The sequence below is a fragment of the Silene latifolia genome, chromosome 3, assembly GCF_048544455.1.
Source record: "Silene latifolia isolate original U9 population chromosome 3, ASM4854445v1, whole genome shotgun sequence".
Lineage (NCBI taxonomy): Eukaryota > Viridiplantae > Streptophyta > Magnoliopsida > Caryophyllales > Caryophyllaceae > Silene > Silene latifolia.
Window position 1 is genome coordinate 117184344 of NC_133528.1, and position 72089 is coordinate 117256432.

General features: G+C 36.1%; 2 protein-coding genes and 1 long non-coding RNA gene across 3 annotated transcripts; 1 reads left to right on the forward strand and 2 right to left on the reverse strand.

Annotated features, from left to right (window-relative positions):
• Positions 1 to 27400: 27400 nt before the first annotated feature.
• On the forward strand, positions 27401 to 35939 carry LOC141647895 (CO(2)-response secreted protease-like). Its single transcript, XM_074456263.1, has 11 exons — positions 27401 to 27674; positions 27793 to 27893; positions 28580 to 28677; positions 29698 to 29856; positions 32087 to 32198; positions 32521 to 33061; positions 33343 to 33443; positions 33533 to 33775; positions 34530 to 34644; positions 34738 to 34951; positions 35309 to 35939. Exons 1-11 carry the CDS (start codon positions 27582 to 27584, stop codon positions 35854 to 35856), a joined length of 2325 nt encoding a protein of 774 aa, XP_074312364.1. The 5' UTR covers positions 27401 to 27581; the 3' UTR covers positions 35857 to 35939.
• On the reverse strand, positions 30615 to 38470 carry LOC141647896 (uncharacterized). The gene is made up of 5 exons (XR_012545888.1): positions 38128 to 38470; positions 34471 to 34807; positions 32565 to 33031; positions 32138 to 32225; positions 30615 to 30995 (listed from the first exon to the last, which is right to left on the reverse strand). It is a non-coding gene; the product is annotated as an uncharacterized LOC141647896 (long non-coding RNA).
• A 3957-nt stretch (positions 38471 to 42427) lies between these two features.
• Positions 42428 to 43215, reverse strand: LOC141649560 (uncharacterized). The gene is made up of 4 exons (XM_074458246.1): positions 43166 to 43215; positions 42949 to 43075; positions 42696 to 42825; positions 42428 to 42588 (listed from the first exon to the last, which is right to left on the reverse strand). The coding sequence occupies exons 1-4, from the start codon at positions 43189 to 43191 to the stop codon at positions 42428 to 42430; spliced, it is 444 nt and encodes a 147-aa protein (XP_074314347.1). The 5' UTR covers positions 43192 to 43215.
• Positions 43216 to 72089: the final 28874 nt, after the last annotated feature.

Sequence of the window (72089 nt, forward strand, 5' to 3'; positions counted from 1 at the left end):
GTGTATGTAGCAACCTGAAGGAGTGTATCTAGCAATTAAAAAAACTGTACCAACCTGAACGACTCCTAAGATGACAAATCAAACATATAAAAATACACAAAAAGGATACATGAGAAGTGTTTTTCTCCCATTTTATCAGCTGCAACATAATTTGTCGACGATAAGCAATCAAGTCCTGCAAAACAAACAAAAAAGGCAGAAATTTAAGATAAAATGGCAGCCCGAAAGAAGTACATGTCCTCCACCAGGGTCCAAGCAGTCTTCATTGTTAGTGATTCTGTTGACTGGACTAGGGATATTCAAGTTGTTCCCATAATTCTTCCCTGAGTGTATTAACGCTAATGTGCTTTTCTTAAAGACAGGGTGCATTTCCCACATAACGGTTTAACATGGGTGCATTTAGGGTATCATTACAGTCCGTCTACAACAGGTAATGTAAAGCTGGTCGAATCTCTTAAAACATGGGACAGAAATGACAGAAATTTAAGATAAAATGGCAGAAAATTTAAGATAAAACATATATGAATTATCTTTTTTTTTGATAAAATGTGAGTATATATATATCAAAAATGTAGGATTTACATGAAATGCAAATCCTTAGTTACATAAGGTTCATATGGCAAAGCCAAGATACATCATTAGCACTCAAATTCTCCCTCCCTTTTCCTCTAACTCTAGCTTTCATACTATCATTTATCTGCACGGCAACCTGTCTAGGATGCATTAAAGCCATGTCATTCCTGCATTTGTTCCTCTGGAACCAGATAGCATAGAGTGCCCCCAAGAACAAAGCAATCTGAACTCCTTTCTGGACAGCTGTGCCTCCTCTATTAGCCCACTACATAAGATCAGCTGCCATAGGAAAGCTGCACCCAGTGATCTGCTGCATAGCCAACATCACACGTCTGCTGTACTGGCAATCAAAGTAAAGATGAGCCAAGGACTCATCAGCTTGACCACATAAAAGACAGCAGGCATCAACATCCATCCCATATGTTAACAGCTTATCCACAGTATTTATAGCTTCATGTGCCACTAACCATCCCATGAACTGATGCTTAGGTAGTGCCCAACTATTCCACACAACTTTACTCCAGCAAGCAGATGGACTAGCATTCCTGAGCCACTCATAGCAACCACTAGGAGTGTACCCCGTGGGTTGAACCACCCACACCCCATCCACAAAGCCCTGAGCTAAGTCCTGCTTAACCTTACAAATCCTTCTCCAAACCCAGCTGGAGTTAGTTGAAGGACTGTACTCAAACCAGTCCCTCCCTCTGAGATAATTACATTGTACCCACTGTACCCAAATGGATTCTCTCTTCTCTGCAATCCAGTTCACCAGACGACCCACCATTGTTTTGTTCCACACCTCCTGATCCTTCAGACCTAATCCTCCTTCTTCCTTAGGCTTGCAAATTTTGTCCCAAGCCACTAAAGGAACCCTCCTATATTCTGTACCATTCTCCCAAAGAAAGTTTCTACAGATGGCTTCTATGTTCTTAATGATGCCCTTGGGGAGGACAAACATCGAGGCCCAGTAAGAGTGCAGGGTATTTAGGACTGATTTGATCAACACAAGCCTACCTACATAAGAGAACTTTCTTGCTCCATAGTTATGAATCCTTGCACAAATTTTCTCAATGAGACAAGCACAGTCAGAGATCTTAAGTCTTGTAGTTTGGATAGGCATACCCAAGTATTTAAATGGGAGAACACCTTCAGTAAATCCTGATATCTTTAAGATATCAGTCTTAATGTGATCATGCACTCCTCTAAAGTAAGCATTGGACTTAGCATGGCTAATTTTGAGGCCAGATGCCTTTGAGAAGGTGGAGAAGGACTGTAAAAGCAACATCATAGAGGTTGTGTCACCTTTACTGAACAACAACACATCATCAGCAAACATCAGGCAGGCCAATCTTTGATTTTTGCACATTGGATGGAAATGAAAGTCATACTTGGCAGCTGCATATTTCAAGGTTCTGGTTAGATACTCCATACACAGGGTAAAGAGGAGGGGGGAGAGTGGATCCCCTTGTCTAAGCCCCCTCTTGCCCTGGAAGAAGCCAAACATATCCCCATTGAGAGATAATGAGAAAGAGGCAGTGGTCACACACTGCATAATCATGCTATGGAAGCCATTGGGAACTTTCAGCATCCTCAGTAACTGCTCCACAAATTGCCATTCCACTGTATCATATGCCTTCTGCAAGTCAATCTTAAATAAGCATCTAGATGAAGCATTTGGTCTCTCATATAGTCTTATAAGATCTTGGCATATTAATATATTCTCCTGAATACTCCTGTTTTGAATGAAAGCACCCTGATTCTTGTCCACAATATTTGGTAGCACACTTGCAAGCCTATTACATAGCAATTTAGAAATGATCTTGTACACAACATTGCAACATGCTATAGGCCTGAACTGAGTAACATTCTGAGGTCTCTCACACTTTGGTATCAAAGTGAGGGTGGTGGCATTAATTTGTGTCAATAATCTCTTCTGAGTGAAGAAATCCTGAACTGCTCCAATCACTTCTCCCCCTACCTCTCCCCATGCATCCTTAAAAAACTTACTCGTGTACCCATCTGGTCCAGATGATTTAATATCAGGTATACTGAACAATGCATCCCTAATCTCCTTTCCACTGACAGGTCTCATCAAAGATGCACAATCATCTGAACTGCACACAGGTCCTTGCTCAATTATCTTTTTATGAACCTTGCTAATATTCTGACTGGTGCCAAGCAGTCCTTCATAATAGTCCAGGAATGCAGCTTGAATTTGATCAGGGGTATCACATACCCTCCCAGCAGTATCCTCAATACCGAAAACCTTGTTCCTATGGTTTCTCTGCTTGAGCAATCCATGAAAGAAAGCACTATTTGAGTCCCCATCCTGTACCCATTTATGCTTTGCCTTTTGAGCTAGATAGCTATCTCTAGCAGCAGATAGCTCTTTCAGACTGGCAGTAGCTTCTGATTCAAGAGCTCTCTTCTGCATATCAGATGGATCTTTACCTAGCTGCTCTTGCAACTCCTCTATCTGCTTCTGTTTGATATCAGCTGCTTGTTCAATGTCACTATATTTCTCCCTGTTCAACTGCTTTAAGGCAGGTTTCAGCAGCTTCAATTTCTTAACAAGCTTAAACATTGGAGTCCCATCTACTCTAGACTGCCAGGTATTTCTCACAATAGGAATGAAATCCTTGGATCCACCCCACATATTGAAATACTTAAAGCATTTCTTGCCCTGCACCTGCTTGTTGCTACTCACAATACAAGGAATATGATCATACAAACCATCTGGAAGAAAATGGGCATATAAGTCTTTCAGATGATCACACCAATCCTTATTGATCAACACCCTATCCAATCTGCTATATATCCTCTCCTCAGGCTGTTGCTTGTTATTCCAAGTATATAGGGCACCAGTAGCTGCTATGTCCAGGACACCACAGTCAGCTACACAGTCCCTAAATGGCTCCATTTCAGAATGAGGTACATTTCCACCAACTCTCTCATGTGCTGCCAACACACAATTGAAATCCCCTGCTATAGCCCATGGTCCAACAATGTTCCCTGCAATTCTCCTCAAGTGTCCCCAAAGAGGAGCTCTGTCATTGATACCATTGAAGGCATACACCATAGTCAGATAGAAAACAGTCTTGCTCACTAAAGATTCTACCTTCATATGGATGAATTGAGCATTGTATTCCAGAAAATGGACCCTAAAAGATCTAGGTTGCCAAAGAATCCAAATCCTTCCTCCATTATGATACCCACTATTAGTAGATATACTCCAATTATTAAAATTATTTACAACCTTATGAAAAGCTTTGCTCTTTATTTTTGTTTCTAGTAAGCCAAAGAGACCTACTCCTTTATTTTGCAAAAAGAAATTAATAGCCTTCTGTTTACCAACTCTATTCATTCCCCTAACATTCCAGAACCCTATACTATCCATTAGATAAAAGAAGAGGGTTACCACTACCATTTCCAGCTGCACCAGCTTTACCAGGTGACCTTAGTACCTCTTTATATGAATGTGCACCAAAAGTCTCCCTACTATACCCATTCTTCTCATTCTCCTGCTCACTGTCTCCCCTTCTCAGTAGCACCAATCTCTTGACTGGGGTCTTAGGCAGCTTGGAAGGAGAGGTAATAACCTTGCTAGGGACCACTTGCATTTCTGATGTTGTGATCATATGATTGGTATTCTTCACAACTGGTCTCCATACCTTCTTAGTCACTTTCTTCTCCTTAACCAATTTGTCTTTCCTACACTGTTCCTAATCATGTCCCATACCTTGACATTTCAAACATTTGATAGGCTTCCACTCATATTCAATGTCAACTTGGTTTACTAACCCATGCTCATCCTTGAATGCTATTTTGGCTGGCAATTCCTGATCAACTACCAACTCTACCATGACCCGAGCAAACCCCAGTCTGGTTCTTTCCTCAGTAGCTGTATCTTTCTTGACATATTTACCTACAATTCCTGCAATTTTTGGTAACCCCTTGCCCCAGAATTTCAGAGGCAGCCTGTGCAATCTTATCCACGCAGGAACACATTTCACATCCTCTTTGGTCATCTCCATATCTCTCTCCTATGCTTTCACAATCATTGGTTTGTTATCAAAAAGATAATGTCCTGATGCAAGGACCTTCTCTTTTATTTCCATCGTTTTAAACCTAACCAGGAATATCCCATTGGGCAGAAAAGAAATCTTGTCTATATTATACCTCGTCCAAATTCTCCTTATGAATCCTTCAACTATATCCCATGGTGGGTTGGCTCCCAGGATAAAACAAACAACAGCCTGCTGCCAATACTCTATTTCATCTGCAACATCCTCCTGTTCCAACTGCAACATCTCCTCACTCCCTGTTTCAGGGACAATTTCTGGAGTAGCAATACTCTGTTCTTCAGTCTCCTTGTCCTCCTCGCTCACATTAATTTCGTCCTCCTCTTCTTCTTCTTGTTCAGATTCAGTATCAGTCTCTACTACAAGCTCTGGTATCCCTACCACTTCATGGATGTTCTTTGTTTTCCCTTCCATCTCGACATTAGGTCCATTCATCACATTATTAGGGCTTTCTGAAACCTCCTGTTCTTCTACTAGTTCCTCTGAATTCTTCACCTCAGACGTTGGGGGGATGCTCCTCCCACGTAGAGTCATCTCTCGTTGTCTCTGTTGAATTGATTTCCTGGCCATGGCACAGCATCAATGGCGGTATAGCATGCCGTGCATGGCTTCTCTCAAGGTTTTTCTTTTTTTTTTTTCTCTCTCTAGGGTTTTTTTTTAACTTAATTGTATTATTAACATATATGAATTATCAAGTCCATTAAACTCACTTTGTAATGTTTCTTGTCCGTCCACAAATCTGTATTGAACATTGCACCTTCCAGAAACTTCATGACATATACTCCGCAGTCAAAACTATTCAAGTAACATATGATGTTGAAAATGATATTAAAATAATTAACATTAAGCAAAAAATAACACAAAAATATATAACAAACTAACGTGTTTGCTTGCCGAGGGACATCCTTCACTTGAGAGGAAACAAACTGATGGCCTTGACGCGCTTGTAACCATTGGTGCTCGGTATCTGATTTGCAACATTGACTATCTGTGAACAACAAACAATCAACAAAAATACTTGTATGAATATCTTATATTGTGACTTCTAAACTGAATTAAAATAAAAAATGGCGACCATACAATATCCTCCACATAAGTATTATATTCCTCCACAGCTTTCTTATCATTTTTCCTATATTTCTTGAGAGAGTCCAAAATGTAGTTCTTCTCCTCCTTGAGATCAGACACACAAGCTAACCAATGGTTACCATCTTTGCCGATTGTGAAAAAAACCTACATAAAAGCAAAATGATTTACATAGGTAAGTAACTAGGATATGCATGATAATTAGTATTTTATGCATATATTATCACAGTTTGGACATTAGTAACTTTACCTTCTCAATAGTTGCTCCATCTTTTGGCGTGTAGTGCATCTTAAGATGAGGGCACCAAACAAAGTTTGCCTCGTTAACCTTTAATTGTGGCTTAGCATACTGACAAATTAAAAAAAATAAGTTAATAAACTATACTAACAAATATATGACATCTGTTTTTTCTTTTGGAACATAGTTGAGATGACATATTATTCCTCACAAAAATGAAGTAAATAAGGGAAAAGTAAAAAGTAAATTCAAAATGTACTACTTAGATACATACCCTCAAAGTTGAAGGCAAGTACAGAATATCTGGTCGATTATATGTACACATCACACCAAACATGTCAATCACCTACAAATGTAAATATTGTTACAAAATTTTGATCACCTATCTGGTCGATTAAATGAAAAATGTTTATATACTAACCGTATCCCTTATCCATTGACGATTTTGCAAACTTTTCATTGCTTTTCGGCAGACATTCATCCATTCAGTGGCCACGATAATCTCATCCAAGTACCTACAAACCAATACAATTAACACAACTTCTAAAACAAAAATCAAACAAATATGTAATAAAAGTTTATAAATTACTTGTCATCCTTGCGGGCATTGATTACCCGAGCCAATATTTCTGTGTCTAACAACTGACATTGACGGGTATCCTTGGTGGCACCTCTGGGATTCTTTCTTAGATTTTGGAAGTCTTGATTACCAGCAAAAGACAACAACTCATAGCATGCCCTTGTACCAAAAACCTTAACTTGGTTGTTCTACAAAACAAGGAACAGGAACATTGATTTATACTACTCATATACATACAAGTAAATAAATAGGGAAAAAAATTGTAAAGCAGCTTACATCTTGGAGTCCCAACACACAAGTCCTTCTTTCTCCTTTGTATTTCTCCAACAACCGCATGAGGTAAATTCCTGAATCACTTCCATTACCAAGATTTGACCTCAGAATAATCTCCTCTGGCTTCATGTCACGGACAGCTACTATAGACGACATTTTCTTGAGCAAGCATTTAATAACAAAGTCTTTCTGCATATGACATATAAATTCAAACATTTCTCAAAAATGCAAATAATATTAATATCGTATGATAGCATCAACAAAACAAGTAGGCTGAAATGCGCATACCGTAGGCTCAATACTTGGTGCAAAATTTACCATCTCTGGCCTCATCAAATGCAAGATTTCCAACTTCTTTGTTAGGAAGTTGAAACACATTGCAAATGGCTTCTCAGAAACTATAGGTACAAAGATCTGCAATTGTATAATATTTGTTCTTAAAAAATGTCTATATTAGAAAACCATACGAGAAGGTTAGCAAATGTAAATACTTACCAAAGATACCCCCGTAAAATTGTCATCAATTTGAGAACTTACTTCACTAGACAGTGGGAGATACAACCTAGAAGGTGAAGTATGTGCTCTAATTATTTCACATTTATTCAAAACGCAACACCAGGCATGTATCACTTGTTTAGGCACTATATCACCTGATACTAGCATCTTCAAATTTGCTCGAGTAACTGAAATGTCTGTACCAATTTTGAACAGGATCTCACTGCATACATAATGGTTCAGTCAAAATGAAATGAGAAAATAAATTAAGAAAAGTAATGACTGTATCTACCTAACTATAAATATGAATTGAAGAATTGTTTGGAATGTATCTAGCAAGAAATTTGAAGTACCGTACAAACTGTCATCGAAGATTCGAAAATACATAGTCCAGTGCTTCTCTCTCATTTTTATTCACCTTGCCGTCAAGTCTGATACTTCTTTGAAGAAAAGGAGATCGAAAAGCTCTGTCGAACTCTAACCCTCTTAGCCCTTGTTGGTTCATCGGGGGCAAAGAAAAAAGTGGTACAACTTCAAGTGGCTCCACATTTACATTTATATTTAAAGCATCATCAACGATCTTTTGCAAAACATCTTCTTGTGATTCTGAGCTAATAACTAGTGGGAATTCAGTTGGGGTCAAGGGATCAGGTGATGGACACACGGGAGGAGTAAACACTGGTGGGGAGTCGTGTATAAGCCTTGGCGATCAACGAAATGAGGTTTCCGCTTGTGCTGTTTTCTCAACATTCAACGGTTCAGACTCCTCCTTTTGTGACTCAGATTCCACAAGGATAGGAGAAGTTGACTTAGACAATTTTTCGGATGGAGCAGTTCGCTTTCTTCGGACGCACCATGATGGAATCCACAAGGTTAGCAGATTTTGCTTTCTTTACAACGTTTTCATCTCCAACGTGTAAACCATCACACATATTTTTAACAACATCTTCTTCTGATTCTGAGCTTAGTAGTTTGAATGAAGGTGGTGTAAAAGCTGATGGGGAGTGGTGTGTAAACCTTGGTGATCGATGGATTGAGGTTGAAGCTTCTGCTCTTTTCTCAAAATTCAGCGGTTCAAACAAGTCCTTTTGTGACTGAGAGTCCAGAAGGATAGGAGAAGTTGACTTTGGCAAGTCTGGAGCTGGAGTCTTGGAATCGAAAAGGTTAACTGATTTTGATTTCTTCAGAACATTACTCTCCATATGTTCATCTGCAATGTGTAAACCATCCTCGTGTAACTTTTTCTCAACAACTACTTGTTGTGGTTCTGAACTTTGAAGTTTACATGAAGGGGACTGGTGTGTAAACCTTGGTGATCGACGGAACGAAGTTGAAGCTTTGGCTGTTTTATCAATATTCAACTGTTCACACAACTCCTCTTGTGACTGGAAGAAACTGATAGGAGATTTCCCTTTCTTGTTAACATTACTTTGAACATTAACCGGCCGTTTTCCCAAGGCAGTTTCTAATTTTACAACAGCTTCCCACAACTCATCTTCAGATTCAAATGACTTGCCATTTAGTTTAGACCATGGATTAGATTTCTGACTGTCATGTTCATCTGAATTAGAAACTGCTTCCTTTTCTTTATCTTTTTCAGTGTCATCTGTTGGTTGTGATGAAGGACAGCATGCACCAAGAGCTTCATCCATTAAAGCTAGATGTTGTAAAAGTTTAGAGTCAGGGTGAACAACTTTGGCTGCTTCCAAAGAATTTGTGAACATTGCATAAGAATCTGCAAGAATAGTTGCGATTCTCGCGTAACCTTGATAGCATTTATCCGCTTAGTATCGGTCGACCCGCCTTTGAGGAAGCCTTCAGTTCATCACCAGACTTCTGTTTTTGCTGATTAGAATACTCAGGCACTGCTGATGGAACAATGAAACTTATTTCCTTAACTACACACTTGACAATCCGAGGAAGAACATCTCCTGTTCCAAAGCCATCTTGCATCTCATTCTTAAGCCTCTCTGAAATTTTGACTTTTGTCCAATTTGCTAGCGTGGGGAAGACACGAGGAACTGAGAAAAACTTGTAGCATACCCTATCTAAATAACAAAAGACAAAAACCATGATGGGACCTCCAAACCAATCATTCTTCGAACTTCTCCACGAGTCAACACTTTCAATAAACTGTTTTCTGGTAAACCCACTCCAGTTTAACGTTTGAACAGATGAAACATCCTTAAGACATTTCAGGACTCGAAGACTTGCAAGGGTCCCCTTTACACCCATAAGAAAAGTAGAAACAACAAATACAATGAAGTTCCTTTTCAATGCTCCCGCCCTCCTTTTGCGTGATAAGCGGACTAAGGATATCCTTAGTCTCTCGTGTCTTAGTTCTTTATCAAATTGTTTCATCCAACTACTCTTCAACTCAAGAAAATCCTTATCTTTATCATTTAAGGAAGCTATTTGGACTTCATTTCTACTGATTGGAATACCGGTCGTCAAATGAATATCTTAATCTGTTATATGAAACTGACCTTTCATATAAGAGCAAGACGCAGAATTAAAACGGGTAACAAGCCAATGACCAAGAGCACCCGGCGCCATATCTGTCTTGAGAGTGAGAAGGCCACCAAATCCCATGTCTTTAATATCAGATACTTGTTTCTCACTTAAACCACTGTTGATAAATGACATCAGCATTTTAGGAGACATACGAGTCCGTAGAAAACAATGTCCACCACCATCATCATCATTTCTCTTCCTTTTAGTGGTTCTCTTACATAGTTTTGCCTCAGTAATAGCTTGTTCTTTGCTTGTACTCGCACCATGATTCGATCGTTAAATCCATCATTTCGTATATGTAAAACAAGAGATTAGTGTTGTAGGAAAGTGTATGGGAATGCCCAAAGTCGTGAACCCAACAACTAATTTCTTTACCTTGTATGTAGCTTCCCTAAGATGTGTAACTAGCAGCTCAAAACAATGTATATACCTTCAAACAGATAAACAAGGTAAAAGCTAAATAGCCAAGTTTATCTTCTATCTCCATATTATATTGCTTTATCTTGTAGTTGTATATCTAGCACATTAAGACAATGTATGTAGCTGATCAAATATGTGTGTCTAGCAGTTTAGAAAAGTGTATGTAAATGCCAAAAGTCGTGTATCTCAGAACTAAGGTAAGTCTATCTGCCAGCAGAACAGTGTATGTAGCAGACTGAAGATGTGTAACTAGTGACTCCACAAAGTGTATGTATCTTAAAACAAATCAATAGAGAAAAGGTTATCTAGCCAACTTTATCTTGTAGGTGTGTATCTACCAGATCTAAAACAGTGTATGCAGCTGATTAAACATGTGTACCTAGTTATTAACTAAAGCGGAACTCGTTAGTAATGGAGAGGGGAGAAAGTGTATCTAGCTAGGTGAAGGTGTGTGTCTAGCAACATCAAAAAGTGTATCTAGTTAAGAGCGGCAGAATACAAAAATAAAAGTAGGGGGGCCGGGTATCCTAAAAAATGTAACAAAATAAAATTGTAACAACAGAAGGAAGTATAACAGATATAAAAGTCAATGAAAACTCATAAGTAAAGAACATTGCATTTGGAAATACATAACAAGATCATAGAAAAATTGAACCATTCCATATTGAAAATAAAGTACAGGGATTACATGAAATTTAATATTATCCAAAATGTTAAACTAAGAAGGTTGACAGTACATCAGATTATAATTAATAAACAAGTAGACAGCTACCTAAAGGGCCACGTTAAAACCTTAACATGCAAAACCCTAATTACAAATAGTGGGAACACATGAGGTATATATACAACATCAAAGGTAAATCAAGAAAGGATATGTTTTCACGAGTGACTAGTAAGTCCGCAGCAATGCCAATGGCTCTATCTCGTTCCTCACTAGAAGCAGCTAAAGCATGCAACGACTCATTCACTTTGGCGCGTGCAACATCATCAAGAACATTAAGATGAGTACTCTGAGATGGATTTTTTGCTTGCTGAAAAATGCACTAAGAATTTGGCAATCATATCCTCCGTTAAGAAACATTTGCATGTTTGGAAGACTATTCTAGGACCCCTACGAATAATGCGAACACCATTCACATCATTTATGTCTACAGTAAGCCAATATGCCATGCTAACACCAGGTGCACTTGGGTGTATCAGAAACAGTTGAGCCCAATTTCGACATACGAGCGCTATATGTGCTTTATCTTCATGAAGATCAATTTTAGAGAAGATTTTATGCATAAGATCTTGATTATTAAACACAGAATCATATGCTTGATAGTGACGGCCAGTCACTATAACGTCCTTTAACGGAGAAAAACAGAAACCCATAGCTGATTGTTTCTCACTGACATAAAGGGCACGAAACGACTGTTGATCCTCATCAAGAAGATTGACAACACAACCATTGCACCAAGTTGGCATACTTGAATATGAAACAACTGAAAATAGAACTATTAGTGACACAAAAAATTATGAAAATGTGTGTAAGCGACGAATATCAGAAATGGACTAGAAAGTGTATATAGCCACCTAAATGTGTGTTTCTAGAAGCATTTCAAACTATATCTAGCTACCCAAACGAAGTTAACAGGGGTGTATCTAGCTTGAGAATTGAGTGTATATACCTATGTGAAGGATTGTATCTAGGTTGAGAAAATAAATTGCGGGGTTTGTATATAGACGACGCTTTTGGTTTTGGTTCATTGAGTCAAAGGTAAATTACATTGTCCATGTTGAACAATATTTTCTCACAACATACAGGGATACAAAAAACAAATGAAAAAAGAAAAGTAAGGCAAAAATCAACATTGTAAACAATGTCTAACAATGACAAAGTAAAGTGTATATAGCCAGCTGAAGGTGTGTTTCTAAAAGCATTTTAAACTGTATCTACGTACCCCAAGACAAAAATACAAAGAATGGGATGAAATCTGAGGAAATATACAAGTTAATAGGGTGTATCTAGCATAACGAATGAGTGTATACCACAACATAAAGGATTCTATGTAGCTTGACAAGATAAACTCAGGCTTTCACTACCTAGGTTCCAGACAATCAGATTTTGAAAAATAATCGGAACTAAAATTGTATCAACAATGCACAGCAATAAAGGATTGAACAGTTGTACCAACTAATAGCTTGTGAAAATGAAAAATTAATATTATTATAGAAATGAAAAGGGGAAAAATAATCACAACTGCAGTTGAACAATGAAAATCGGGAAAAATTAGGGTTGCAAAAGGGGGAAACATACAGTAAGGATCGAAGAAAGATATGCTGTCACCGTCGCAGAGCAAACGTAGAGCCGTCACCGTCGCAGAGAAGACGAAGATCCGTCGCCGTCGTCGTTAGTTATGAGAGAGAGAGTGAGAGTGAGTTTTAGTGGGAGAAAGGAAAGTAACGGGAGTGTCTAAAACTGATTGAGTAAGGGGTTGGGATTTTTAGTTCGCACCGAACTTTAGGTTCGCACAGGATCCTATATATATATATATATATATATATATATATATATATATATATATATATATATATATATATATATATATATATATATATATATATATATATATATATATATATATATATATATATATAATGATCCTATGAGAACCCCCTTCCTATGAGAACCATGAGAACCTCTATCCACCATTAGATAAAACACAATCCAACAGACCAAATAAGATGCGCGTCTATCCTATTTTCAGTGGAGGGTATTTTCGCGTTTTCCTCATTACTCCTCTATCTATTCAGCTTCTTTATTTTCTTGAACATCATGAATGACTTTTCATGTTCAGTCTCTCTTCAATTTCTTTTTTCGGTTTACTTATCATTAAGGTATGAGTCATTCAATTTGTTGTTTATTCCTTTATAATTCGTTTTTCATTGTCTTCTCCTGGCTATATTGTTAATTTTTTATTTTTGTAATTTTCTATGACTGATTTGGTGGTCATTTTTGTAAATTTCACACGTTTGTGCTTCTTTTCTACTTCTTAATGATAAGTTTGATCGTATTTACCATGTGATTTTGTAGTCTTCGTTCTTAATTGTTTTTCCCTTATTTCTTAGGGTTTTGGTTCTAATTTATAATTATCGATGTCAATTATTTCAATTATGATGTATTTTGTTTATTGATTGTCACTTGTTCTTGTCGATCTGTAGCTACATTTTTGTTGAGGTTGTTTATCTTGAAAATTTAGTTGATGAACATGGTGTTTTTCCTATTTGTTGTTGTATGTGTTCCTACTTCAAAACTTCAACCCATTTTGCGTCCAAGTACAGATTCCTACACTTGTATATGCATTTCATCACCCCTGCAAGTACATAATACTTTCATAATTTTTATTTTCTAGACTGATTCTTAAGTTCATCTATGTCAATTCGTGCGTTTCTTGTGTTTCACATTAATTTTAATGGGTTATACTCAAATTTAAGGTTCTAGTTTCTTTTTAAGATGATTTTGATTAGAGATCGAGAGTTTATTTAGATTGTATCTTCATTTGTCATGAATTCTAAATACTTTTAAACGCAATTATTTTAACTATGTTTATTAACCCTTTTGTCGTTCGTATTAGGCTTCTACTTTAGCACATCTTTTATACGTAGAAGATCAATATCTATTAACTCAAGAGGAAGTCCGTTAAATTTTTACTTCATAGGAGTCATTTTATTCCAAGCTTATTATTTGGTGACGAAAATCCTACTAGTAGTTCTCGTCATTATAAAAGGCACACGTTTTCTTATAAGTTTTTGGGTGCTCTCGATGTTTCCGTTTTGATGAAAACAACCAAAAATCTTATGTTAATTATCATGTTCTCAAATATTTGTTGGAAGTGAATAATATTGTTAATTATAATTAATTATAACTTTAATGCACATAGCTAATCAATTGAAAGCTATGTTGGGCAAATAAAACTACATCGATGATAACACTCTGAACATAATCTTTACATATAACATTAAAGTTGTTATTGTGAGAAATAATCTGTATACTTCCCTTATTATTAAAGGATTATAACGAATTTATGAGATGATACGAGTCATAAAACTAAATGCATAAACAAGATCGTAAAGGATTAAGAAATAACCTTTGGTCCTTGCTAATTCGGCCTAAGAACAATATCGCAATGATATTCGCCTATTAGTTGCACCCAAGATGCTCCGAGAAATGCCCCTCAAATTGCTAGAATGAGATCCCCAATTTATGTAAATATTAGGTTGTTTTTGTGTTTTTCTGATGAGAGAAATGATGAGCAAAAATTAGGTTAAGAGAAAATGATCTCCCTTTCACCTCTTATGCAAACCGAAAATGGGAGTGAATTAGGAGATATAATCTTCTCTAATTCGGTCCACTATAACCGAAATAAGGAGTATAATCTCCTTATTTGTGGTTATTCCAAAAATTTATAAAATGTGTTAAAATTGCCATCTAGTGAGGATCGAACTCATGACGTCTTGGTTTGTGTACCCTCACTATTATCACTATGACACATTCATCTTGTTGATATTAAATATAACCGATTACATTTAATTACGAATCTATAAATACTATTAAAAGGCTAGCCTAAAAATGCCACATAGACAATGCCACATTGGATGAAAAAAAGCCACGTATACAATAACATGTGACTTGGCAAACTAATATGACGTGGATTATCCAATTTATTATTATATTGCATTAATTTAATTCACTTATTTACTTTAAAAATTCATCCATATTCCATTAGATTTAAATTTAATTAACTCAAAAAAAAACTACAATAAAAAAATACGCATTAACTATAAGTTAATAATTTCAAGATATTTCATATGGAGTACTATTATATGTATTCGAAATAAAAAAAATTGAATACATAAGAAATTAAGAACGAAGAAGAATAAATGAAGTTGAAAACAAAAAAAATTGTATTGTCACTAATTCACTACTTTTTTTTTGAAAGGCATTAACTCACTATTATTGTTACTATAACTTTGTTGTATATAGAAGATGGTTTAAAGAACTAATTAATCGACAAATAAGTATTAAAGATCATATAAAATATTTTCTTAGGAAAATGTAAAATATATGAAAAGGAAAATATTTATTTAATTTAAGTAATTTACAAACAAATTCTGTAAATACTTAAGTGAAATTAAACACTAATAATAGAATTTTAAAAGGGCAGAAATACCGTATTTAGTTCATGAAATTATTTCACGTAAAGGATAAGGTTTTGGAAAATATAAAATATATGGAAAAGAAAATATTTATTTAATTTAAGTAATTTACAAACAAATTCTGTAAATACTTAAGTAAATCTATACAATATAGTTAAAAGGCTAGATTAAAGCATTTAATTTAATTTCACATGGCATTAGCATTTATTATTTGATACCCCATTAATTTCCATTAATTTTTATTGACTGTTTAATTATTATTTATTATTTATTATTAAATTATTGGTTATTTGATATGATTCTTAAAAAAAAATTGAATGATTACTAAAAGTCCTTACAAAAATGTCATTACATATTGTGTAACATACAAATAAAGAAAATCAAAAGACATCATTAATATTCTTAAACTAAATGTATATATTAAAGATTTGATGAGCTAAAAAAAAAACAAAAAAAAAAAAGATGTAATTTACGAAAATTCACATAAAAGTTTCATAATTTACAATTATATTTCACATTTTAATTGAAATTTTTGGAAGAGAACATAGATGTTAGTGAATCGGTTAAATTTTTTCATATTAACACAACTCATAAAATTAAAGTATATATTTATTTATTTCTTTAAAATCTATATAATAAATAGTATAAAAAGGCTAACATTGAGTACACTTTTAAATGACATTTGATATAACCACATGATTTCAAGAAGCCATATTACAAGTCTCATCATATCATCATTATTGTCTTTTATGTCCCCTAATATTTATTCTTACAATTACAATATTAAAAAAAATTAAAGAAGACAACAAACTTTTTATCTTCTTCCACTTCAATACTTTATTCAATTCACCACAAGCATTTAACCATACTTTTCATATTCTTTCTCCATAACTCATTTCTCAAGTTTCTTTATAATGATTCATATTTTTAGTTTACCTTAAATCTTTTGATGATCTTATGACTTCTTAATTACTACTTTTTTTTTCTTGAGATGATAATGTTTATTCCATGAGCACAACAATAGACATGCATTTTTATTATAATTTTTTATCGCCTACTGACTCATTCGTTTTTCTCATGTTCTCTTTTCCATTATAAGATTTTACTATATTGGTCAAACTTATTTGATAATATTTTAAATATACTCGGTATATCTTATGCAATTTTGTATTTCGTTTACAATTGATTTTGGCATAATACTAATTTGTACAATTGATTGAATTTTCAGGAGCATGACATACTTGGAGATCAATACGTGCAAATGACAATCGACAAGTATGTGGATTTTTTAAGAGGTAGCATAGTATTTATCATTTTTTTTCTTGGAATTTCTTTTTTTGGGAGATTTTTCTATTTTAATTATTAATACAAAACTCATTTGATAATATTTTACATATACTCGGTATATCTTATGCAATTTTGTATTTTGTGTACAAATAATTTTGGCATAATACTAATTTGTACAATTGATTGAATTTTCAGGAGCATGACATACTTGGAGATCAATACGTGCAAATGACAATCGACAAGTATGTGGATTTTTTAAGAGGTAGCATGATGTTTCTCATTTTTTTCTTGGAATTTCTGTTTTTTTGGGAGATTTTCCTATTTTAATTATTAATACATGACAATCGGTGAGTGCAGAACACAATTTAAGAATTATCAATTTTTTTTATTTTAGATATTAGTTCAATATCAGTTAACACGATATTTGATGTTGGAGGATGTGTTCATATGGATGATCAAATCTGAAGCACTTGAATGGAGTAATCACCATATTGAGGATGTATTTTTATGTCGTTGACATTTTAATTGATATTAGCCTATCTATTTTTGTTCCAATAATTATGCTAAGGTTTTTAGCCTATTAGTTATTCTTGGCCTTTTAGTTGTAGTGATAGTATCGACACAACATCGACGGATAATCTTACAAGAGGAAAAAAAACCATCAAATGATAATTAAATTTGAAATGGAGAGACACGTATTCAATGTATTCAATTACTATATTAGTCTTATTTCATTCACTTTGTTAGGCTATTTTTCTTTTACCTATTGAAGGAGAAAAACTTGTCCGCCTTTGGTAAATTGGCGGTTAAGAAAATCTTCAATCTCCGGAGCACCAATATCTTGAAGTTACATAATACATAACCCATGTATAAGTATTAATCATTGATTTCTATATAAACAACTTATGTCTATATACATGTAATTAGACTATTTAATTTGAGTATGATGAAATTGAGAATGCAAATCATTACTGAATTTACGAGTTAGCATAAATCATGAATCATCAAAGCAATGAGCAACGTCATTCGTTCAACATATACATTCAAAAAAACTCTCTACTAAATGCCTAAATCCCATTAATTTACTAGGTTGTTAATAGAGGAGAAGAAGAGTTACTCATGATTAGATTTTTTTTGTATCTTTTACAAAGACCCACATTTTAACGATAAATACAATTGCCTCTATTCCCCACTAATCTCATATTATTATTGTTTATATTACCGTGTTATTATGTTCAATCTCATGATTTCCATCCTATTTTATCGTCTGCAATGTTTCCAAATCAAAATTTGTTTTATACAAGTAGTATTAATAAAAAAAGAAAATTTGTATAGGACCCGTGATTTTTCACGGGTTTCAAAACTAGTTAACAGATTAATTCGTCCAAGCTAACATTACATACATTTAATTAAATATAACTTATTATATTTAATTTACGAATTGACAGTTAATTCGTCTCAACTAATATTATTTAATCTTCATTAAATAATTATCTCATCAACACATTGACTAACTGTTTAGTCATATTAGGCATCAATGTGATCATATTTCTATAACCACATCTCTCAAACACATCCTATAGGTGTGACTTTTAGGGACCAGTTGATCACCGCCATCTGTATGATAATAACGTCAAACTTTCTAGCAAGCCAACCGTTATTAGGTAAACGTTAATCAACTGATTAAATATACGAAGTATACCCTTGTGAACCTGTAAGAGATTTACAAATGTTATCACACTAATTTGTGGAGGACACAAGCTCCAACAAACTCCCACTTGTCCTCACAAGTGTATGTGCGATAACCGATTCTCATATCCTAAAATTTCTCCCACTCAATGTAAAACAATTTGCAAATCCATATTCATAAAGGTCGTATTTTACAAGCGATCATTATCAAGAATGGTTTCCCGACTAGAGAGTAACTTAACTGATAAACGAATCATCATTCGAGCATGGCCATGCATTTCAGTTACTACTCCTCGAGTGGCCCTGAGAAATAACTATACCTGATAAGGGTTGGATATTTTCCTCAACTCGAATCCTGCAGATGTAAGCACAGTATGAAATGACCCAGAAAAAATCTACTTAGCCTCCAGTTACGGCAGACCGTGAGAAAGAAACCAAAGTCACCCAAAAAATGCCTTAATCTCAAGAGACAGTCGATGGTCAAAAGAATCGACTCTAGGAACACAATGGATGTCCTATCCACGACCTGGCACCGAATGTTTTTAAAAATTTAGGACTCCATTACGTTGTCACAAAAAGTTGTCCTACGAGGTATCGTTATAATCTCGCATCTGTGATCGATCAGTCAACCGTTTGACTTATGGCTCGTTGAACCCACCATCAATCGACTGCACAATATAATAGCCGGAGTTATCAGCTCACATTGGCGATTTAGGACCAAAACAAATATAATGTAATTCAGTTCACTTTGTGGCGTTCAATGTTGTCCGTACAATCCACATGAATAACAAAATATTATATATAAAACGATGAAGTTATAGTATATGAAAAAATGTATCAAATCCATAATCAACTACTACAACTAGGAACACGTTTAATTCCCATGGAAATAACGTGCCCTACATGCTTATCATAATTCAACGATTCAGTAGTAAAATCTGCTACAACACACTAAGAGTGAAGACGAACCAGACTGAGATCCGTTTGGAAGCCATCATCTGCGTAACCGGTTGCGCATAGCTTAGTATCTCCTCCATAAGTCAATACCCAATCCTTAGTCCTCCGTAGGTACCTGGATTCTCTTGGTACCGACTCGTCATACTCAATGCATGTGCCACGTCTGGACGTGTGCATATCATGGCATACATGATTGATCCTATAGCTGATGCATAAGGAACACGACTCATGCGTTCAACCCCTTCAGGCGTCGTGGGTGACTGAGACTTGCTCAACTGCATCCCAAACGTCATTGGAAGGTTCCCCTTCTTGGAGTTGGTCATGCTGAACCTCTCAAGAATCTTATCCAAATAAGACTCCTGACTAAGTGATAACGTCCGTCGTGATCTATCTCGGTAGATACGGATTCCCAAAATGCGTTGTGCCTCACCCAGATCTTTCATCTGGAAATGGTTCTTCAACCATTCTTTAACCGAAGATAGGAGAGGAATGTCATTCCCAATCAAGAGTATGTCATCGACATACAATATCAAGAATACAATCTTGCTCCCACTCGACTTGATATATAAGCATGGTTCCTCGACCGATCGAGTGAAACCATACTCTTTTATCACCTGGTCGAAACGATGATTCCAACTCCGATAAGCTTGCTTAAGTCCATAAATGGAACGCTTAAGCTTGCATACTTTCTTAGGATGTTCAGGATCTATGAAACCTTCGGGTTGCACCATGTACAACTCTTCCTCCAAATAACCGTTTAAGAAGGCGGTTTTCACATCCATTTGCCAAATTTCATAGTCATGAAATGCGGCAATCGCTAAGATTATCCGAATGGAACGTAGCATGACTATAGGTGCAAAAATCTCATCATAATGCAATCCGTGCACTTGAGTGAAACCTTTTGCCACAAGTCGTGCCTTATAGGTATCTGGTTGCGCGTCTACAGAATGCTTTATTTTGTAAAGCCATTTGCACTGTAGAGGTTTTACCTTATAAGGTAAATAAACTAGATCCCATACGTCATTCTCATACATGGAGTCCATCTCGGATTGCATGGCTTCGAGCCATAACTTTGAGTCGGAACAGGTCATAGCACCTTTATAGGTAACGGGTTCATTACTCTCTAGGAGTAAGACGTCATTCTCCTCGACCATACCAATGTATCTGTCCGGAGGATGAGAGACTCTACCCGACCTCCTAGGTTCCTCAGGAATATTAACCGTATCATCAGTTGGAGGAACAACTTCCTCCATCTGTTCTTCGGTTGTTGGTTCTGGAATCTCCGACAGCTCGAAGGTTCTATTACTCGTTTTGTTCTCGAGAAATTCTTTCTCTAAGAACGTCGCACTAGCCGTAACAAAAACTCGATGTTCGGTAGGCGAATAGAAGTAATGACCAAATGTTCCTTTTGGATAACCTATAAAGTATGTCTTGACCGATCGCGGGCCGAGCTTATCCTCGTGTCTCCACTTGACATAAGCCTCGCAGCCCCAAACCCGAATAAAGGACAAGTTAGGGACCGTTCCCTTCCACATTTCATATGGAGTCTTGTCGATGACTTTAGACGGACTTCGGTTAAGTATAAGAGCGGTGACAAAAAGAGCAAAACCCCATAATGAATCAGGCGCTACCGTGTGACTCATCATGGATCGAACCATATCAAGTAAGGTTCGATTTCTCCGTTCGGACACACCATTTAATTGAGGTGTTCCAGGTGGAGTTAACGGTAGAACGATTCCACAGTCTTTAAGGTGTTGATCAAACTCATTTGAAAGATATTCGCCACCCCGATCTGAACGGAGTGCTTTAACCTTTCTACCCAGTTGGTTCTGTACTCTGTTCTGGTATTCCTTGAATTTCTAAAAGGACTCAATTTTATGCTTCATTAAGTAGACATATCCGTATCTACTCAAATCGTCCGTGAAAGTGATAAAATATCTATAGTCATCTCTAGCGGTAATTGACATAGGTCCACAAACATCAGTATGTATGAGTCCTAATAGGTCACTAGCGCGCATTCCTACACCTTTGAAGGAAATTCGAGGCATCTTGCCAATGAGACATGATTCACACGTGCCATATGTAGAAAATTCGAATGCGGGAATACTCCCATTATCGACGAGTTTCTTTACACGTTTCTCATTTATGTGTCCCATTCTACAATGCCATAGATAGGTTTGATCTTTGTCACCAACCTTTAATTTCTTATTATTCACGTGTAATACTTACGTGGTTTGATCTAAGATGTAAATTTCATTCATGGAAATTGCTTTGCCATAAATCATTTCATAAAAAGAAAATATAGCTATTATCCTTTATTGAAAATGCAAAACCGTCTATATCAAGTACGGAAATAGAAATACAGTCCTTAGATAAACTGGGTACATGGTAACAGTTATAAAAATAACTCAAAACCACTAGGGAGTTGGATTACGTATGTTCCCTTCGAGACTGCAGCAACTCGTGCTCCATTCCCAACTCGCAGGTCCACATCACCCTTTTCGAGAGGTATGATGTTCTTTAGGCCCTGCAAATGATTACACAGATGAGAACCACAACCAGTATCAAGTACCCAAGTTCCGAAACTTGCATGGTTAATCTCAATCATATGAATATAATATGACATACCAACAGGAACGACGCGGCCTGCTTTGATGTCCTCACGGTAGACGGGACAGTTCCTCCTCCAATGTCCAGTCTTGTGACAATGGTGGCACTCTATGTCACCGCTCTTGCTCTTTGCCTTGCCCTGTGAGCCACTAGTCTCACCAGACGCACTCTTACCGTTTCCTGGCTTCTTAAACTTTGGCTTACCTACAGCTAGGTCGCCATGAGCCTTGCCCTTACGTTTACCCTTGTTGGAAATCGTGAGAACATCCTGCTTCATACTCCCACTCAATTTCATATCCTTCTCGGTCTGTACGTGAAGGGAGTGTAGCTCATGAGGACACTTTTTCAAGTCATTCATGTAATAGTTCGCCCTGAAAAGGGCAAAACCATCGTGAAGAGAATGAAGCATTCGGTCAATGACAATGCTCTCACTGATTTTACAATTCAGTGCCTCCAGCTTCTCGACATTCTCAATCATGTGAAGAATGTGTGGGCTAACCGGTTGGCCCTTCTGGAGTTTCGCATCAAAGAAGCGACATGTATGCTCATATGTAACGATTCTCGGTGCTTTTGAGAACTCGTTAGCGAGCGTAGTGAAAATCTTGTTTGCACTTTGGGCAATGAAGCGTTTCTGCAAATTGGTTTCCATTGCAAAGATGAGTACGTTCTTTATCGCACCCGCTTCCATAACGAAGTCACTATAAGCGAGTGACTCGTTGACTCCTGCATTGGGGCCTGGGTTGACCGGTATTGGCTCAGTTAAGTACTTAAGCTTACTGTCAGCAATGGCAGCATTCTGTAGTGCCGCCTCCCAGTCCGCAAAGTTGGACCCGTCATTTTTCAGACGTGTGAACTGATTCATCTGGTCCATGAATATTTTCAGCCAGGACGCGCGATCAAGTGTGGCACTAGGCATTGAGATTGCGTTATTTCCAGCCATTTGTTGTAACAGTATTATCAAAAATAATCGTTTCTACACTGCGAAAGAAGAATAAAAATAATAAGCATGTGCATCATTTTGATTTTAAGTCTAATGAACTAATGTCATAACGCGAAGACTCAAAACATTTATACAATTGACCTCCCTCAAGCATTATATAAATGATCCCAAGACTCAATTCTCTGTAAATTTATAAGCTAACCTTTTAGCTAATTCTACCGTTAGAATTCTTGGTTGATAAATTTCTGTAAATTCTATCTTTAGTCCATCATAATCACGAGAAACTCTTCGGACTATGATGTTGAGGTAAACTAAGTCAACACAACTACTTACCCAACGTAGAAGGGGTCATATTATGCCTACCGACGAAGAAGGGATTCATAGTTGTTTGCCCTTATAAAGACTAATCTCAATTTCCGTTTTAGAGGAAGATCCTATAATCTTTATTTTAATTCATTTTAAGTGAACTAATATCTAGCATGCGAGAATGAATAAACTAAGGTGATGGCTTAATAAGTCTGTGACATCTGTATGTCCATGAAAACTAACATACAACCTATATGAGTCAATTTTCATGCATTTTAGTAGTAGGTGGTTTGGTTTTAGGCGGAATATGATGCATAAACTAACATGTGAATGAAAAGTAATAAGAATGAAAACGTAAAAATAGTAAAAGTCCTAGTATGGCCTATCCTATCAAAATGAACAATAAATACAAGTTTAGAATCCTCCTTGGACCCGAGAAGCTTGTCTTGATGTTCCATCTTGATCCATGTAGCGGGAATGAACTCCAATCTCCATCTTTAGTCTTCTTTTGAAAAATTACAATAAATAAAATTTACATAATAAACCTATTTATTACATTCTAATTTCAAAACCCAAAACTAAAAATAAAGGAGATTCGAGATCTCATAATTACATAAAAAATCATGTTTCCTTCATTACGAAAACATAATTTGACTAAGGCCACACTAAGTATTACAATTTACAACCGATTGCAAAAATAAATACGTAAATAAAATTCATTCATTCGATTCATTCAACAAAATTAAAATGTATCAACTAAAAATAAATTAAACATACATGACACAATTCCTTAATTATGTTGATTAATTTATCCAAACCACCTATTTAAATCAAATTAAGTGACAATTCCTCAATTAATCACATTAATTTCATTCTTAATCCATATTAAACTTGTAATATGAATTCAATCCGTCAAAATTTTAAACTTCTTTAAAATAATTCGGTATCTTTTAATTGTGAACCGTTTCACAACAAATAATCATACATTAAAATGTATAATTATAATTATTGGCCAAAAACAACAAAAAAAAAATTCCTTTAAAAATTTTTCTCGGCCAAAAACCGAAAACCCCAATAAAAAAAAACTTTTCTCGGTTTTACAGCTAAAACCGAATAAAAAAAACAATTTTTTTTTTATATCTGCTGTACGTGAACAGTACAGAAACGAAAAAAAATTCCACGGTTTAAAAAAAACAGGAACCCTAATGCCTTTTTTTTTCTTTTTGCGGCAAACATGCCCTAAACAAAAACATTAAGATGAACAAAAATCGTTTATAGATGCTATTAGAACGAGATTAGCATATGGATTAATGAAACATGATTAACTGTATATGCCAAAACTATATAGCAAAAACAAATTTTTATAACATCAACAAGACGATTTCATTTACAGTTTAATTTAATCCGAATTAAATCAAAGCATCTACTAATTCTTCATATAATCATTCTAACTGATTAAAACAACAATATGAAAAATCAAAATGGAAATATCGCATCAAAAGAAGAACAAAAACACGGCTGCCAAAATTTTCATGTCGGCAAAAAAATCAGACGGCAAAAAAAAATTTTCACGGCTGGAAAATTTTTTCGATCCTTCAAATTTTATTGTTTAAATTCAATTTTATGAAAATCATCAAAATAAAAATCGTGGCCTTGGCTCTGATACCACTTGTGGGAAATAATCTGTATACTTCCCTTATTATTAAAGGATTATAACGAATTTATGAGATGATACGAGTCATAAAACTAAATGCATAAACAAGATCGTAAAGGATTAAGAAATAACCTTTGGTCCTTGCTAATTCGGCCTAAGAACAATATCACAATGATATTCGCCTATTAGTTGCACCCAAGATGCTCCGAGAAATGCCCCTCAAATTGTTAGAATGAGATCCCCAATTTCTGTAAATATTAGGTTGTTTTTGTGTTTTTCTGATGAGAGAAATGATGAGCAAAAATTAGGTTAAGAGAAAATGATCTCCCTTTCACCTCTTATGCAAACCGAAAATGGGAGTGAATTAGGGAGATATAATCTTCCCTAATTCGGCCCACTATAACCGAAATAAGGAGTATAATCTCCTTTTAATGGGTATAATTTTAGAAAAAAGAGGTTGAGGGAAGGGGTTATGTAAGAAAGGGGTAGTTTAGTAATTTGGTTGTATTGCTTAGTGAGGATGGCGCGCGTCAAATAGCTGACAATTGGTTTTCTTTATCCAATAGTGTATAAGGTTCTCATGGTTCCCATGGGAAGAGGGTTCTCATGGGATCTCAACCCTATATATATATATATATATATATATATATATATATATATATATATATATATATATATATATATATATATATATATATATATATATATATATATATATATATAGATAGATAGATAGATAGATAGATTCTTGCAAAGTAAGAAGAGACTTATTATTACCATTTATTATATTTATATCGATTATTTGTTTTTCTTTTGCTTAAAATTTCTTTTAATTTGTACATTAGTATTTCTTTTATGTATACCCTTGTATAAAAGCACAATATTATTCACTTGTCAACATAAATATTAAACATGAAGACAAAGCTATGACTCATTTAGGCTCTGTTTGGTAAAACTAGCTGAAAAACTACCTGAAACCTGAAAAACTAGCTGAAACCTGAAAAGGTAACTGAAAATTATGACCTGAAAAGGTACCTGATTTTTATTAAAACTATTTGGAAGACTAGCTGAAAAGGTAGCTGATATTTGGTTAAATGACGTAAAAGGACATGGCTTATTATTGTTATCATTTATGTTTTTATTATTATTATTGTGTTATTGTCGTTGGCATTGTTAGTAATTAGAAGAAAATGCAATTTTTTTCACTATAATTGCACAAGTCTTCAACATGTTTCAAAATGACGGAAACAATAATTAAAGTATCACGATAACGTAAAAAAAAAAATATCACAGTATATCAAAAAAATGTAATTTATGTATACGAAGTAAGTTTTCTATTAAACCATACATAAAAATAGTTAATTAAATTGCACCCTAGATTAAAGTATTGATATTATCACGGACGCTTTTCATTTCCGTAAAAACTATTGAATTGGGTTTATTTGAGATCATAATATAAAAAATAATAATATTGGAGTAATATATAAAAAGTTGAAGGGTAAAAAGGTAAGCAAAATACAATCAGGTACCTGAAATCTCAAATGCTACCCTAGGTAGCATTTCATTTCAGGTACCTTTTTTGCTATAAAATGCTACTTGCCAAACGCGTTCAAGAAAATAAGCTACCTGAATTTTTTGTGAAAAAAGCTACTTCGATAAAAAAAGGTACCTGAAATGCGCTACCAAACAGAGCCTTATCGTCAAGTTAAGGTAAACTAATGATCATGGCTTAGAAAAAAAATTCAGAAACCGCCATTTTTAGAAAACAAAAATTATTTTCCTATATTTTTTTTTTAAACTTGATTGGATATGTTAAATATATATTCACTTAATTCCACAGTTAGAAAGTAGTATATTATATAAATCAATCTCCCTTACTATTAAGAGAATAAAAATTCTTTTAGTTTTCCCTTCAAAATGTATTCAAGTTAGTAAGGAAACAATTAAAACTTTCTTTTAATAAACTATTATTTTTTCCATAAAAAATAATATTATAATTAAATTATACTCTGATCTTTTAGTTAAATTCAAAATTATGATTTTTTTCATTATAATAAATTAAAATTGGTATTAAACTATAGGCTATATGTTGCTAAATTTTTCATAATGCAATAACGATTACTTTGGAAATTAACTTAACACATACTTACTATTAGATTCGTAATTAAAAAAAAAAAAAACTTCATTAAAAAATTTGGAAAAAGTTATAAAGTGAAATCCGTAGTTTTATGGTGAAAAAAATTACTTTCATAAGAATACACATTTCATAGCTTTACTCAATTCTCTTTGATTAGTTTTCCATTTCAATTTTTTTATATCAAAATAAAATGGAGTGAAGTATTAAATATTAATAAAGTGCCGGTTTAAATAATATCCTAATGAAATCTCTACATATACGGCGCAGTGACACGGGATTTATACTAGTGATTGTATTACAAAATTAATAGTAGAACGAAGATGCTTTCCTTTAATTTGTTCCTATAGTGAACCAAGAATCAAGTTATCTCCCTAGCAAAAAGGAATACACCTCACTCTCCTTCTACTCCACTCTCTTATTACTATCTTTCCTAACTTCCACATGAAAACATGATCCTTCTTTTCCTCAAGGCCCTTATACATATGCTTTGCTCCTCATTCTCATTTTCATCCAACACTATCATTTCTCTCCTAGTTATTCCATGGCTTCCTACCTCCTCTTTATCTCTCTTTCCCTTCTCTACTTCTCCACTACAATGCCGTCGGCATCACCATCATCAGATAAAACCCCTCAGGTAATAACTCTACCATTTCACTAAGTAATATAGGAAAATTGGCCGGAACAGATCAAATAGTAATATATAATTGGATTGGATTAAAACTAGTATTGATGAAACTAAAATTGTAATGTAGAATTACATAGTATATATGGGAGCATCAAGAGGAATAGGAGGAGACATGAAAGTAGAAGAGGAGTTGGGTCATTTGGAATTGTTAGCTGCTGTCATACCAAGGTACGCGCATTCGTTTATGAACGAACATGCTATACTAACCATCGTATTCAGTTATTGAACGTCATGTCGGCATTGTCCAACTTGTGTGGGTCCTATTACCATGTGTTATTTTTCCACATCTTGCTCCAAATATTATTGTCCAATTCTATTTTGACTGTCTCACTCAATTGTTATCATTTCTATTTAAAAAATTAACTTAAATGAGCAATTTGATTATTCATACTTAATTTGTTCCACTTATCATAAAGGATAACAATTGATGACCGGAACAGAGGTAGTCATAATAAATACGGACTACTCCGTGACATAAAATTTACCACTTCAATATTTGGACAACCCATATCTCATTATTTTATTAACTAATAAATCGGCTAAAAAATGTGGAACTTAAAAGCTTTTAATGAAAGGTAGCAAAAGAAGAGTGAGCTCCCAAATTGATTAGAGTTTTGATTTGGGCTATCAATTAAGTTTACTTCCATAACACATATACGGTCAAAATATGTACAATTAATAACATCTTAAAATACGGTATAAAACGATCTCGATGTACCATTGGGAAATACAAAACAACTTTGTACGAGTAGTTGACGATTGCATAAGTTAATATGGTCAAAAGTTATATAGAAATGATGTTACTCCGTATTTGGTAGTACTTATAAAGTCCTATATATGTAATGTAAATGCAGTGAGGAGGCAGAGAGGGTGTCGGTGGGTCACGTGTATGAGCATGCATTCCGGGGATTTTCAGCCCTACTAACTCATGCAGAAGCTTCTCTTCTTTCTGGTTCATTCCCTTCTTTCTTTTCTCTTCCTATATTTCATTTTTTACCCTATCCTCACATTTCTTCAAGTTGTTCTTCGCATGCATGCACGCATGCTAGTTTAATGTCGCACGTCATTTATTTGACAATACTCCTACTTGAAACTTTTACGTAAACTATAAACGATCCCAACAGTGCGGACTTTCATTTTAGAAACTACTTATAAAATTTTTAACTTTAATATCATTTTTCAGTGTTCGGTCAATTGTTGTTATTTCTATTTTAAGAATGAACTTAATGAGCAATTAGACCATTCATATTCAATTTATTCCACTGGTCATCTTGTAATTGACCCCCTTCTCTTTCTTGGTTTTTGTGCCAAAACCAAAAAATAACAATTGATCGAGACGGAGGGAGTACAGTATATCATGATTATTAATAAATGGGTGTTAAAACAATTTTCATAGTCTCTTAAGAATAGGTCATAAAGTCGTGACGTATGGAAGGAATTGAGTACGTAACTAGGGCCTAATGCCCATAGAAAGTTTATTCAACCCGGTATATATGTTTACGTTCGTTTTATTTAATGTATCACACTTCTATTTTTTATCGAAATGAGTCTTTAACTTTAATTTTTATAGAAAAATTATATAATTAAAATTTGATTCTCTAGAATAATTATCATATGATTAAATATTTTATAATATTTATTTTTAATTTTGAAAAATATTAAAAAGAAAATTAATTATAGAATATCAAAATTTTGCGGTAAACAAATTAGGAGGTAGTGTAGTACTTATGGACGAGTCAACAATTCTATGATGCAACAGTCTTTTTCGTGAATTTTGATAAAATATGACTACTTTTTGGTAAATAGTGACTATTTTAAATAGTCATAAAAAATGATTGATCACTATTTAACCAAAAACGATCACTATATACCAAAAAGTGGTTATATTTTTCTGGTCGCATAAAGAAATTGGTGTGGAGGAGTAGAAAGGTAATTAATGCATGGTGTGTGGTGCATGCATGAATGATGGCAGAAAATGAAGAAGTAATATCAGTGTTCCGTGATCCAATGATGAAAGTACACACAACACGATCTTGGGAATTCCTGAACGAAGAATCAGGCGTACCTTCTGACTTCCAGTCTCAATTTCCGCAGCCTTCTACTGACGTCATCATTGGCATGATCGACACAGGTATTATACGAATACCCAACTAACATGATCAGTAGTAACATGCATTATCTTTTTTTTTTTTTAATGAAATTACAACTTCTGTTATTAAATGGCCTATCGGATGACAAGTATGGCTCGTAATAATTTATCTAAAACGGATATAACTGCCTTAATTGCATAATCCGGCCACCTTATAACCACTAACTCAAAGAGGATTTAAGAGATCTAGTTTAGTTGTGATGCCCGGCTTTATTAAGGCAAGGCTTGATTAAGATGATTCATGGGAACAGTGCTTTCACTTATTAATTACAAGGAATTAGTGTAATCCACCTTGCATTGCTCCTTTATGTCCTTTAATTAAACAATTTGATTGATTGCTAAAAACATCAAAAGACGCACTTTTCCAGATCATATATAATCTAATCTCATCTTTCTTGCTTCCACTGTCGGTGCTTTATATGTTAAAAAAAACACACAAATTCTAGAATTAGATGGTTTCACGGTCATTTTTATAAAAAAATTATGCATTTAGTGCTAATAAATGACTTGTCCTTTTATATAATGAAACCGTGTCACACAACAGCCTTGTATAAGATAGTTGCGTTTATTTGCCAGCTACATTAGTACCACAGTACAAATTATCAGACTAATACTCGTGTAAGGTTAATTATCATACAATACGTTTGTATACGACCGTCTTGTACAAGTAGTTGCATTTATTGGCCAACTTCATCAGTATCACGGTACAAATGATCAGATTAATACTGAAGAATGGATACAATTTTAATCTGAAGTTCAAACTACAAACGACATTATCCCTTCATTGAGCAGAATGCTAACATCTTTTCAACAAAAGAAGATTTTTGCTAAACGCTCGGTTTGAGGTTGTGCTTTGAAGATTTCAAGTTGAAAGCACAACTTATCATGAGAACATCTCATCCGCTTGGTGCCTCTTATCATAGCGAAATACACCATACTAAGACGGGAACTATCCCAACAAAGCCAAAGTGTATAAAATGGCCAAAAGAATTACCCTCTGAGCTTTTGAACATCCTCGTATATGGAGTGCTTAACCCCTTTATTTTTACTCTTCATTTTCCTGTAAGAAACGCCCAACATGCATCCGACTTTCATAGTTTTAGCCTCTTTTATATCGTCATCTAAACAAAAACCATCATGATGACCAAGACAGTAAGTGGATTAAACATCCGATGTAGTACATCAGATGGTATAGTTTTTGAGCATTAAGATAAAGTTTTTGAGTTTTAATTTAAAAAATTTGAGTTTTATTATAAAAATTTTGAGTTCATTTACTTTTCTCTAACCTAGATTGTTAGATTCTCAAGTCTTTTAACTCTCTTTTCAGCAGTAGTTACTTCATAAGCTACAATAAAATCTGTCTTTTCAGCAGTAGTTATTTGTGTGCTACAATAATCTTTGTCGAATAGCATTTGACTGCTACGTCCATGTAAAGTAAAAATCAACAAAATTCACTGTCGATAAGATATTTCCAACTTAGTAAGTTTAAGAAGACAATAATCTCAAAAAAATGAGTTCAGGCACACTGATTAAGTAAAGATTACCGATAAAGCATGGTTAAAAGCTAAAATCCTTTGGTTCTTCCACCCTACAACTTCAAATGTGGAGAGTGATGGCCACATTGGCGGAATTACTTTGTAGGTTACAAGGTCCGCGGACACCGGAAAGCGAATTTTTTATCGGTACTTTGTCTAAATTTATGCTTAAAAAATTAAAAATGTACTCCCTCCGTCCCGGTCAATTATTGTCCTTTCGTTTTGGCACAAAGACCAAGGAATGAGAAAAAGGCCAATAACTAAATGACAAGTGGAACAAATTGGATGCGAATGATCAAATTATTCATCCAGTTCATTCTTAAAATAGAAAGGACAACAAATGACTGAGACACCCAAAAATGGAAAAGGACAACAAATGACCGGGACAGAGGGAGTATATGTTATAGTAGTATGTTTAAATTATATAAACGAACCTTGGAAATAAATTTTTCTGGACCCGCCACAGACCATGTCAAGAAAATGGTGGTGCTGGAAGGCCGAAGGCATATATGTACGAGAATGATCTGATGCAAAGCTCATAATTAAGCTTATTATAATCAGAAAACTGTTTTAGAAGTCCTAGCACTCTACTAGAATGAAAATGAGTTTTGGAAGACTGAGTTTGTATTACTCCGTGTAAGAAATCAATGTTAATTTTTCAAGTGTAAAAATACCAGGGATATGGCCAGAATCTCCAAGTTTTAGCGACAAAGGCATGGGAGAAGTACCTCGAAGATGGAAAGGGACTTGCATGGAAGGTTCTGACTTTAAGAAGTCTGCTTGTAACAGGTACAACTGCTTCGCATCATCCTCATCCTAGAGAAATGTTCGTCCAACATTACAAGAGTTGACATAATTCTCACAAAAATAATTAACGCATTACATTTAGTAAAGCTTGGTGCCTTGGTCTGGTGAAAAGGTGAGAGAGCTTTATGGTTTAGAGGCCATAAGCTAAAAACCTCACTAAAGGTACCTAGAAAAGGTCATAAAACTGATGCATTATAATATTGTACTATATATTGCCCTGAACTGTCTCGGAAACAGGGAAAGATGAATTAAGAAAAACAGATAATTAGTTCACATACTAATATTCTAGCTTTAATTATCACAGGAAATTAATTGGTGCAAGATATTATGGCTATCAAGATGGCTTACAGAAATATAGCAACACCAGTGCCTCAAAATCAACTAGCTCGCCACGAGACCAAGACAGCCATGGAACCCATACAGCATCAATTGCAGCAGGTGCCCAGGTGGCCAATGCTAGTTACTTCGGATTGGCAAAAGGCACGGCTAAAGGTGGCTCAAGTAGTGCCAGAATTGCAATTTATAAAGCTTGCTTACTAGATACTTGTTCTGGTTCCACAATACTGAAAGCTATTGATGATGCTGTCAAAGATGGAGTTGACATAATATCATTATCCCTGGGCATGGATTTACTCCTGCAAGCTGATTTTTTTAGTGACCCAATAGCCATTGGTTCATTTCATGCCAACGAAATGGGGGTAATGGTGGTATGCTCAGCGGGAAATAGTGGACCCGACCCATACACTGTAGTGAATACAGCACCATGGATATTCACTATAGCAGCCTCCAATATCGACAGAGATTTTGAATCGACCCTGGTTTTAGGAAATAAATCAAGTTTCAAAGTGAGATGACAATTCTATTCTATAAATTCTACATCTATGTTACTTTGACTCTTCATATAACCTCGCATGCGCATGTCCGACACTCCGACATGCCTAGAAGACTTAGATATCATTTTAAGCCAAAAACATGTGAATTTTCATTAAAATGGGGGGACTAATATTAGGAGGCACACTAGTGTCAGATGCCTCTAAACGAGTCACGATAACATAGTTATGCACTGCCTCAAGTTTTTCGTTGAACAGCTGTATATTGATTATGGTTATCAAAATTTTCTAAACAGGGGACGGGAATCACATTGTCAAATCTCACGACCTCTAGTCAATACCCTCTTGCATTTGCAGGAGATGTTGCTGCAGCGTTTACTCCACCATCAGAGGCAAGGTAATTCATTGTTTCTTGCTTTAAGGCAGCCTTCTACCTCTAGTCAATATTTTTTGAGGGAGTCTCTTACCTAAAAGTTTGTACTGCAGCAACTGCTACCCAGGATCCTTGGATCCCGAGAAAGCAGCTGGTAAAATAGTAGTTTGTGTTAACAATTACCCAAGTATAGCAAGGCGAATTAAGACATTGGTGGTACAAGATGCTGGGGCGAAAGGAATGATATACATCAGTGATGTTGGAAAAGGTGTGCCGTTTGATTCAGGTGCATATCCATTTACACAAGTGGGAGAAAACGACGGAATTCAGATTCTTAACTACATAAACTCTACCAAGTATGTTATTACTCAACCTTATGATGTTAATAATTCAAACTATGTTATGTTGTCACGTGCATCCTGTGAATAAACCCTTTCAAGTTATTTTTACAAATATTCTTATACGAGACAGTTTCATGGCAAAATTATTGTGAGACTACAATAATTTCTATAGAATATGATAATTCAATTTTTAGTGGCCAATGGTTATTCCTTCTATTTATTTGATTTCCATACATTTGATTAAAATACTTCTCACATGGAGTATATTGAACAATGTACGGAAATGAAATGAATAGAGGGAGTATATTAGAAGAGTAAGTGGAATGACTTTGTCCGCCTGGTGGCACATTATATTAACATGAGATAGTCTTTTAGGAGACTAATTGTTATCCACTGCCTCCTATCACTCCATTTATTCCTTTTCTAGCAATGCTATCTGTATGACCATGATCAACTTTACGACGTGAAACAGACAACTGATGTACTTCATCATTTTTATTCTTCACATATCATTGGGTACAAATTTTAAGGGGTTAGGAGTATGTGGTGGAAAATGAAAGCTGGGAGAAGATGTTGGGCCATAAATCATACTAGCCACAAAAACCAGACAAAAAGGAAATATTCTAAGTCAGAAATTTAAACATGGACAATCCAATAAGAAAAGTATGATGTTTAGAGTGGATAGAGGAAATTAATGATAACATACTTACAAGTATAAGCCAAAATCACTCCCTCCTTTGATCTGAATGACGTGCAATATCTTCCGCAGAAGATCAACAGCAACTATCCTCTCAACAGTTACGGTGGAAAAATTCAAACCAGCACCAGTTGTGGCAGATTTCTCCTCGAGAGGTCCAGGAGGAGTCACTGAAAATATACTAAAGGTGCATATGAACCTCTTTATAATGATCCATAAATTCCATAGTATTCCATGATAGTGCTTGTTCTAAAAACAACCTTTTTCATATCATTATCAGCCAGATATAATGGCCCCCGGAGTTGCAATATTAGCAGCAAATATTCCACAAAGTCAGCCCATACAAGTACCTGCTGGAAAGAAACCGTCAAAATTTGCTGTAAAATCTGGTACATCAATGGCTTGCCCACATGTAAGTGGTGCAGCTGCCTATATCAAATCCGTACATCATGAATGGACACCTTCCATGATCAAATCAGCATTGATGACAACAGGTATGCTCTGAAGTCATAAACGCATTTTACAATAAGAATTACAAAGATCACATAACAATATATTTTACTTCATTAACCCTTTGTTTGGATAGAGGAATTTGAAGGGGAAGGGAGGGAAAATGAGACTGAGGGATTAATTTTCCCTCCTACAAGGCAAATTAAAATCCCTCCAATATAGGAAAGATTTGAAGGGAAAACTCACTCTTTCCATATATTCCCCCATCCCACCCCTACCCTTCCCTTCTCTCACCCTTTTCCCTAAGGGTGTGTTTGGATTGAAGGATTTGGCTGCTTCTTCCAATATAGCTGCTCTTTTAATTGATATCGATTTGGCTTTTTTTTTTTTTTTTTTTGCAGCAACTATTGCAGATAACATGGGGAGATTTTTGAGGGATAGTTCTGATATGGCAAGTCCACATGAAATTGGAGCAGGAGAAATAAGCCCAGTCAAAGCCCTTGATCCAGGCCTGGTGTTCCCAACAGGAGTAAATGATTACTTCAATTTTTTGTGTTATTGTGGGTATTCAAAGAAAAACCTCCGTTCCATGTCAAGCACAAAGTTCAACTGTCCAAAGGTATCCTCAGATCAGCTTATCTCCAATATAAACTATCCATCTATATCAATTGGTGGACTCAAAAGAAATCAAACAACTAGTGTTACAAGGCATGTGATCAATGTGGGATCTTCAAATGCTACGTACACGGCTGTGGTGCGTTCTCCAGATGGTTTAAGGGTAAACATTTCTCCAAAAAAGATAATCTTCAAAAGTGGTTTCACAACAGCATCTTTCAATGTTACATTCCATGCAAAGCAAGCTCGAACAGGCTACAATTTTGGCTCAATTACTTGGTTTGATGGCCTACGCATTGTTCATGTTGTATATGCTGTAAATATTATAGTCTAAACGACTGACCTTCATAGTGCTAATTACATGACATAGAGTAACTAAAAACTCTGTAAATAAGATTGATTCTTTCTTCAAGAAAATACTCAGCACTGTGCCATCAACTCAGTTATCAATAGCTCTAACAAGACTCTGCCTAGAGGACCAATTGTAAGAGCCTCGCTCATGGTGCTAAATCTCAGTTTGAGACTTGATCTCGGGATACATGTTGTGGTCTGATCTCGGTCTTTGTGTCATATATGCAGCTGAAACCGGCTCAATATATCGTGGTAATCTTCAAAACCTTTGTAACTCGGCTACAATCTTGTGACACGGCCTACTTATATTTTATACCACGGCCTCAGCAACAGGATACAAAAAAGGCTAGGCTAAAATATATGCCTTTTGCTGGCAACCGTCTCAAACATATTGCGCAGAAAAGAGGTGAAAGGAGTAAGCTGGGACAATGCATTGAGTTAATTATAACCAAACATGCAGGATGGTCCAACAATGACAGTGTGTACATTGGGAGGCCCTGTAACTGTGGGAGCTATAGCTTGTTCTGTAGAGCAGTCTGAATTATGGGTTGAACATGCCTCCTGAGTCGGCTCATCTTAAACAAGATGAGGAACTACACCTTAATCTTCCCAAGATGATGATTGTAATAATATTATGTAAGCGAAGTGACAGGATATCGCTTGTGAAATGCAAATTGTTTGAACCTCCATATAACTTGCCCTTAGCGACGCTTTCCTAGTCCTACCTGCCTTGGGCAGTAATTCAGCATCAATACTAGCAATTTATTAAGCATGACAATAGAAGGGAAGAAGATGAACCTTCTTGTTTACAAAAATGACCTCACTACTGTAAACTGTCCTAAAACTATGGGCACAGCTTAGCAAGATCTTTAATGTTAAAGGGTAATTCTTCTTAACATTTCAGTCTAACTTATCTCATTTTCTCATTTATAAACTTTACATCTTCCCTCCCTCAAAAGATAATCTAGTAAAGTTTGGGTGTCCATTCTGATGAGGGTATGCACCAATAGATCATTAAGAAGAAAAACTCTTTAGTTTTCTCTTTATACAAGCTGATGTCATAAAGCTTGCATTTTGCAGTCAAAAAGGAACTTGAGTTTTTACAGTCAAGACATTTCAGTTAAAACTAAGGAAATCGTTCTAATTACAAAATAAATAAGATGCGGAAGAGCCTTATAAGCACAACACCTACGTACTTTTAAAGGTGTGGAAAGTGTATAGCAGCATACACAAGAATCCGCGCATGTGGTGTGTTTGGGAACAAAGATTGTATTCTCAAATTCGGATTTGAACCAATTTGTATGTTTGGCAAACCTATTGGATTTGGATTTCCAAATCCCTACCAAATTCAAATAAGGCTAAAATAAACTCATTTGAAATCCACCCTCTAACCCCCCTCATTTCAAATCTTTATTTCACTTTGCTAAATTTAAAATGAGGCATTTGAAATTAAATTCTTGTTGCCAAACACTCTCTATTTGGATTCTACCTGAGGTAAGATTCAACGGTGTTTATTGACTTCAAATTTATTACACTCATCTTCAAAGATCATAAAGCCGAGTACTGACCATTCAACTGTTAATCACTTAGGGTCCGTTTGGATTGAAGGAATTGGAGAGAAGGGGAAGGGAGGGAAAGGGAGGGATTTAATTTCCTTTGTTTGGATAAAAAATATGGGAGAAAGGAAATGGAAGGGGAGAGAAATGAGATGACTTATTTTCCCTCCTATAGAACAAATTATAATCTTTCCAAGGGTGACAAGATTTGGAAAGAAAACATTATTTGGACTCTAATTATACCACCACCATCCTTCAATCCTCCATCCATTCTTCATCTCCCTCCTTCCTCCCCTTCCATTTCCCTTCATAATTTTTGTTATCCAAACACCCACATTCTATTTGCCCTCCCCTTCTCTCCCCTCCCTTCACCTCCCCTCACTCCCCCTCCCCTCCCTTTCCCTCCTAAAATTGTATTCAAACGGACCCTTAGTCTGTTACTAAGCTTTCCTATTCTTGGCATTTAGCCTTCACAATGGGAAAAGAAGCACTAGTGTCATCTGCTATGATGGCAAATTGGCAACTCATAATATACAATTCCAGGACCATAAGTCATAACACCATATTTATCTTTTCTTAACAAAAAAAATTACCTCTTATGTCAAAGCTAGCACCAAACAGTCAATGATACAATCTTCAAAATAAGAAATACAATGAATGCTCAGTATGGATCATGAAAGCTAAAAAGAACTGCGTACCTGAATATTTAGGCCATCTGTTCATGCCAAAAATGCCATTCAGAATGTCACTACTGCAGTTGAAAACCTCTCTGACTCAGCTAAAAGCCTCCTTTAGTTGACCTTGATTAGTGTATCCATAATCCATCTATTAAGGTATTATAAACAACAAGATCAGGCATCAGGCCATTTCGAGTCATCTTCTTTCGTAAAACCTGAGCAAATTCCATGTCTCCTTTCTTGCAGTAACTCGAAATTAGTTCAGTGTATGTAAACACTGATGGCTGAATCCCGGCCTTCAACATTCTGCCGAAGTATTGAAGAGCTTTCCTTGTGTTATTTCTCTTAAAGTATCCATCAATCATGGTTGTATAACTATAACAGTCTGGAATAATTCCCATATCTAATAGTTCCTGGAAAACTACAAAATCAAGATATGGATGAATGAACAAAGTGTTGGAACAGTATGCTGCACTCCAAAACTACACTCCAACCTTCCACCTTGAAAGAATAGAACACTCATGGCCTTAATTATATACTCCTCATCAAAATTTCTCTGAGTCTCATTAAAATGTGAAAAACCCAATCCATTATATTCTAGTATCATCTCCAATACTTCCATCTCGGCATCAACTGATTCCTCTTGCGAACGAGGTAAACTAATCTCCTTCGGGAGCTGATTTCTAGCGGCATAAGCTTCACTAATCCTTTCATTAGACACACATTTTGAACATGATTAGAATCATCAAATGCAACAAAGCTGAATTGACTGACACAGGAGAATAATCGAGTTGTTCAAATTCAAACCTAAAGTTGGTCCATTTTTAAACAAAAATGGGACCTTCATCAACTAGCCAAAACCAACAACAATCAACATCCAGTCTGCTGAATCATAAGCATAAAAGAGGGTATTAAATCACCCGAAAACAAACAATAACTCCTTCCCTCTTGCTCATTAATTTACTTTTTTTTTTAGGAAAAATTGACGGGAATAATTCAATCTTTAGTCGGTCTTCCAAGAATAATCTCATCTTTATGTAATCCCAAAATAATTCCACCTTTTAACCCTATCTTCTTTAAATAAACTCTCAAAAAAATGACCCATTGTCATAGGTAATGTTACTTACATTTAAAATTTCTCTTTTAATTCACTTTTTCACTTAAATATTAAAATTATTAGTTGATTACTAGCTTTTCTCCCGCATTCAAAACTCTCTGCCTCCTTTTATACCCCTTTCTCTAACTTTGCTACTTGTTTTTTTTTTTTTAATGAACACAAATATAGTACGAGTAGATTTTTACATCTTCATAGTGGAGTAAAAGAAGTGCATAATTCATCCAATCTATCTACTTGTTAATGGATGATGAAGTTTGACTCGGTAATTGACCTTCACTGTCATGTATTGGTAAGTATCTATTTTAGGGATGAATAAATTGGAAGATGAAGATATATGAAATAAAATAAAAAAACAAACCTGAAAATCTTGAAAAGATAATGACTTAAAGAGGATAGAAACCGTTTTAGCCGGTAATAAGTAAAAGAGATTGTTTAAAGAAGACGGAGTTAAAAGGTGGGATTGTTTTCGGATTATTGAAAGGTGGGATTATTTCTGGAAGATGATCTAAAGGTGGGATTATTCCCATCAATTTTTCCTTTTTTTTTATTCGTTGTGAGGAGTATTCTATGTAAGATATTTAATCTTCTATATGCATGTTTAATTACTTAAATAAACATACAATAAACTAAATTGCGGAAGAGATAAATAAATAGATCGAGAATTAAACCTCCAGCCGTTGTTAATCGGTATTCCTGGACAGCTTTTAAATCCCGAATAAAGAAATAAACCCGTTTTCGTCTTTCCAATAACTCGTCTGTGTTTGCCGTCTGACTCTTTCTTATTCTGATTTCGGTTCCGAACCCTCCTTCTCACTGATTTAGATGGTGTATATTTTCTTAAGGGAGAGTAGGTTTGGTGACCTTAACCAGATGTTATCACGTTTCTTTTATACTGTTTTTCCCATCAAAAAACAGTTTCTAAAGTGACTAAAGAAGTGGGTGGTGGTGGCTGTAGAATAGGAGAAGATCATGGGTTGTTACCTTGATCATGGGTAACTTCCCACATAAAATGGACCACTTAATTATCTGAAAACTGAATTTAATTATTTACTAATTAATTAACTAATAAAATATTTCAGATATTCTAACATTCTCCCACTTGGTCCATTTAAAATAGAAACTTCATGTACGGATCATAGCGACTAATTCTCTTAAAACAAAAATTAGTCTTCCATGTATCACAATACACTTAGTCTCTCACCACTCACACTTAACTTAATGAATAAACCATATGTTTACTCTAGGTCAAAACATAATGATATTTCTCAATAAAAAATAAATAACCAAAGTATGTACGTACATATAATTTGAAATGAGAAAATATCCAACTAAATGAAAAATTTCAATATAATAAATAAATGTATCACATTATGGAACCAAGTCCCATATTCACTACATGACCCTTGAAACCTTTAGGTGGCATGCCTTTAGTCAAGGGATCAACAATCATTAATTCAGTGCTAATGTGTTCTACGATCACTTTCTTTTCCTGAACACGCTCTTTTATGGCCAAATACTTAGGGTGTGTTTGGATAGCAAAAGTGGAGAGAAAGGGAGGGGAGGGAGAAGGAGGGAGAAGGAGGGAAGGGGAAGGGAGAGAAGGGAAGGGGAGGGGGAATGGAGTGTGGTTGTTTGGATACAATTTCCCTCCAAATCTTGCCTATTGTGGAGAGATTTTTATTAGGCTTGGAGGAGGGAAATTGGATCCATCCAAATCTCTCCCCCTCCATTTCCCTCCACCCTCATTTGCTATCCAAATAAGGGATTTTAAATCCCCTACCACTACAAAAAGAATTAAAACAGGCGACTGATTTTGGCGACTGAAATCAGTCGCCAAAATCAATTTGGCGACTGAATTCAGTCGCCAAACGTCAGTCGCGGACCTTAGTCGCCTTTTCTAGCTTTGGCGACTAAAGTCGGTCGCCAAATTTGGCGACTGAAAAATCAGTCGCCAAATGCCAAAAATGGCGACTGATAGGGTAGTCGCCAAATTGGCGACTGATTCAAGGTAGTCGCCAAATTGGCGATCGAATACGATCGCCAAATGCCAAATCGATCGCCTTTTTTGGGTGACGAGCGATTTGGTTGAGCCAATTTGGCGATCGATTTTGATTTGGCGATCGCAAGTCGGGCCGCCATTTTGGCGACTACCTTGAATCGTCGCCAAATTGGCGATCAATTTCGATCGCCAAATCCCAAATCGTCGCCAAAGCCATCGTATGTTTTGGTGGTTTTTTTCGTTTTCATTGCTAGCCAAATATTTACAACCTGCATACAAACCGATGTTCCACAACACCATACATCCCATTTCAACACACACAACACCATACATTTCAACCCAACACCTCCCAATTTCTCAAACTTCATTTCATATATTGAAAATGAAAGTTTTACAAGCTAAGCTATTCTAAATGTTCAAGTCTAAAGTGTTCAAGTTTTACAAACTTACATGCTAAAATCATCTTACTTGGAAGCCAACACCGGCTCCACTCCCCCATGTGGACCATGCGGATCATTTGGATCGTAGTTGGATCTAGGTCCGGGGTACAACCTTGCCACCAATTCTCAAACATTTCCATTCTTTCCTTCATTTGCCGGAATTCTTCATCACGTTTGGCAAGTTCTTCATCACGTTTGGCATCACGTTCATCACGCTCTCTTATTTGACTTTGAAGTTGACTAATAATTCCCGGTTGATACGTGTTGCTGGGAATTGTTGAAGTCGATCTTCTACGCGTTTTCTCATAGAAAGCCGGTGTTGAACTTCCGGTACCATACACGTGCCCTTTCTTGAAGTCATCCACCAACTCATACCATATGTCATTGTCCGGTCTTTCTGGATTGGCGGCTTTTTCTCGTTCAAATGCTTCCTACAATATTAAACAAATGGTAGTAAGTTAATATGGTAACCACCTTATATACGACATTTTAAAAGAGAATAAATTAACAAAAATTAAGTGTTACGGAAAACTTACATATAATTGCTTGTCTTTTGGCTTAGTCCAAGTTCTAACCCCTTTTCCGTCAACTCTGGAATGCGTGTCCAGAAACAGTTCCGGTACCGTCGCAATCGGCTGTGACTTCTTCTTTCCTCTCTGAATGAAAAAAAAACATACATGTTATAAAATCAACAAAAAATCTAACATAAAATAAACATGTTGCATTGAAAACAAAAAAAAAAGTGTAAAATAATAGACAAAGTACTTACACCCAACATACGATTCCGTAACGATCGTGAACCGCGTAATGAGTAGGCTCGTTCACGGCGTCTTCCTTTCCTCCTCTTTTGTTGAGGGATGCTTGCTTAGACTTCTTCTGAAAAGCTTCACTTTTGGTATGCTTTATTAAGCCTTCATACTTGTCACCTGCAATTACACATATGAAATCATAACTAATAAGTTACTGATATTATTTATAATATAAGAGAGTATAAGCTAATTAATACAAATAACAAAACAAGTTAATTAAATACCTTTCATGTGGTCTGGTTCCTTTGGGCGCCTAACTACCTTCCAAATCACGTCCCGATATCGTCGAGTACCGACGTCATTGTACCTGATACGGACATTCTGTTCTTGAGACGGTGACCAAGCAAATGATAACTACAAAAAAAAAGCGACAAAATTTCATATTAGTATAAAATAAAAGTATAACCTTGGTTCTTAAAAAATTTATCAAAATTAATTATTTGGTTTCTAAAACAAAGAATTACGGAAAATATATACCCGAAAGTTATTGAACCACGCCTCTCTTTGTGCATGAGAAGCTTGTGTCCACGATGTAGGAATTGGACCCACGAAATTAGTCTTCGTGCTTTTCGTGACACCTCGTATCACGCAATCGTCCATAAACCTGCATTTATTTTGAACATGTAAAATTACAAAAAAAAAAAAAAAAAAAAAAAGAAATAAAAATAGTAGACTAATAAAGAATAAAACTTACCATAATCCCGTCGGCTCAAGAATCATCCGATGATCCGAAGTGTACCGTATCGGCACCCGCGGCTTTGGCTCGTCGGTAGCGCGGTCTCCTCACCGTCACCGTCTCGTCCGCATCGGATCCTCCCGCACAAACTCCTCCTCCCGCTCCGGACGCGTACTCTGTCCTCCTCCTGAGCCGCCTCCACGCTTCCTACCTCGACCTGCTCCAGCCATCTGCAGTAATACAAATAAAAATTAACACAAATAATGATAAATGAAAATTATACAGACTTCTAAATTTTAATAATTTACTCTTGAGGAATACAAAATTATACCAATTTAATCATCATCCTCATCCTCTTCCTCATCCTCATCATCGTCATCATCATCATCATAATCATCTTCATCTCCTAACCCCTCGTCCTTCCTCCTTTTCTCCTCCTCCCTTCTCCTCCTCACCTCATCTTCCCCCCTCCTCTCCTCCTCTTCTTCCCTTCTCTCCTCCTCCTCCTCCTCCGCTTCATCCTCCCCCGGCAGTCTCTCTTCCACATCATAATATTCTTCCTCTTCCATGTCTTCACCATCTTTATTCTCATGCTCATAGTTGATTTCATCGGGTGGAGACAAAAGCGTTTCATTTGAAACGTTTTCTTCTTGGAAAAAAGTTGTATCAACTTGTGACCGTGCCTTTGTCTTAAAGATTGCACACCACGCATTTTGATTTCTATCATTTGTTGTGCTTGGATAAGTAGCAAAATACACTTGATGAGCTTGATGTGCAAGTATAAATGGATCATACTTAGAGTATGTTCTAGTACGATTCACTTCTACAAGCTTGTATTGTTCATATACTCTCATTCCAGCCACAGAATTATCCTTCCAGTCAACCTTGAATAAGACAGTTTTATAAGCTCGGTCACGTCCACTATAACTAATTTCAAAGATATCTTCAACTATACCATAGTATTCGTTGTCATCAAGAGAATAAATAGTAACCCCCCAATTGCACCTAACCTTACCTTTACCGTGGTTGAATGTTTGAAAATTAAACCCATTAACCGAGTATCGATTCCACGTTCTTACCATTTTTTAAGGACCAAAAGCCAAACTTCTTATCAAATCATCTTGAATATTCAACTCAATTACATGTTTCTGAAACCATGATGGAAATTGGTCCTCATGTTTGTCCCAAACATCATCCTTACTTATATTAGGATTCCTCTGAATGAAATCATTAACAAACTGTGTTTCGTATGGCTCCAAGAGGTCACAATTAGATAGCACGTAAAGGTGGGCACGATTATACTCCTTATCATCCAAATATCTTGTTTGCCCCTTTGATGAACACCCTTCATCATCTTGAGTTTGAAAAAATTCGGGTAAACTTCCGTCTACTTCATCCGGTTTCTCAACATTTAAGTTTTTTGCTTTGGTTTCTATATGTTTTTCAAAGTAAAGAGAACAAAAGTTTGCAATCTCTTCCGTTAAATAAGCATTGCATATAGAACCTTCCACCCTAGCTTTATTACCAATTTTTTTCTTCAAATGATTAAGAAACCTATAAAAGTTAATGATGAATTTTATTAATAATAAAGTTAACATATAATAGCTAGATTAGTTATTATTATTAATTTTAATTTAAAAGTAGCTAGATTATCTTAATTACCTTTCAAATGGATACATCCACCTATATTGGACGGGTCCCCCAACTTTGGCTTCATATGGCAAATGAACCGGTAGATGCTCCATGGAGTTAAAAATGCAGGAGGAAAGATCATTTCAAGCTTACACAATATCTGTGGTATTTGCTCTTCTAGACGAATCATGTCATCAACACATATTGAAGAGGCACATAAATCTCGGAAGAATTGACTAATCTCAACAATTGCATTCCAAACGTTTGTCGGCACGAGGTGTTTCAAAGCAACGGGTAATAATCGCTCCATGAATACATGACAATCATGACTTTTCAAGCCTTGCAACTTCAACTTCTTAAGATCAACACATCGACTAAAATCTGATGCATACCCATCAGGAAACTTCAAATTTTGTAACCACTCACACAATACTTTTCTCTTAGCTTTGTCGAGAGTGAAAATGGATGTTGGCTTAGACCCGTCGCCGCGAATGTGTAATTTGGGACGATGACAAAATTTCTGCAAATCTTTTCTAGAAGCAATGCTATCACATTTTTCATCTTCTACATCCATGATCATGTCAATTAGTTGCTCAAAGAAATTCTTTTCTATGTGCATTACATCCAAATTATGTCTTATCAACATTGTCTTCCAATAAGGAAGGTCCCAAAGAATGCTTCTTTTAAACCAACCGTTTTTCTGCTTTTTCAATTCTTTAAATTCTTCCTCGGTACCATCAATAGGGGATGGTAAATCACATACCGTCTTCCATATCTCATCCCTAGGCACTCGTTTCGGAGGGGCATCAAGCACCTCTTTACCTTTTGTGAAAGCTTTCTTGTTCTTCCTATGTGGATTTCCCTCTCGTAAGAAGCATCTATGACAATCAAACCAGCTTATTTTCTTGCTATTGGGAAGCCAAAATGCTTTACTTTTCTCCATGCAACAAGGACATGCTTTTTGTCCTTGTGTAGACCACCCAGATAGCATACCATAGGCGGGAAAATCATTTATTGTCCACAAAAGGGAAGCTTTAAGTTGAAAATTTTGTTTTTTTGACACATCATAAGTTTCCACCCCAACTTCCCACAAATATTTCAACTCCTCCACCAATGGTTGTAAATAAACATCCAAATTACGTTTCGGGCTTTTTGGTCCGGGAACAATAAGTGACAAGAAGATAAATGGTCTTTTCATACATAACCAAGGTGGTAAATTGTATGGTGTGACCATAACGGGCCAACAAGAATACTTCCTCCCAAAATTACCGAAAGGATCAAATCCATCCGTACAAGCCAAGTCGCATATCATTGCGGGGTTCCTTGGCAAAATCGGGATACATCCGATCAAATCGTTTCCATTCTTCCCCATCACTAGGATGACTCATCTTCCCTGAGCACGTGTGTTTTCTTTGTGCCATCTCATTTGTTCGGCAATGTTTTTGGTGGCATAGATTCTTTGAAGTCTTGGTGCGAGAGGAAAGTAAAACAATTGGTTACATGCTATTGGTTTCTTACTCTTTTTGGCCCTCTTACTACCGTTGCCTTTTTTCAACACCAAAACTGTATCTCCTTCACTTGTCTCATATCTATCCGCCCCACAATCTTTACATTTGTCAAGCAAAGCATCATCTTTCCAAAATAGCATACATCCTTCGGGACATGCATCAATCTTTTCATGCGGTAATCAAGACCTTTAACTACTTTTTTGGTAGTATAGAAACTTCGGGTCATGATATTATCATCGGGGAAAGATTCCTCAAGTAACGAGGCAATGCCATCAACAGCAACAAATGGCATATTGAACTCACACTTCAAGGTAATTAGCCTAGAAGCGGCTTGTAACAATGTCATTCTGCTTCCTTCATATAAGGGTTTTTCTGAGGCTTTTAACATGTCAAGAAAGGCTTTTGCTTGTGGGTGTGGGGGTTGTTCTTCAGAAATAGTTGTATGGTCATCACTATTAAAAATAGTGGAATCCATAGCATCAACAACCATCTCTCTATATGGGTTCTCATCATTTTGTATTTGTTGGGTGTGAGTTTGTTCATTAATTGGAGAATATGCTTCTCCATGTGAAATCCAATTGTAATAATTTGGTTTAAACCCGTTTATAATGAGATGTTCTTCTACTACAATGTCAAGCTGGTATTTCAGGTTTTTGCATTTGGCACAAGGGCACCTAAGTTTTTTGTCTACCAAGTCATATTCATCTTGTTGTTTAGCAAATTCAATAAACTCGCTAACACCCTTTATAAATCTAGCGGTAGGACGTCTTTTCATATTGGAATGGTCTAATCTTCCTTCATACATCCATGAACGTTCCAATCTCTTCATTTTAATCTAAAGAAGACCCCAAAGTAATTTAAACATTTTTAAAAAATAACAATAATATTACATACAAAATTTAAACATTATACTCCACATTATACAATAAACATATGAAAACAATATATAAATATTGTCAATAAGTAATCCATCTTCGAATGGGGTCCTTATCACTCCAACCTAAACCTGTCAATGTACGTTTCAAGTCACTAGCAAACACACTTGTAATTTATTAATGAGGAAAAAATTCGCGCAAAGCAATTCCCTTGAGTTCTCCAAATACACATATACATGTATTCGGAGAACATTAAAGGGATCGCCACCAAACTCATTCCTCATTAATAAATCACAAGTACGTGTTTACTACCTAAATGACTTGAAACGTACAAAGACAGTCCCAAAATGGGGACTATTCAAGAATTACTCCTAATGAGTAATTCTTGAACGGGTACTAAGTCAACATCAAATCAAACAACAACACAATCAAGTACTAAATTAATTAAGTCAATCAATAGCCCAATTCAACCACATAATAAAGGCTTCTATCCTAAAGTCCGTAACATAATTTGAACTAAAATTAGTAAATTTAAAAGGTAATTGGTAAGAGGAGGTTACCTAATCAAGTAAAAGCAAAAATGAAAAGAAAATAAGAAGCAAAACGACACAGACGGTGGTGCCTAGCGGTAGCGGTGAGAACCCCGAAAAGAGAAAAGAAAAACAAAAATAACAAGGTTATTCTACCTCAATTCATCAATAACATGAATTATCAAACTAAATTTATCAAAATCAAGTCCTAAAGAAGGTTCTACTTAGCTAATAGCTAATTTCTCTTAATCCAAAAGACGGTTCCACTTAGCTAATTCCATTAATGCAAAAGACGGTTTCACTTAGCTTAATATTAATAATAATACGACGGTTTCACTTAACTTAGTAATAATAATAATAATAATATTAATTAAGACGGTTTCACTTAGCTTAATACTAATGATAATGAGACGGTTTCACTTAGCTACCAACACCAAACACCACCCCACGACCCACCCTAACCACGCCCACCACGGCCGACCGCCGGCCGACCGCCACCCACCGAACCACCCCCACCCATAACCCTAAACCTAGACAAAAACCCCCTTAATCATTCCCTTTTAATTCAAACACAAATTAAACTAAATCTAACTACAAATTAAACTAAATCTAACTACAAATTAATCAAACATACTAACTACAAATAAATCTAACCAACTAACAACAAATTAATCAAACTAACTATAAATTAATCTAACAAATTAAACTAAATAAACTGAAATTAAACAAAAACAACTAACCTAATTAGTGGCGGTGGATGTGGCGGTGGAAATGGCGGTGGAAATGGCGGTGGAAGGGTGGTTGTGTGGTGTTGTTGGTTGGTGTCGTCGTTCGCCAAATCGCTCGCTCGTCCCCCTTTTTTTTTTTGTTTCGCAAAGAGTAAAGTAGGAGAGAGGGCTGAAAGTAATAAAAAATTTGGCGACTGACTTTTTGAATTTGGCGACTGAAAATCAGTCGCCAAATTTGGCGAGTACCCTAATTTCAGTCGCCAAATTCAAAAAGTCAGTCGCCACGTAGATTCCCTTTTTAAAATGACAGGCTGGTTTGTACTAAAAATTTTAGCGACTGATTGTCAATTTGGCGACTGAAATTCAGTCGCCAAATTGGCGACTACCCATAATTCAGTCGCCAAATCCAATATTTCGGTCGCCACGTTTGATTCCTTTTTTGAAAAAGTCAGTCGCCATATTGGCAACTAATTTCAGTCGCCAATTTGAATATCAGTCGCCAATTTGGCGACTACTTTTTTCAGTCGCCAAATTTCGGTCGCCTGTTTCAAGTTTTCTTGTAGTGTACTCTCCCTCCCTTTCTTTTCCCTCCAAATACCTCAATCCAAATACACCCTTAACGTCGATGTGTTTACTTCGACTTCCACTTCTATTATTCTTAGCCATAAATACCGTAGCTGAATTATCACAATACATTCGAATTGGCCGACTAATAGAGTCAACGACTCTTAGCCCAGATATGAAACCTTTCAGCCATACACCATGTGAGGTAGCCTTAAAACAAGAAACGAACTCGGCCTCCATAGTAGAAGTGGCTGTCAATGTCTGCTTAGTACTCCTTCAGGATACAGCTCCGTCAGTTAGCATAAACACATATCCTGATGTGGATTTTCGTGAATCAATGCAGCCATCAAAGTCTGAGTCGGAGTACCCTACCACTTCAAGACTATCAGTCCGTCTATACATAAGCATGTAGTCTTTGGTACCCTGAAGGTACCTCAACACTTTCTTTGCAGCCTTCCAGTGATCAGAACCTGGGTTACTCTGATATCTGCCTAATACTCCAACAAAGATATGCAATGTCGGTCGTGTGCAGACTTGAGCATACATAATACTACCAACAACTGAAGCATATGGAACATTTTTCATTTGTTCCCTTTCTAAATCATTCCTGGGACACTGGTCTAAACTGAATCGGTCACCTTTCACAATAGGTGCTATAGTTGGTGAACAATCTTTCATTCTGAACCTTTCAAGCACTTTGTTGATATAAGCCTCCTGAGACAAGCCTAAAATACCTCGGGATCTATCTCTATGGATCTTAATGCCAATGACATAAGATGCCTCGCCCATATCTTTCATATCAAAGTTATTTGAAAGAAATTGTTTCACCTCATATAAAAACCCCTTATCATTGGTTGCTAGCAAAATGTCATCCACGTATAACACAAGAAAACAAATCTTACTCCCACTGACCTTAAGGTATATGCATTGGTCCATGATATTTTCTTCAAAACCGAATGAAGAAATTACTTCATGGAACTTCTTATACCATTGACGGGAGGCTTGTTTCAAACCGTATATGGATTTATTTAGCTTACAAACCAAATGCTCACCATCTTTAGAGAAGAATCCTTCAGGTTATTTCATGTAAACCTCTTACTCTAAATTGCCATTGAGAAATGCCGTTTTCACATCCATCTGATGTAGCTCGAAGTCAAAATGAGCTACTAATGCCATGACCACTCGAGAGAATCTTTCTTTGATACAGGAGAAAATGTCTCCGTGTAGTCGATTCCTTCCTTTTGAGTGAACCCTTTAGCAACAAGTCTTGCTTTATGTCTCTCGACGTTGCCAAGTGAGTCTCTTTTAGTCTTAAAGACCCACTTACATCCGATGGTTTTTACACCATCAGGCAACTCGACGAGATCCCAAACTCGATTAGACGCCATAGAGTTCATCTCATCTTTCATAGCATCCATCCATAAGTTTGAATCTGTAGAACTTATGGCTTGTGAAAATGACATAGGATCATTATCAGCTCCAACATTGCAATCCGATTCTTGTAGGTATACTTCATAGTCGTCAGGAATAGTCGATCTCCTTTCTCGAATAGATCTTCTTAATGGAATTTGTTCAACCTCACGGTGAACTTATTCCTCATTATGATCCACCATATTTTAATCGACATTTTGTGGAATTTCTGTATTTGGTTGTTGAACCTGCGGTCGAATTTCAGGACCGTGAACAATAACCAACCTGTCACTTAAAACAGAGGGTGAAGCTTCATGTTGATCCTTTTCAGGTTCAACTTCTATAGTACTCCCACTGATTAAGTCATTCTCTAGAAATTTCGCATTTCTAGATTCCACAATTCTGGTACTATGAGACGGACAATAGAACCTATAGCCTTTGGACTTTTCGGCATATCCAATGAAATGCCCGCTAATAGTCCTTGGGTCTAATTTCTTTTCTTGTGGGTTGTAAATTCTCACCTCAGACGGACATCCCCAAACGCGTATATGTTGCAAACTCGGTTTCCAACCTTTGAATAACTCAAAAGGCGTCTTTGAGACGGCCTTGGAAGGAACCCGATTTAATATATACGCAGCCGTCTTTAGTGCATCAACCCACAAAAATGAAAGAAGTTTAATATTACGTCTCATACTACGCACCATTTCAATTAATGTCCGATTCCTTCTTTCAGCTACACCATTCTGATCCGGAGAACCGGACATAGTGTATTGGGCAACAATCCCATGCTCTTGAAGGAATTTAGCAAAAGGACCGGGTGCTTGTCCATCCTCAGTATATCTACCATAGTACTCACCACCTCTATCTGATCTCAAAATTTTAATGTTCTTACCACATTGTTTCTCTACTTCAGCCTTAAACAATTTAAAGGCATCAAAGGCTTCGTCTTTGGAACGAAGTAAGTAGATGTACATATATTGTGAATAATCATCAATAAAGGTAATAAAGTATTTCGGATCATTAGCGTTCATGTCCGGACAACAAATATCCGTGTGTATGATTTCTAATAGGTCAGAACTCCTCTTAGCACCTTTCTTAGATTTGTTAGTTTTCTTTCCCTTAATGCAACTAACACAAGTATCAAAATCAGTAAAGTCAAAAGTACCAAGTACCCCTTCCTTTACCAATCTCTTAACCCTCTCAATGGAGATATGTCCTAATCTCCGGTGCCATAACATAGAGGACTCCTCATTCATAATATTTCTTTTTAAACAAGTATTAACATGCATAGTGTTTTGAGTAGTATCATTTTGTAAATAAAGACGATATAAATTATCAGACAAAATACCATAACCAATAACTTTAGAATTTCTGCAAATACTGAAACCAGAATTCGAAAAATTAAAGGTAAATCCAAACGGTACAAGCCTTGAAACTGAAATTAAATTCCGAGCAAAATTCGGAACATAAAATGTCTTTTCCAAAACCAAAACAAAACCACTACTCAAAACTAAACTGCATGTCCCTACGGCCTCCACGTTCGAGCCTATCTGGTTTCCTGAATAGATAGAACTTTCACTTGCCACTGGTTTCCGCAGGTTTGTCATACCATGCAAGGTATTCGAAACATGGATTGTAGTACCAGAGTCAATCCACCAAGTATTATGAATAACATTAACCATATTAGATTCATAACAAACAAACGCATGAAAATTACCTTTCTTTTTAAACCAAGCCTTGAACTTTATGCAGTCTTTCTTCATATGCCCCTTCTTTTTACAGAAGAAACATGAAGACTCCTTCTTAATGGTCGGCTCAATAGATATCTTACCCTTTCCCTTATCCTTATGGTGACCCTTTTTAGTACTAGATGATTCTTTATTAGTACTAGTAGTTAGGTTCACCTTTTCGCCCTCCTCCAACAACAACCTCCCCTCCTCTTGAACACACATGGTCATTAATTCATTAAGAGACCATTTATCCTTATGTGTGTTGTAAGAGATCTTAAATGGGGCATATTGTGCTGGGAGAGAACACAAAATGAAATATACCAGGAAAGAGTCAGACATAGTAACTTCCAATACCTTAAGTTGGGCTGCAATATCCCTCATGCGCATGACGAAATCACGCACTCCTTTAGTGGCATTGAGCTTCAAAGAAGTAAATTTCATAATTAAGGTGCTCGCCAAAGCCTTATCAGAAGTTTTGAACTGCTCATCTATTGCTTTAAGAAGGTCTCGAACTTTAGTATGTTGCTCGACGGAACCTCGGATACTAGCACACAATTTTGTCTTTATGAACATCGTGCAAATATAGTTTGATTTCTCCCACTTTTCACGATGGTCTACTTCATCTGGTGTGCTAGTTTCCTTTACCTCAGCCGGTTCCTCATGTTGTATAGCATAATCGAAACGAGTGAATCCTAAATGCAATAGAACTCTTTCCTTCCACACCTTAAAATTATCACCAGTTAATTCAGGAACGTCTATTTTGATATCAAAGGAACTTCCAGGTAAACTTGCTGCAAATTTTAAATATACATGCTTAGTAACAGAAATTTGAGACTTAACTTTATCACAACTTACCAATGGAAATTATGCTCATATGAATCTAGTGACATAAACTTGCCCGTGGGCTAAAGTCTACTCAAATTAGATGCACAAAAATAAACTTTATGATGAAACTATCAAATTATATTCATTTCTCAACTCCTGTGGGTATATTAAGAAACATAATTCAATATAACATCCTAATTAATCACACAAATATAATAAGATCCCTGTTGGTAAGTCTCGTCACATTACGTATAAATAATTACAATAAAATGTCTAGTTTCGACATGTGATTTCGAATAAAATTTAATAAATTTGAGATGCTGTGGCTACTCCCTAACTAATAAATTTAAAATCACTTGACATTTAGAAATAAACTTCAATATATATACTTGACTCTATGTATATACAAAAACCATATGACCAGGAAAAACAACTGATCTGCCATTTTAAGTAGTGCAAATACTGTACGCGTATATTAAACAATCAATTACATTAGCACTACAGGTATAATATGCGACGATTCCCGAACAGTTCAAATACAAACAAGCAGTTTCATGTTCAATAGTAAAGAACCTATAGTCACATGCTACGCAGGAAACAAGCAAAGAAAGATTCAACTTGACTGACAACACAACCTAAGGACCAAAGAGAACCAAATAGCTGTCATCTAGTAACATGTGATGACAAATTATACTATACATGTATAAAGGCTACAAATAAAGTACATTTAAGTGACCAAACAGTCTCCTACGAATTTGCAGAGAGCACATGGGTACAATACATGTATAACCATTATTAAATAAAGCCATATAAAACTATACAATCAAACAAACCAAAACAGACCAACAAAAAAAAAACGGAAAATTCACGTGGTACCCTCGAACTTTGTCATTTTTACCTGGTGCCCAACTTTTTAAATTTATGCACATGGTAACCCTAAAGTAATATTTTTTGGAGTTCCGTAGCCAAATATGTAACATCCGTTAAATGATGCTGACTTGTAAAGGTTAATTAGCGTTTAATTTTGGGAAGTAAAATTGTTTGCACACAATACCCCTAAAATTTTGTGTTTTACACATCGTACCCAATTTTGTAAAAAAGAAAAATAAAGCACAACAACTATAATGTTGATTTATATAAAACATCACAAATATATTGCTTCTTCATAAGCACATTAATTTACAATATTCTTATCCAAAATGCTCCAACTCACTTAGTTCAGTCCCAAAATATACTCGAACAAAAACATTCTGGCGAGGAGATTGTGTATTAACATTTAAGTTGGATAATCTCATAATCCTGTGATTCATAAACTCGCGCAAAAATTGTTTCATTAGTATCTAAATCAACAACGGGAAAATCCATTGCCAAAAGCACCAAATCGGTTTCCATTCCAATTTTATACTTATCCTCTCTGTCTTTGTGCTTCCTTTCTTCTTCCTCTCTTTGTACTCTTTTTAACTCAAAACAATATCCCAAATTGTCTTTTAGGGTTGTTTGTATCTGCAATCCAAACATGAATTGAATTTGGCCATAAAATGATTGCACATGTTCAGTAAATCTGCATCATTTTTGTATTACAAATCATATACACCAGGGATAAGAATATCATGCTTTGAAGCCACATTAGCGGAAATATCATCCCCAATATGTCAAACAATTGCACCAAATCAACATCACAAGTAGCAGAATCAAAGCTTTTACCATTGTAATAAAATTACAACCATACAACTAGAGGTGGCAAACAATGACACGACACGAAAACACGACACGAACCCGACACGAAATTAACGGGTTTGGGTTGAGACTTAATGACCTATTTATGTAAGTGGGTCGACACGAACACGACACGATATTTAATTGGGTCGGGTTAGGGTTGACCTCTCTAAACACGAACCCGACACGAATGACCTGTTTACTAAATTAATCCTAATTTTTCTTGATCCTCCATCACATAAATATACTTAAACTTTCAAAATATGGACGTGACACGAAAACACGACACGAACCCGACACGAAATTAACGGGTTAGGGTTGAGGCCTTATGACCCATTTATGTAAGTGGGTCGACACGAACACGACACGAGATTTAATTGGGTCGGGTATGGGTTGGAGGGATTGTGACCCGTTTACATGTGACACGAACACGAACCCGACACGACCCGATCTGTTTGCCAGGTCTACATACAACAACAATTCTATAATTTTTACACAAAAAAAAAATACTTCAATTACTTAAACACAGTAAAACCTTAATTTCATCCAACATACTACTTTAATCAAACAACAAAATTTCTCACATGCCAACAATAATAATAGATATTTTTTTGGGCAAAATTAAGATGAGCTAAAAAAAAGTTAATGCCTAGTCTCTCATAAGCCAAAAAAAAAAAACCACAAATGAAAATAAAGGAAGCAAATAAAAGATCTTACCTTTTACGATGATCAGATTATGTGGAGATGATAAGTAGCTAGCTTGAATTTGCTTTTGATGGGTTAATGAGGAAATCAGGTTGATTTTTTTCGGAATTTAATTTAGAAGATGGATGATATCTCATCAAATGAACAAAATAAGTTCAGGGATTGTGGGGAATGTTAAAGTAATTTGGGTAGAAAATTTTTAGGTTAATAGATAAATAATGGTTAGGTAGGTATCTCATTAAATGTTATGCCAATTTAGCGCCTACTTTTACAAATCTTGAGGGCGTTAAGTTTGTCTGTCAAGAAAGGACATGAAGATCCAGAAAATATTATTTCAGGGGTATCGTGTGCATACACATAAAAAGTTGGATACCGCGTGAAAAGTGGAAAAGTTTGAGGGTATCACGTGAATTTTCCGAAAAAAAAAGGCAAAGTTTACATCCCTTCTTCTTCAACCTTCGGACGACACAGAATAACCAAACCCAGAAACCACAAAATTTTTCCAGATTTAAAACCCAAACACGGAACCAGATTATAAATAAGCCAATAAACCGAATTTGAAAAAGAAATCCCAGATTCGACGACAACGAAATTATGCAGATTCATTATATCAAAGACGCAAAACTGAAGTCGGAATCAACAAGCAAGACAGAGGCGATATACTCGCTCTGATACCAAATGTAAGATATTTAATCTTCTATATGCATGTTTAATTACTTAAATAAACATACAATAAACTAAATTGTGGAAGCGATAAATAAATAGATCGAGAATTAAACCTCCAGCCATTGCTAATCGGTATTCCTGAACAGCTTTTAAATCCCGAATAAAGAAATAAACCCGTTTCCGTCTTTCCAATAACTCGTCTGTGTTTGCCGTCTGACTCTTTGTTTTTCTAATTTCGGTTCCGAACCCTCCTTCTCACTGATTTAGATGGTGTATATTTTCTTAAGGGAGAGTAGGTTTGGTGACCTTAACCAGATGTTATCACGTTTCTTTTATACTGTTTTTCCCATCAAAAAACAGTTTCTAAGTGACTAAAGAAGTGGGTGGTGGTGGCTGTAGAATAAGAGAAGATCATGGGTTGTTACCTTGATCATGGGTAACTTCCCACATAAAATGGACCATTTAATTATCTGAAAACTGAATTTAATTATTTACTAATTAATTAACTAATAAAATATTTCAGATATTCTAACATTCTAATCAAAGTAACAAATGATTGGGCCGGGGAGAGGTACATAAGCAACTGAATAACTGAATACCCTCAGGTACCCCAGTTAATTAAAACAAACAAATAATGACTTCAATGGGGGAAAATGCAACTTCATTAACACATACTATCCCTGCAAATAGAATCACACCCAGAAATTTCTCCAAGATAATGAACTATATTCATCAAAGAACAGATAAATAACATAAACCCAGTAGACATAATCGGAGATTAGAGAGTAAAACATAGAAGAAAAACAGGAGAATAAACGGTTATAAATACTGGATGAAAGAGATGGTACAAAAGCTGAAGAAAACAAAGTATACGGAGGGATAAGGTAAAGTGTAAATGAGGTGCAATTGCAAGGGAAGTTCTTTTAACATTGGTTGTCAAAAGAAACCGCTAAGATAAACCCATTGCCAAAAAAAAAAGTTTGATTTTAAAAAACAAACTTAGTTTGATATTAAGAACTAAGTTCTTTTATAAAACAAGATAATTTTTGAGTATCAATGAATAATCTATAAAATATAATTAAAAGGCTAATGTGACTTGACAAATTAATTGTGACGTGATAAATGTGACATGGCAAATTAAATTGTGACGTGACATGTGACATGGCAAATTAATGTGACATTATTATTATTCTTAAATTATATATGTTTATTAAATACTCCATATGACGTTATTATTATTATTATTATTATTATTATTATTATTATTATTATTATTATTATTATTATTATTATTATTATTATTATTATTATTATTATTATTATTATTATTATTATTATTATTATTATATTTTTTATTTTTATTATTGTTTTGTTTGTTAAATATATGATATGATTAATTAAAAAATTAGAAAAGTGATGCTACAAATTCACCTATAAGTTTCATAATTTATCTATCTATCTATCTATCTATACAATATAATCAAAAAGACAACTTGAGTGTAATGTTTACTCTATATGACATTGCTAACAAACATAAAAAAACTTTAATAAGTAGCTTATTTTTTCAATTCCACAATCAAAACTTACTCACATAATTAATAGTAAAATAAATTTAGAAAATTGAATGAAAAACCTTTTAAAATTTCACAATTTAATTTTTTGAACCATCATGGAATAATTAATTTTTACAATTCTATACAAATATAAAATGGGTTACTTGAGCATTTTCTTAATCACACGTGGCACAAGGAAAAAGGCACACAAAGTAGACTCCTGGATGATTAGTAAAAAAATGTGCAAGACTTATTGAATGAAGAAGACTAATCACCTCTTTGTTCCCATTAGTTACTCCACCTCATATTAATTCACACACTAAATAGACACTTAAGAGGGAAGAGAAAAGAAATCAATAGGTTAGGGAATTCCAATAGATTTTAAGCGTTTTTTATTGCAAGGCGACTGAAGGATCAACGTTATTAAGTGCCCTCAAATACTATTAATTCAATAGAGTGAGAGAGATTATAAATTGAGAAAAGAGGTGTAGCCGATGAGCCCCAAAATGTAGCGGTATAGACCTCTTATTGTAATTTTGTTTTCCGCTAAATAGCTCGTATTGTTACTTTTTGTTTCAGTATTGCTTTGTTTTGGGTTCAAACCTTGTACCTTTTTTTAATTATACTTATGACGATATATTTTGTACTTCTATTTGTTAATGTAATTAAGTTGGAGTTGTAAATTCAGGTTGTATAGGAACTATATTTGATTTAGTTTATAACTTTATAAGTGCGCTTCGGTTACTCGGTTAGGCAACTGTTTTTTCACCTTGAAGAAAGTTATGCAGCCGGCGAATTTGCTTCTCATCTCACTTGCCATATAATCCACCACAACATTCTTTTTTTCAATTTCAGGTTGAATTCTTTACTAATTAGATTTTTATTTGCAGTGTTTGTCTCATTTATTTGCAGTTCTTAATATCGTACTGTATTTTTGAGCTTTTAGGTGGTTCACAAATTTAGAACTTCTTATGAATTTCGATCATTGATAATGGTGGGTTGGAGGAGAATTGGAGTGATTAGTACATAGATATTAGGGTATAAAAGTGATTATAAAAGGAGGTGGATGTTACTTTGGAATATGACCTATATAGACTATAAAATTTTGGTCCCCGTAATTTCACATTCATAATCGGGTAAGTATGTACCATAGATATTTGTTAGTTGTAATAAAATCTTCAGTACTATAATTTTCTATTAGTATACTAAATTTATATTTCAGTGATAAATTTTTGAGAATTCGAGAAATTTTAAGCACTATTTATAGTCCTCCTTTATACTCTCACGATATTTGAATCTATTATGATTATTCAATCGTATTTATCATATACTCGTACTTAATTAACTTAACTTTGTCAGTACACGAGTATTGTACTCCGTACTAATGCTAACCCGGGCTATAAGAATTTACGTGTTTTTACGGCGATAATTGAAAACAAAGATTGGTTGTTACGCCGCTTATCATAGCATAGCATAGCATATGCCATCACGCTTATCCATTGATAATTTTCAAATTGTTTTATTTTGAGTTCGTGAACTTGGTCTCATACTTGCCCTCAATTCAATTCCTGTCTTCCAAGTTTAATGAAAATAAAAGTGTGTGTTGATTAAGGAAGGGATAATAGACAAAAAGCGTTCAAATTAGAGCCCAAACAAAGAATTGCAATAAGGTGATACTTATCAATTATCATGTGTATTGTTACCTATCAATTATCAATAAGGTTTAATGATCTTTCATTTACTAATCAAATAAAGAACACGGCTTATTTTGCTAACAAAACAAAGGGTTAAGAAGAGGACATGACTTGATAAAGAGCATGGATAAAAGAGGTTCATCCTCTTCTTAAACTTTCATATGAGCTTCGTTTCTATTTTCGATTTAATTCATTGATTATTTCTTTTCATTTACTAATATAATTCTTCCAAGCGGTGGAAGCAATATACATGCGTCAAAAATAGTACTACTAATCAAAGATAGTTGGAAATAAAAAGAGGCTTCTAAACGAATCCGTGAGTATCACGGGTCACAAAACTAGTTAACTAATTAATCATATTAAATAATTAATATTGGTTTTATGAAAAACTTCAAAATAAAGTTCTTCCATTGTGACTACAAATGCTTAATTCTTGAGATTGTCAAAAAAATGACATGACAAAGGAAGAACTTTATAAAAAGTTCTCTCATTGTACTTGCTCTTAGTGTAGGAATCTTTTGTACACAAATAAGTTTTCAACATGTGGCATAATTTATTATTTAAATACTAGTAAAGATTCCGCGCGAATGCGCGGTTTTGTAGATGGGCAAATTAGAGAAAATAATAATTATATTAATACTACCTCCTATTTCATATGTTGTTCCACTTTTTCTAATATGTGTGAGTTGTATTTTATTGAAAAGGGAACAACATATGAAATAGGAGGGAATAGTATTTAACTCCGGTTGACATTTAATTATAAAATTTAAATTAGTATAGTAATGTTTTGTATTAAAAGATAGACAAGAGTAGTTTCAACAATTTTAATTCGTATATGATTACCGGTTTTATTCGAACTATTTTGTTAACTTTGTTTTAAAAAAAATATTGTTATTATATTATTATATCCACTAAAGGCGTGTTTGCCGAACTACGATGCGGATTTGATTCCGTCACAACGGATACGTAGGCGCCTAAGGATAAGGCTCAATTTGCAGTATATGTAAGTTTATGGGTCGACGACCAATGATGATGATTCAATGCAACAGAAGCAAGAAGCAACCTCCGTGCAAACTTTCAGGTATGATCTCTTCTTATGGCTGGCGAGCTTACATACACAAGTCTAATGGACTCTAAACGCCCTGCGGAATCCTCGGGTCGAGAGGGACCTGGGGTATACTTTGACTTTCGCCTTGTCCAAGCCTCAGTCAAAGTGGGGGCTCTATAGATACCCATATCCGTCGATATTGAAATTTGCAGAAATCCCGACAAAACACCCGATGATGATAGAACACATGTTTACTTACATCGCTCGTTAGCGGATTTCGTTTAATGATGCGGGACAAGCGTTATTTGACGGTTTTATAATTTAAATGAAATTTAAATTATTGTGAAATAAATAAAATTTATTTCATCGATTTTCAAATTTTTTAAGTTTATTTAAAATTTAAGCTTTTATAATTTATTTGAAAAATAAATTATTGTTCAAAATTTTTATTTAAATTTATTTGAAATGAGGTTGTGATGGTTTTTCGTGTTTTTATCGCTTTATTTAATTTGAAAAATTAGATTTTTCAAGCGGTTTTTAACTCGATTTTTAAGAGGGTTTTAGCTTGTTTTTTGGACGGACTTTTGCACGAATTTTGAGGTATGCTTCAACCCGTCCCATCCCCCCACACATCCCAGGTTCGAACCCCACCACCACCCCCTTTTCCCTTCCCTCTTTCTTTTCCCAAAACCCGCGACAACCCAACCCCTCTCCCATGTTTTACCCGAGCCCAACACCAACCAAACACCACCCATACACTAACCCAACCCAGCCAACCCAACACCCATCATCCAACCCATGACCCAAGCCATCAACTTAACCCATACCCATGCCCAGACCCGACCAAACCCGCACCCACCAACCCGTGCCCACACCCTATTTTGCCGCGCAAAACAGGGGACTTTCCCGTCCCTTTTTCGAGCTCAATCCAAACCCTACTCCTTCCCTATCTTTCCATAGCTTGCACCTCAAGTATGGAAGATATGTTTCTCCCATAAACAGCTCCAACAATCTCCCATAACACCCAAAAAATCTCTCTCAAACTCATCCTTTCCATAACCACATTATTCACTTCCAATCTTCATATCTCTTCCAAATTCTCTAATCATTCCATATACAAACTCCCTACCAGCTAAAAAACCGAACCCTAGTATTCATTCCCTTTCATACATAAGAAAAACCTCAAAAAACACAAAAAAGAGGCCGAAATAGAGAGAGAAGAGCACCCGGTTTTGAGAGCTCGAAACCCTAAGCATATCACCATCAAAACTCACGTAAAAATCATCCTAAAACTCCTCTCATACCCAGAAATAAAGCATAAGGTTCATACAAGAGATTAGACGAACATTAGAGCATCTATTTGCTCTCTTATTCGTGTCTTCTCGCATTTTGGACAGCATCTATTCTCGTCCGTTTTTTTGTTTTAATGCCGTTTTTGCTTATGTTTCTACTAAATTTTGAATCTTTGTTCTTCAAGGATTCTATAACATCTTTCGGATTTATATTTGAGTAAGAAACGAAGTCACAATCTTCGTTTGAAAATCATTGTACGAAGTACAACATAAATCGCGTTTTTCAACTCGTATGGACAGCACCTGTTTTCGTTCGTTTTTAATCAATTTAAAGTGCTTTTTGCTTCTGTTTTTTGCTAAAGTTTAAATCTTTGGAACGCAAGGATTCCAGAACATCTTTCGGAATGAATTTTGGTTAAGAAATGAAGTCACAATCATCAGTCAAAGATCGTCGCACGAAGTGCATCTTTTAAACAAAAATTGTTTTCTTTTTTTCGAATTTGTTTTCAAATCAATTTGTTTTACAACCGTCGAAGACACGCCTTCATAGCAAAGCTTGCATACAGGATCCCGAGTGATGTCCAAGTCTACATATAAGTTGAGGGTGCACAAAATCCCGCCTCTCTTTCTCTCTTTCACTTGTGTGTGTCACGGCCATATGGCCTTTTGTCTCGTTTTTTGTCTTCATTTAACTATCGTCTCATGTTTGTTAATATGTTACATAATTATGATGTTAATGTTGGATTAATTGCTATTTAGAATAGATAGTATTTTAATCGCATGGTTGTTTTTCAATTTATAACGATAACATCTTTAGTTAGAATAATTATCATGTTTAATGAATTGTTTGCTAATTGTGTGACGATAACATGTTTTAAATCAATTAAAATGAAATTTTAGTTAGTTTAATTCATTCTCACATGTTTAATGTTTTAATTACGAAGTAATTAATTGATTCACATATTTAATGTTTTGATTTAATTTTAATTATGAAATAATTAGTTTTAAATCGCATGTTTAATTGATTATGATGCTTGTATGTTATTTGTATTGTTTATCAATTGTTAAAATCTCAACTTGGCCAATTAATATGTAGAATGCATGTTAAATGAATTAGACATTCGTAGGTCATACAAAACCCGACATAGGATTTTAAATGAATTTCTTTAAAGAATTTAATGAATTCATATTTTCTATGACGATTTCTCGTTAGTTGAATTGCGCATGCTTAGCATCTGATTCATTGCACTCGATGACTAGAATAGTCAAATTTAACCACCCCTTCGGCCGCGTGTTTTGGTCGTGTGATTGCCTCGGTTTGCGTGCCAAATTTGGCTCGTTTTCATCTTGTTTTATTTAATTATTGCGGTTTTACTCCAATTGTTATTGTTATTTAATCGTTGTAATTATTGTAATTCATTTTAAGCAATGTAATTTGTACTTTAAAATATGGGTCTAGTTAGTCCTTTATTTTGAGTCAAAATGATTTTACAAAACCTTTGTTTTAATTGGTTAAATTGAAATATTCAATCAATTAAATCGAAGAGAGTCCAACAAAGAATGATAAGGCTAAGGACGAAGTCCTATGTAAGTTGTGTCCTTATCATTTGGACGGTTTTCAAGGCACTTAGATAGGCGTGTCGATCGTGTGTCAAGTGTCGTGTTTTAGCAATTGTATTTAGATCGAGTTGTATCTTTAATTCAATTGTTTGCAAATCGAGTCGACGAGAATCATCTGGTTGTAATAGCTAGTTCCCCAACGGCTCCCCCATTCCCATCTAAGCCATGTTTGTGAATGCTTGTTAGAATAGTTCAAATCAATCTCACATGCTAAATCACTTGGACCAAGTAGATTAGATGCGTTAAACGATTAGAAACCAAGCTCACATGTTAGGATCAAAATGGTGTTTGCATTCTTTTACAACGAATCGTAGTCTTGTCCAATTAGCCATCGTAGTCCTTAGTAGAGGCCGTTATTGCAACGGACGGGGGTGGATGTTTTATTAACGAACTTCCCATCACGTACTTTTGAAAATGAACTCAAATCTCATTTATGGTTCCCAAATTTCCTTAAATTTGGTGGCGACTCCAAACGATTTTCAAACCCGTGGATAATCCGAATCCCCACATCCACAAATACAATGCATTACTAACGAAAATTGAAGTCTTGTGACACAATTAGGACATGCATTAAACATGGAAATCAAAACTTTGGTATGTATCCTACCCATTTTCGAAAATTTTTGGGGAAATTTTAAGACTCATCTCCAATTTTAAGACCATGCATGACATCACTAATAACGTTTGAAGCATTATGAAGTAATTAAAACATGTTCTAAATGCAAAATCAAAATTTGGGCATGAACATCATAAATTTTGAAATTTTAGGGTAAATTTTTAGGACAAAATTTCAATTGTAAGACAAGATCTAGCATTAACAACAAAGGTTAAACCCTTGTCGAACAATTAAACCAAGTACCGCACACAAAAATTAAATTTTTGTCTCAAGAACCCTAATTTTCGACACATGCAACTTTGGGTAAAATTTCAACACGAAAATTCCATATTTGACAACAACAACGGTGTAGAAAGTTGATTACTATCATGAATTAAAGAAAAACATGCAAATAATTGGTGAAACTTGAAAAAATTAGAGTACATCTAAACAAAATCAAATTGAGGAAAAATAAGAGGAAAAGAGAAAATCTTTACTTTGCTTAATTAGTAAAGATTAAGGAAGACAAATGGTGTATAAAACTTGAATCTTCTCAAGAATGAGCAATAATGGAGTTTTTGTAGTATTTTTAGAGAAATTTGTGTGTTTGGAGATATGAAGATGGGAGAAGAATGGAGGAGATAAGAGTATCCTATATCATGATTTTCACGAGAAAATTTGCAGCCCAGAACGCACTCGGTTGAGTGGACTCGAGTGTCCGTGCACTCGGTCGAGTGAACCATTTTCAGAAAATTTTCAGATTCTGGAAAAATAGCCCACTCGGTTGAGTGACATGGACCACTCGGTTGAGTGTCTAGTACTCGGCCTAGTATTGGCTCGCACTCGGTTGGCTGCTTCACTATGGGTTGCAATTCCCGACTAAGATGGGAAGAGTATCGTCCCTGCAACAAAAGAGAATGTTCGGAAGTCCACCACCTATCGGTGACTCGTCCCGAGTGAGTTCACACGTCATCACACTTATCACTTCCGATATACCATTCTTACACTAGAGACTATTATGCTACCAACCGTCACAAATCATACTTCTACAATAATACTAGCAAACACCACACACTTGTATGGTATTAGAATGCAATTAACGAAAATAATGTCCCTCACACAAAAACACGCAATAACTACTCCCAGACATGTTATTATGCAACACATGAACGATTATTTCATGCAAAAAGCCTATCAACGGGTTACAACACAAATGTAATTACACAACATTTCACATAGCGTTCACTCATACTTATAACTACCCCCGTAGTTTACCGGTTAAGACATTAGGATCTAGATTTGAAATGAGGACGCCTACTGATCCAAAGCCGACCTCATATTGTACTTATACCGGGTACATTTTATTAGACACACCTAGGTTCATTTTGGTTCATTGGTTTAGGTTCCAAAATCGCCGCTCTGATACCACTTTGGAACACCCTTTCTTACACGGCCAAGGTAATCGGAAGATGTCACCATCTCGGTTTTCCGAGGTAGTGAATCGGAATTAATAATAAATAACACTTTATATAAATAACATGTTTACTGAATTACATAATGAATAAATGAATAATACAAGTTATTTCTATACATGACCACTACTACATCTACGCCAACTACAAAATGACTAAGCAACTCGACTCCAACTTCGTGTCTCAGCCCGTGATCCTGCGCGCTACCAAATCTGAACTTGTACTCAAACTGCTCCCCATATGATCGGAAATAATATGGATCTACACAGGCCACCCCGGAAATAGTTGACAATTTACACACAACCAACACACGTCAGTTTCAGTAATATAAATATTCAAGACACGACACATGTATATGATTCTGCGACACACCAATGACATACACAAGACACAATCCACCATAACTCTGCAACCACCTCACCGGTACCAGGGACACACCCACGGTATCTGTAATACCACGATTTTCTGGGTCTTGTTACTCGGCCGAATAGGGCTAGCTCCGCTGAGTAGAGTGTTGTGTGTTTTCTGGTCAGGCTACTATCCAGGAACACTTGGCCGAGTAGTGTAATACTCGGCCAAGTAAGGGGTACTCGGCCAAGTACTCTTGGTACTCGACCGAGTAACCGATCTGACAGGATTTATTTCTGCGGTTTGATTAAGGATGATTAAAGGTTATATAAATCGTGTTTTTACAGTTTACATTCATTTTACCAAAACCTAATTACATTCCACACTCCTCTAATTATCCTTAATCACTCTCAAGGCAGTTGATCATTTGTGAGTCTTTCGCTCATCTCTTTCATGTCAGTTCGTCGGTAAGTCACTATTTTCATATCTTTTGTTTAGAGTTGTCCTTTAGGGTTTTGCCCTAATGTTTGGATTCGGGGAAAAAGGGTTAATTGGCATATTTGTGATTAGATTGTTGTGATTGTTGTTAGGTGAAGGATTTGTAGAGGAACGTTTCTAGCTTTCACTGTGTACTTGTGATTCAGATCAGTGATAAGGTAAGGTTTCCCTACTCAGTTTCCTGTTTAATTGATTTAAGATGGTTTGTTGTAGTATTGGCATGTTTAGTATCATTGTTGGAATTGTCTTTCTTGGTTGTTGAAATTGTTGTTGCTTGTCTATGTTGCGAGGTGCGTCCTCGGCTGAGTGGAGTCATTTTCGGGAATGGCTTCACGTCGTTGATTCGCCCCTTGTGGTTCCCATCACAAAGAGGGATGTGCAAATTATTGGACATGGATTATTGCTCATTGTGATGAGCAGGGCTTAGGTGGGCAAGGCTGCGGTCCCCCACTGGCAGTGAGGATTACCTGTTGCGATGGGTAATCTGGTAAGTGTGTAGCCGGTTACTGGATATGATTGGAATTGGAGAATGGTTGTACAGTTGTTTGCCTTGGTTGTTTATTTGTGATTAGCTTATTTTGATTATTCAGTGAACTGACCCCGTTATATTTTATAAAACTGTGGTGATCCATTCGGAGATGGTGAGCAGATTGTGATAGGTGATGGTTACATTTAGTGGCGGGGACGAGGATGGGATGTCATCACTTTGAGTCTAGCTTCCGCTATCACGAGTTTAGATACTTTGTTTTGATGTATTGAGATTTATATTCTTTTACTTTGGTTTTCAATTAAGACGATGTATTCATTAAACTATATACTTTAATAATTGTTCTTGGATGGTTATTTTTGATATACTTACCTCGGGCAACCGAGGTGGTAGCATCTTCATATTCTAGGGTGGTCTTTGGCAATGCACCTTGGTATGTGGGGGGTGTTACAAAGTGGTATCAGAGCGACGATTTTGGAACCTAAAACCAATGAACCAAATGAACCTAGGGAGTCTAATTAAATGAACCCGGGTAGGAGTTGTTCGGAGCTACCGCAAAGGCTTGGGAGACGTCCCAAAGTTGCAATTAGGCCGTTACAACTTTGAGTCGATCACCATGGGGGTGTCTTTGGAATCATTATATGTTGAAGTAATGTGTGTTTTATATATAAATTTATTACTTGTAAAGTTGTTGGATGGAATGAAGTGAATGATTGAATATATATCGAGCATTGTGGTATTTGAGGCATAATTATCTGTTATTACTTGGCTTTCGGAGGGTAGTAACATGTTCATAGATGGTATATGTATGGTTATGTATGTTTTTCAGTCGAAGAATAGCTCGTTTTTGAATGATTCGGCCGAGCAGGGCGGGCACTCGACTGGGTAGGGGATACTCGACCGAGTAACCAAGCACTCGACCGAGTGTGTGTTCGTGTGTTTAAAACAGTAGCTACTGGTTGTGATCACTCGGCCGAGTAAGAGGGGCACTCAACCGAGTGAGGCATACTCGACCAAGTACCCTGTGTACTCGACCAAGTATGTTTTATGTGGTTTGGAGGTTAGCTACTGGAGTAGGATACTCGGCCGAGTAGTCTTGGTACTCGACCGAGTAGTCCTTACTCGACCAAATAGTTCACAATACTCGGCCGAGTACTTCTTTGGTGGATGATTTGTTTATTTTGAGGCGTAGGCTATATGCTTACGTTTTCTTGGTTATATCAACTCAAAATGCCACCAAAGAGGTCAGCTGCATAAATCCTAGCTATTGAGATGCGTCTTGATGAGATTGCTAGAATGATTGAGCAACAAGATGCGCTCATGGAGGCAGTCAAGAATGTGGGTAAGGGAGGTGAGAAACCGATGGATGTATCTCAGCTGTGCACCACTATTTCTCGCTTCCACCCCTCTACTTATGAGGGCACCAGTGAGCCAAAGCTGCTTGATAATTGGCATCGTGAGATGGAGAGTTTGCTAGAGGTAATGAAGTGTCCGACGGATATGATGGTGGAACAGGCTGTGTTGTACCTGTGGGCATGGGCCACGTCTCGGTCTGTGGATTTGGGCCACCTACTGGTCCGTAGTCACGGGCCACCTGCACGCCAAGCCAATCTGTGGACATGCAGCGGTCTTTTGAAAGCCACGCTCGGCGGCGTAAAGGTGCTTTCGACCGGATCGTTTTAGATCGGTTGGTTTCGTCTCGGTAAGGGTCTCGAAACGATTAGAGATGTTCGGAGTCGCCACCAAGCATTTGTGGGATGCCTGGAACCCGTTCGAATTCCACTTTATACCTCGGTCAAACGAAGCACAAAGCAGCGTTTGACATAGGTACTAAAGATAAGGAAATCGTCCCTCTTTAGCATCTTATCTCTAGAATGACTCTCGTACGCCCTGGATAAGGTCGTCCACTATCCAAAGTTTCTGAGTAAGAGGTGAAGGTACGTATTGGGAAGCCCTTTAATCAGACACCCAATCGCGCCCGCGTTTAGCGGCCTCTACTGATCGATCTTGGTTGGTTGAATGCAGAAGTTGATAAAACGGTTTAAATGCATGAATGCGCATGCAGTAATTTAAACCTAACATGTGAGAGCTTTCTAAGTCGGTTGATTTAATCCAAGTATCAAGTATAAGATGTCGGGTTGGATTAATGGTTGATTTCCATGCAAGACGGAAATTAAACATCCATTTACCGTATTAGGTTTAGGGTGCATAACATGATCCATTTGTCTTAGTAAGGCATTTTGCAAATATGATTTTGGATAATCAAATAGTCATCTGATCCATCCTATATCCGGGTTAACCGGAGTCGGGATCGTCCTAAACTAATGCTGGAAGGGAACATGCCCTGTACCAGACGGCTATATGAGGCGCGAGCCAGCCGGCGGTGTAAGGGGCCTCCCTCTGGTTTTGAAAATGAGCAATGGAGGGCCTGTTTAGGCGCGGGTTAGCCCACGGTTTATGTGCCGTGTTCTGACCTTTTAGAAAACGTTATAAAACGTGTTGGAAATGGGTATTTGAACCCGGTTTGATTTGAAGGGGTCGTTTAGACCGCGTTTGTTTATTTGAAGAACTAGACTCGAATAATCATCATTATTTGATAATATTCGGTGTTGGGTTCGATTTGACAACCTTGACATGAATAGTTTTGAAAATGATTATGGACTAATTGTTTTAAGTCCATTTGAATGTAATTAGTCGGTACTCATCATCGTACCCGGGTTAAAATCCGGCATGGTATGTAGAACCAAGGATGACTTTGTGTTGGTGACTAATATGTTTATTTGAAAATGTAAAGAAATGAAATAAAAGGCTTTGAAATACCTTCTAAATGTCATTAACCAAATATTATCACCGAAACACGGATTTAACCGTCATGGTTTGAAGAACCAAGGGTGAAAAATGCTTTATGGTTAAAACATGTGAAATAAAATAACAAAGGTTCAAAAATATTTGAAATGGTGAAAACCAATTACAAATATGAAAAATGGATTAAGGGAAATGACGAGAACAAACACGGTTGATCTCTGGTCTGAATACCCCATTTAGGCACGAGCTAGTTGGCGACCTAAGGGGCTTCTGCCTCAGACCAAAAATCAGTTTTGGCTCGTTTATTCCATGTTTTGGTTCATGTTATACATGTTTTAGCATGTTAGAGTCATGAAGCAAATGAAAACATAATAAAAGAGGATTTTTTACACCCTCATACTTACATGTTTGGTTATGGCGAGTGACCGACGTAAGTGTAACAACTCGTTTGATCGCAAAAAACTCGGTTTAAAATCGTTTTGGTAAGTGAAAGAGTGTTTTAAAAGTTTAGTGATGGTGTAGTGGTCGAAGTGGTCGGTCAAGTGATTTAATGCACGATGACGGTACCAAACAATGTGTAAGGCTCGTGTTTACGATCGGTAGGTCATAAATACGCGTCGGGTTGTGACTTAAAAAGTCGAGTCGAGAATTTTAAGGGAGAAAAGAGGGGGCGGACACTCGCGTAAGTCTCAAATGGGTGGCATTTGAGGGGTATTTATAGGAGAATGAGTGGTTGTGTGAGTTTTGAGCGACGTGGCCACTTGGGCTGCTCAAAGAGGCGCGAGCCACGTCGCGGGTCTTCGAGCTGTGTTGTCACTTTCACAACAAACGCAATCATGATTTGTTCTATCCTAGATTTTGTAGTCACATGTTTGGTACTTGACCAACATGAATCCGTGAAAACTTAAGGTAGAAGGTTTGAAATGTTTGGTTTTTTGTGGTTTACTCGGTTTGACTCGTTGTTGGAGTCGGGATTTGAATTTTAAAGTCGATTTTTGGTCCGGTGTCGGTTTTGACTCTAGTTAGTGTCATTGTGACCCCGTCGTCGTGCATTAAACACTCCAGGTATTTTTGAAATGTTTTGAAATATTTTATTTTCGAAATCGTTTTAAGTTTTCCGACGTAAAGTTGTACACAAACTTTCGATCAAACGCCGTGATTCCAAAACATGTTGTAGTCCGATAATCATCGGGTGTTTGTTGGAGTCTCAGCAGATACTGGGTATCTACAGAGCCCCCACTTTGACTGAGGCTTGGACAGGGCGAAAGTCAAAGTAGAGCCCCCAGGTCAATCGAAGATTACAACCTGGAGACCCAAGCGACGTCGAGGCGACTAAAGGATTCGGGCCAAGGACCTGCCGTCAGGAAGGGCGACGCCAAGGCGACTCGAAGGTACGAGTCAAGGACCTGTCGTCGGGAATAGTTTAGAGTCTGTCGACTATCCGTGTGGGTCGTTTAAAGCCCGTTAGACTACGTACAAAGGCTCGCCAGCTATAGGAATGAGTCATACCTGAGGCATCTTCGGATATGTCCTTGCATGTTTGCGGACAAAGGCTCGCCATCTGTGGTAAGGAAATGTACCCGATGCAACTTCGGGGATCTGTCCTTGAATGGTTGCGGATAAAGGCTCGCCAGCCATGATAAGGAAATGTACCCGAGGCATCTTCGGGATGTGTCCTTGGATGGTTGTGGACAAAGGCTCGCCAGCCATGATAAAGAAATGTACCCGAGGCATCTTCGGGATCTGTCCTTGAATGTTTGCGGACAAAGGCTCGCCAGCCATAGGTAAGGAAATGTACCCGAGGCATCTTCGGGATGTGTCCTTGGAAGATTGCGGACAAAGGCTCGCCAGCCGTGATACGGAAATGTACCCGAGGCATTTTCGGGATCTGTCCTTGGAAGGTTGCGGACAAAAGCTCGCCAGCCGTGATAAGGAAATGTACCCGAGGCATCTTCGGGATCTGTCCTTGGAAGGTTGCGGACAAAGGCTCGCCAGCCGTAGGTAAGGTCGGTTAATGGACCATGGGAATAGCCGCGTCGAATGAGCTTGTTTTGAAAGTAGCGAACTCGTGATGCCGATGTGGGAATAGTGAGTATGGATTTTCACTATCACTGTTTTTGGAATGAGCGGGTTCCGCGAGGAAGCCCCCTGCTGGTACTTGAAAGAATAGTGAATTTGGTATTTTCACCATTCGTCGTTCTTCTTTGAACTTGAAGTGGCGGTTTTGATCGCCGTTTGTTTTAATTTTGAAGGAAAATAGCAAATTTTGAGTTTGCTATTACGTTTGAAGTGACGGTTTATATGTCGCCGTTAACATTTGATGGAAATAGTGAATTTGAAATCTTCATTATTGATTGAAGTGACGGTTTATGTGCCACCGTTGACATTTGATGGAAATAGTGATTTTGGAATCTTCACTATTGATTGAAGTGACGGTTTATGTGCCGCCGTTGACATGTGTTGTGAAAATAGTGAAATTCAAATTCCAACTATTATTTTGAAAGTGACGGTTTTAATTGCCGTCGTTTAAAATTTGGAGAAATAGCGGTTTCTGAATTTTCGCTATTATTTTTGAAATTTTGAAGGGCAATGGTGAATTTTGATTTCACCATTATTTTTGAAATTGGCGGTTTTGATCGCC

Excerpts from the sequence above, each read along its gene's own strand:
- LOC141649560 (XM_074458246.1), bottom strand. The coding sequence starts at position 43,191 with ATGATTCTTGAGCCGACGGGATTATG. Across the intron at positions 43,076-43,165 it reads CTTGAGCCGACGGGATTATG|GTTTATGGACGATTGCGTGA; the intron begins GTAAGTTTTATT and ends AAATAAATGCAG. Across the intron at positions 42,826-42,948 it reads CGTGGTTCAATAACTTTCGG|TTATCATTTGCTTGGTCACC; the intron begins GTATATATTTTC and ends TTTTTTTTGTAG.
- LOC141647895 (XM_074456263.1), top strand. The coding sequence starts at position 27,582 with ATGGCTTCCTACCTCCTCTTTATCTCTCTTTCCCTTCTCTACTTCTCC. Across the intron at positions 33,062-33,342 it reads GAAATAAATCAAGTTTCAAA|GGGACGGGAATCACATTGTC; the intron begins GTGAGATGACAA and ends TTTTCTAAACAG. Across the intron at positions 34,645-34,737 it reads TCACTGAAAATATACTAAAG|CCAGATATAATGGCCCCCGG; the intron begins GTGCATATGAAC and ends TATCATTATCAG.